The 72,089-nt window shown below is 45.6% G+C and overlaps 1 protein-coding gene across 1 annotated transcript; it reads left to right on the forward strand.

The window, feature by feature from the left end:
* Positions 1-9,911: 9,911 nt before the first annotated feature.
* Positions 9,912-59,298, forward strand: LOC144773794 (uncharacterized). The gene is made up of 3 exons (XM_078658900.1): positions 9,912-11,253; positions 51,247-51,923; positions 59,107-59,298. Exons 1-3 carry the CDS (start codon positions 9,912-9,914, stop codon positions 59,296-59,298), a joined length of 2,211 nt encoding a protein of 736 aa, XP_078515026.1.
* Positions 59,299-72,089: the final 12,791 nt, after the last annotated feature.

A 72,089-nucleotide genomic window follows, 5' to 3' on the forward strand; every position in this document is an offset into this window, starting at 1 on the left:
AACAAGACAAGTCTAAGCTGAGATTGTTTTTACTGTTGAGCTTATTGTCAACAATATAGATTTATAATTATACCAGTGGGCCCATGGTCATTTATCTGCATAGTAAATGCTGGTGTCTCACTTCCTTCCAAATCTTGATAATAAATACTCGTGACTCACTCTCCTCTAAGTCTGTTGTCTTCACCCCTGTGAGAAAGCAAACAAGCACTATCAGTAGCGCACAATTTAGTGATCCTGAATATGCAAGGTGGCAAGTGAACAAATATCCACATAGGTGCTTTCCTCAGTGGTGAATGCTCATGCTTGTGGCTGTCCCTCAGTTCATACCCCCACCGAACAAACCAGTCCCACTTTAGTGCATAACCTGGTGACCCTTCCTATTGTTTTTGTCCCAGTGAGTTTGTGCTATCATACTACATATTTCAGTTCTCCCTCCAACTGCCCTTTATTTCTCGATAGTTCTTGCCATTATTATCCTTTCACCGTCACTCTTCCTTTTGTCTCTGTGGTATTCTGGTTTGGATCGTATGTATCTTCCTCACTTACCTGTCTTGCTGCTCAACCAGTGTGGATGAATGGTGGAATGTTGGAGTTGGTGATGTAATGATAGAATGTGGTGATGCCTGGTGGATGTATGACAGTTGGGAGATTGGGCTGAGCAGCAGGAGAGCTGCTCCTGGTGGGGCTTTCTTATTCCAGTACTAAAGACCGGATTCTTCTTGTAATATTGTACTGAAGACTTAATACACCTACTCAATCAACTTACCTTCGGCTACTGTTACACTTATTACATTTGACAACGTTCTAATTGAACCTACACTGCAAAAAAAAAACCTCAAGAAACTTTGTGATCAAGATTAACAAGTAAGGGAGAGGACGCGCGCAGCAGCGGCAATATGGCCACGCCTTGAAGAGGTTCCAGCGCACCGAGGTGAACTTCTTACAGAAGGACCTCTCAACGGGACCAAATCTGCACGCAAATTGCCGCAATTTGTCGGAAACCGCCAGGATCACGGAGGAGTGTTCCTGACTTTATGCGCTGACCTGCCTTTGATGAGATCTTCCTTTTTCAGTGCATTCCCGACATCAAGGCCGTCATTTTGTTTGCGCAAGGAGCGGCGCGACATGAATTCTCCTCAGAATGACCTGCAACTTGGACTTCTGTGCATATGAACCCTATAATACAAGTCATTTTTTCTTAACTTTAATTTCTTCTGCTTAGTGGCTGTCTCCACCTGCACGCTTTGGTTATTTCAACTACCTAACTTTTCCTCCGGTGTTCAGGACTGTGGCTGACATAATGTACACGCTCATATAAACACCACTATTTTTACCTCAGCCATCGCTTTGGCTATATATGTACCTGTAGCAGGGTGGAGGGGATCGTAACCGACACTGACTGGTGGAGCCCTGATAATCACCCCGCCCCTTCTCTGCTTCAGAACTCCTGGGAAGTGGAGTCCGAAGAATGGTGGAACCGGCCAGACAACCGAAAGGAGAACTGTTCCTTTAACGCGGAAGAGGAAGATAGGGAAGACACGCCCCCCTGTGACGCGTTGTTGTGCCTCAGCGAATCCAGCCGGAAGCAAGGAGTCACGCCCCCCTATGACGCATGCCGAGAGGAGAGGACAAATACCCGGAAGGACAGAGATCGGTGTGTCCCAACACCTGGGAGGAGAAGAGCGGAGAGCGTGGGAGTTACGAGGAGGAAGAACGGAGAGCTGAGACAGCGGAGGAGCGGAGACGACGAGAAGGAGTGCCAGGAGGCCAACGTTTCCACAAATTGCCCAGCCACGCTCACGGAGGCGTGTGGCTCACACAGGTGCGTCAACGTGTGGCGGGCTGGCTTGGGAGGCGTGGTAACGCCGTGTAAATAGTGTCATTTACGTCCCTATTTCCCTACCTGATATCCCTTAACCCTCCCTGCCTCCTTCCCTCACCTTTGTCCCATGCACCAGTCCATCACGCTCGGATACAGTTGTAAAGCACACTCGAGCACCGGTGCCCTCACGTCCTTGGACCCCCTGGGGTACAAACAACCAGAACATTATTCTGAGAGCTCTCTATTTCCTTTCTGCATGTGGCGTTGGGCGAACACCAAGGACGAGGACCCCGCTGAGACCAGACTGAGGGGAACAAGTCCCAGAAGACCCAGAAGCCTTACGGAGTCCCTGAACCCGGCAACCCTCACACGGGAAAGACTTACCCAGAGGAAAAAGAAAACATTTATACGAATAAAACCTCATTTATCCCATTCAGTAGTACGTGTCCCTCCTTCTGAACCGCCACAGTACCCTTATTAACGCGCTCATTTCTTCACTGGTTTTATCATTAGTACAGTTGCCTTTGTTTAGGCACCTGCCACTGTGCAACCAACTCTACATTTTTCAGTAGTTTTGCGCTGTTATTTATTCATCACTACTGCGACTGCCATACTATTTATGCCTGCATCAACATATTTAGCCTGGCAATGCTCAATTATAGCACGCTATGCCCTTTAACAGGCTCTTTTAGCGCATAAGTCTGATTCTGATGCTGATTTTCGATCCCTCCTAACTTGATACTGCGCTATTTACTTGGCCTCTAGTCTCCTCGTTGTTACGGCAGCAATTTTCTTTTTTTTTTAACAGTCACTTTCCTGATAAAAGTTGAATTCTCCTTGTTAGTACTTCATTAGCACCATTGTCCTTTGTTTTTTTGCTTGACTTTTGCCTTTTAACTTCAATCGAATATCTTGTTCAACTCGTCAAAATGGAGCTTGCGCTATCTAATAAATCGCATGGTTCTGCTGGGACCTCATCTGGAGGTCGAAAGGATTCCACAGCCAACAACAGCAAGAGCCTAAAAAAAGACCCTTCCTCTCCAACTAAGTCCCCTGTTCCCATAACATTGGAGAACATCATGGATGAACTGCGTCTTTTCCGCCTTTTCATGTTGGAAACTACCACCACCCTCCAAAGAATCGAGGAAAAATGGTCCGGTCTTAACATGAGACTATCTGACGTTGAACAAAAAGTGAGTGACGCACAGGATGTAATTGCTAAGGTCGACAATCTTACCAAAGAAGTTCACCAACTAAAAAAAACTGCTGAGGATTTAGAAAATCGCAATCGCGTAATAATCTTCGCATTTATGGCATTCCGGAAGGTTCAGAAGGTTCTGATATGATCACTTTCTTGAAAACCCAGGTCTTGCAGATTGTTGGCCTCTCAAAATCAATTGACTTTAATATTCAAAGAGCGCACAGATTGGGGCCTCAAAACGCATCCTCGGCCAACAAACCAAGAGAGGTATCATCGCCTACTTTCTGCTATACTCTGATCTTATGGTCATCCTTACCGCTGCCAAACAACATAAACAGATGTACTGGTCTGGTCACAAGGTTTTTTTCAGTCAGGATGTCTCTAAACCAACTAGTAGGCGTAAAGAATTTCTTGATCTCAGACCTGCCCTAAAATCTATGAATGCCCGCTATGGCCTTATACATCCCTGTTTCTTCAAAGTGACCTATAAGGACAGAACATTCTCATTTGAAGACCCAGCTGATCCCCGGAAATGTATTCATACACATCGAGAGGAGCACATGGAACTTGGCAAACATTGACTGTTTTATTAATGTTCCTTTACTTTACTGTTTAGGTTACGCTTTTAGTGCTTGTCACTGTTAATTTTTTCTTCTGTTCGCTTTTAGGTTTATCTTGTGCCATGGTGGAAGATTCCTGCATTTATCGTCCGTCTGTCTGTTTGTTTGACGTATTCAGTTGATATGTTCCCCTGTCTCTGGTAAGCTCCCCTTTGCTTTGTCTCATCTGTTTAATATTTCTTTTGTGGAATTTTTATCCTTTCGTTTTCACCTGATGTTGTACATCTGATATTTATCTCCTCGGTGGTGTGGTTGCTCTGGCTTTTGCCACCCCCCCTCCTCAATAATGTTTTTTGTTTCTTTTTATGTCACTTTTATGACTGAAGTCCTTTGGCTTCTTGTCATCTTTTCTTCTTTATTTCTTTTTTCACATCTATTTTCCTTCTCTCTATCGCTCTCATGGCAACATTTTTCTCTTCTTCTTTCTTCTCTAAAAAATGTTCTCTTGCATTTCAACCACTCTCTCAGTACTTTTCCCCTATCTTCCACCTGTTACGAGCTTTTAAATCGTACATCGCTCAATGGGCTTTTTTCTGCTCTTTTTTTCTCCCTGCCCCTCTCCTTGCTATTTCAATTTCATTTTCTTATCTTATCGCTCTCTTACTTTTCTTTAACTTCTTGCTTATCTTCACTTAACATCTACTCATGAAAGGTCTTCATGTAATCTCTTGGAATGTTAAAGGCGTTCGCAACCCTGTTAAAAAAGAGCGAGTCTTATCTCATTTGGCGAGATTGAAATGTCAAAATCGCTGTTTTGCAAGAAACGCACCTCAAATTACAAGACTTGCCTTCACTGCGTAAGCAATGGGTTGGAGAGGTTTTTTGTTCTCTGGCAGTAAATAATAAAAACGGTGTGGTTATCTTATTCCATAAGTCGTTAAATGTTTAATTGCAAAATGAGTTTCACGATAACAATGGTAGATGGTTGTTTTTAAATATTACTGTTAATTTTCATTATGTAGTGTTTACGGCCCCAACGGTATTGATTTAGCGTTTTGGAACAAATTTTCTATTATTCTCTCTTCGCTTACAGCTGATAATTTAATTGTGGGTGGTGACTGTAACCAACTTATGGACCCCTTTTTAGATCGTAAATCACAAGCCAGATATGTTCCCAGTAAGATGCAAAAATCCTTTTACAGAGCCATTTCTTCTAGAGGTCTAATAGACACATGGAGAATTTCCGATCCCGACACACTAGAACTTTCCTTCTTTTCCCCAGTTCACAAATCTCACTCCCGCATTGACTTCATTTTTCTTACACAGCATACCTTACAATTCATGACTAATTCAGAAATAGGTTCTATCCTCATTTCAGATCACGCTACTATAATTGACCTGGATTACCCTTCTCCTCATTCCGCCTCCCGTCGCTGGTGCTTTAATATTCTCTCCTTTTAGACCCCCAATTCGTTGAGCAATTTACATCATTTATGGAAGAGTTTTTCCTTAACAATCTTCACTCTACTCCTCATTTTCATTTTGTTTGGGATGCCTTCAAGGCTGCCACACGTGGTTTTATCATTGCCTTTGTATCCCGGAAGAAAAAGAAAGCTCTCTTGCAGTCCTCCCTTATCCTCAAACAGATTAAAGACCTTGAATTTCAATATTTCACAACAAACTCCACTGATACATTATCCTCCCTAATTAAAGCAAAAATGCAATATAATAAACACTCATGGGACTCTTCTAGTAATAATCTCCTCAAATTCAATGCAAAAATGTATGGTGGGCGGAATAAGGCGGGTAAATCTCTAGCAAATTATCTCAAAATTAAGAAGCAAAAATCCAAAATCGCTGTTATTAAGTATGGTCAGTGAGTTTGTCATTCTGCCGATGACAAGATTCTTGATTGTTTTGTTCAGTATTACACATCCCTATACACTCCAGAATCCACTCTGACTTCTCTGCAAATTGGTTTCTTTTTTCAAACCATTCCTAAGTCCCCTGACAATTCCATAGATCTCACTTCCCTGGATATTCCTATATTGGACAAAGAAATAATCAATGCCATCAACTTATTACCCAAAGACAAGACTCCAGGCCCAGATGGCTTTACTGTACGCTTTTATCTCCATTTTAAGTCCATCTTAATACCTCATTTACTCTCATTGATTCATTATTTTATTACTACAGGTAAATCTGCTGGATCCTTCACTCAGGTAAAGTTATGATTGATTCCTAAAAAGGACAAAGACCCTTCCTTGTGCAAAAAGTATAGGCCCATCTCCTTAATTAACACTGATTGTAAAATGTATGCAAATATTTTGGTCATTCGTATCAATAGAGTTATTCCTGAGCTCATTAATATATATCAATCAGGGTTTGTTAAGGGTAGATCAATTACTGACAATTCAAAAACCTTTCTCAACATCATTCACCTTGCTTCAAAGATGGATTCCCCAGTCGCAGCTATAACATTAGATGCTGAGAAAGCATTTGATAGAGTAAGCTGGGACTTTATGTTTGGAGCACTGCGTTGGCACGGTTTTAGTCCACATATTATTCAGCATATTCAACTACTATATTCTGCCCCTTCCACCTCCATTTGGGTTAATGGCTCTCAATCCGATTATTTTTCTCTCCACAGAGGTACCAGACAAGGATGCCCACTTTCCCCTCTTCTTTTCAATCTTGCTTTAGAACTTTTCCGTGAAAAAATTAGGCGCTCATCGTCTTATACTGGTTTTAAATTTAAGAATATCGATATTAAATATACTGCCTATGCGAACGACATTCTTCTTTACATTTCGAACCCGTCTACCTCTTTGCCTGCCCTGTTCTCCTTATTAAACGATTACTCTACAATTTCTGGTTATAATTTAAATATCGATAAATCTGAGGTTTTACCCTTAAACAAATTCTGTCTCTCTCATATGTTTCAAGGTTCTGGCTTTGAATGGAATCCTAGGAACATCAAATGTTTAGGTATGCTAACACTATTAGAGACAAGATTAACATTAATCTTACTGATTTATTGAAAAATATATCTGCTCTCATTGAAGGCTGGTCCCCTCTTTTCTTATCCTGGTGGGGTAGGCTTTCAACTATTAAAATGATGCTCCTTTCCATTGTTAATTTCTATCTTTCCATGCTCCCCATTTCCCTCCTGCTTCTTTTTATCAGAAACATCAATAAAATTCTTATTAAGTTTTTATGGAATAATCGTAAAGCTAGGATTTCTTTGTCCCGTCTTCAGCAACCAAAGGACCAAGGAGGAATACATTTTCCTAACCTTAGTCGTTATCACTCCGCCAACATATTGAAACAGATTTGGGCTTTTCTTTCAGATTCTGCTTGCCCTATAACAACTGCTTGGAGTGCTATTGAGTTAGCACAACTCTCGCCCTTTACATTTCTCACTGCGACTCGTCTAACTCAACAACCAAAACGCTTCATCACCCCCATATTTAAACATTCTAAAGCGCTTGCTCTACTGTTGTCTCGTTTCTTCACTTTACATATTGACTCCCATTCTCAAACTCCGATTTGGTATAATAAATTCTTAAAAATGAACAATATTGCATTATTTGGGAAGGAATAGATCGATGAATGTATTATTGTTTAAGACCCCTTACTCAAGGATAATTCACCAAGAGAATTCTCAGATATTCAAAACAACTTTCATATCTCTGACACATATTACTCCCACTACCCCTTAGTTAAAAATGCCCTAACTTCACTAATCTCTCAGCATGTCCCTCAGCCCATTACTACCCCGTCTTTTTCCCCTTCACCAGATTTTTCTTCTCCTCTCAAGGCTGCAGCTATATACAAACTACTCTCCCTTTCACAAGTTGTCAGAGTTAAATCCAAGTTAGAACTTTTGTGGGAACAAGATTTAGCTCAAGATTTCTCCTATCAAATCTGGGATTCTATCTGGTCCAAAATACACACAGCCTCTCGCTCTGCAAGTACTACGCAGACCTTATATTTCTTTTATAACAGACTCTTTTTTACCCCCTCTGAGCTTCATAAATTTAATCTGATTGAGTCACAGAAATGCTGGTCATGCACACACGCTAATAGCGACCTCTTACATATGTTTTTTCATTGCCCCATTGTTAAGTCCCTTTGGTCTCACATATGGTCTAAGCTTAATGAGATTTTAAATACAGATTTTTCTTTTGATATTGTTCATATTTTTTTGGGAGGCTCCTCTCCTCTTTGGAATGTTTCATGTAATGTACGTAAGTTTATAGATTTGGCTATAGCTATTTCCTTTCAGATCATTACTACCAACTGGAAGGACAATTCGCAGATCTCATATAATGCCTGGTAGAATTTGTTATGCCATCATCATAGACTTCATCGCGCTTATGCCACCTCTGTACCTCTATTAATCAAAAGAGATTTGTTATGGTTACCATTAACTGATTTTCTCTCTAGACATGTGGTTTGAATTTTTATGCACTTTTTCTTTATTTGTTTCCAGTTGTTGTTATCTTTGTTCTTCATAATCACTTCATATTGAACCTTATTGAATTGTATACGATATGTTGCTTTCTTTCCCTTCTCTTTCTTTTCTTCTTTCTTTTCTCTCTTTTTCTTTCTTTCCTTAAAACTTAAAACTCCCAAAAGCTTTTTGTACTTGGTACAATTCTTACTTCCTCTTTTAGGATTTAATCTGTACACGATTTCAATCACAAGTTTGTTACAATTTCTTTTGTTTTGATGTTTTACTATGTATAACATATTCAATAAAGCTTTCTAAACTAAAAGATTAACAAGTAAGAGAAAAGTATTTATCAAAAGCTACTCAAGTTTAGTGGCACCCCAACTAAGCCCCACAGTGACCTACCCTTGGTCGCCCACAACTTTGGATGTGCCAGTTATTGCCTGCATACAGTTTAAGTGTGCCAGTTTCTAACTTCTGACTATCTACTGCTTTGCTTCCTGAGATTTACTGAAACCTGCATCTTTACAGCATGTGCGTGTGAAATAGACGCACTCTCAGGTATGTTTTACTTTATTTGGGACTCTGCTGCATGCTTTCTGATCCTGCCTTCCTCACCGGCTGTCTGTCAGTTCCTATTTTAAATCTCTTCTAAGTTACGGTGTGCCCATAAGTGGAGAAGGAAAACTGTTTCAGTACAAGCCTTTCATATTAAAAATAAAAATTTCAACAAAGGTGTATTATAACCGGATGGTGAGACACATTTACAATTTGAACGGCACCCTAGAAGTTCGAAAAACTGAGCTATACAGTCATTCACTGCCATCTACTGGAAGTTAGTGGGACCTTTATTTGCCTGCATTTAAAAAGGGAAAAGTTATGTTTTCCCCGATCACTATGTCAACACTTGACAGTCACCGTTATTGACTTGGGTCATATAATTTCGCCAGGAACCATCTCTTCACCGGCTGCAGTGCCAACTATATGCAGCTGGTTTTGTTGCGCAGTGAGGTGAGATAATTTGTTTTTAATGTTTAATAAGGGCCCGACAAGCCATCACTACTTTCTGGCAGTTCAACTGTATCATTTGAAAAGTATCAGCGCGTGACTGCCAATGCATTCAATCTTACCTTGCTTTATGGCGTCACTTAGATTCAGCAATCTTCGGAGCAATTCTATGTCAGGAAGCGGAGGCGAGGATTTTGCTAGTCCTTTCTCCATTTATTGGACAGCAAGTTAGAAGTAAAAAAGAAAAACATCAAACCATAGACTACCCTAACCAACATGGCAGCGGTAGTCATGGTAACACATCAACCAATAAGAGTCCATGGAGCAGCATATAGGGATTCCCAGTCGGTAGTCCTTCCTCTTTCTCCATTGCTGCCTCGGCAAGATAAGTCACGTTTTTTCTTCAGACATTGATCTTTGTCGTGGCAGTTTTATATTTGATGTTGACAGCTTTATTATTGATATTTATGAGTTGCCTTTGACTTCGCCTTTGTTGTAGGCTCTTTGAATGTGTATTTGACGCGGTAGGCTTGTGCTCGAGCGTCTTTTCTGAGCGCGTGCGCAGTCCTGGTACCGGCTTTTGACAGCCGACCGGCTGTTCTCCTCAGCGCTCTTCGCGCTGGTGTTTTAACGCGCAGAGGCTCTGCGCTTCGACTATTTTTGGCCTCTCTCCTCACACGGACGCCGTTTTTGACGGCAAGAATTAATTTCTGACTGAAATTTTGAATTTATTATTAATTATATTCAGTCAGTATATTTGTGTTTTGGGCTTTATTTAAAGTTAGCCTGTGGTACCTGTGTGAGGGGATTCCCCTTATATATAGTTGGGGTGTTTGTTATATGGGTACCAGTTTTTCTGCTAAAATGCAGTCCAGTCCTACTAATGTTGTGATGGCAAATTCTAATGATCAGCCACAGTTGCCCCTTCCGCGCCCTCCTGCAGAGGTGGACAGACTTCTTTCTTCTGCGATAGCACAGGCTCTGGCACCTCTACAGGACAGTGTAAATAAGCTGTCTGCCCATGTATTTAAGACTGATTCAGGTGTTTTTGGTGACAGCGGGGCAGGGCCCAGTGGTGTCCCTTGTGCTCTACCACGTACGGCCAGGAAGCGTGACGCGGGGCACCTGGAAGGCTTCAACAAATTATCTGAGGTCTTTCGTAAGAGTGCGCGCACGCTAAGAAGCGCACCCTACCGGGGGGAAGACTCACCCGGTGAGACTGGTGGTTTTGCCACCCAGGACCTTGACCCGAAAGAAGGGTTTCCCATTGAGGGAGATGAGGATGAGGACGATTATGTAGATGAGGATGAGGATGCTTCCTCAGAGGATTTTTCTGATGCGAGCAGGTCTTGGCGCCCAAAACCTAGTGCTCCTAGTTTTTCAGAGGGTGATCTTGTTCCTCCTGATATGTTTGACCCATCTACTATTTTTAGACCCAGGTCATCTGAATGGTTTCCTGAACAGTCTACTGCTGACTATGTCGCTGCTAAGCTTCGACAACCTTTACCTCAGGATGTACGTTTACGCCTGCGTTCTGAATGCCCACGCCCTTCTCTTCCCTTCAGGGTGGCATGCACTCCTGAAATTGATCCGAAATTGTGTACTTTCTTTGCCAAATATATCAAGGACCCTAAGAAGGGTATAGATAGGTCTTGGAAAGCCTGTCAAGATAAACTTTTGGATGTAGTTGGTCCTCTGACGAAAATAATTGAATTAGCTCAACGCTCTAAAGAGTCAGGCGTGCCTCTTTCGGTTGATGATATTGCTGGTTGGTCGCAAAGGGCTATGTGCCTTCTTGGCAATGCTAATTGTGCTCTCTCAGCGGAGCGTCGTCGATCCTTGTTACTTAAAATTGATCCGAAATTGGGAGAATTGTCGTCTTCAGAGGCGGGTCCGATTGCGCAAGGCGCCTTGTTTGGGGACCCTTTTGTTAAGGAGTTAGGAAAATTCGTTGCTACTTTTTCTGCTCTAGACAAAGCGCAAGCTTCCATGAAGAAGTTTTTTCCCAAGAAGGTTTTTGGCGGGGCCGGCAGAGGCAGGGGTCGCTCTTCCGGCCGCCAATTCCAACAAGGCCCCAATAGAGGTCAAGCCAGAAGAAACAACGGCTGGAATGACGGACGCCAGGGATCCTTTTACCCTTCCAGAGGAGGCAGAGGCCAAGGCAGAGGACGTGGTGGCAACCAGTCCAATTCCAGAGGATTTAATGGTAATATTTCGCATCATTTCTCTGGTTCAAATGGGGGGAAGATTAGCATTGTTTCCCCAGGCCTGGTCGTCGATAACTTCAGATTCTTGGGTTCTGGAAACCGTTCAGGGTTTTCACATCGAGTTTTACGGTTCCCCTGTTCAACTCTCTCGCCCTCGACCTCTAATTTTTTCAAGCGCAGAACAGGAACTTATAGATTTGGAAGTTCAGGCCTTGTTGCAAAAAGGCGCAATCATTCCCTCTTTTCTTCATCCAAAAGGTTTCCTCAGCAATATCTTTTTAGTGGAGAAGAAAGACAAAGGTTTCAGACCGGTAATAAATCTCCGCTCCTTCAACGAGTGGCTGATTTACAGGCATTTCAAGATGGAGGGCATCCATCTTTTAAGAGACCTTCTGTTGCAAAACGATTGGTTGGTTCGCTTGGATCTGAAGGATGCTTACCTTTCGGTTCCAATCTTTCCCCCTCATTGTCGGTTCCTCCAGTTTCTGTGGAGGAATCAGGTTTACGAATTTCGTACGCTCCCCTTTGGTCTTTCCTCAGCGCCTTGGTGTTTTACCAAACTACTGCGCCCTGTGGTGGAACATCTCCGTACAATGGGGATTCGCCTGATAATTTATCTGGACGACATTCTTTTAATGAACCAGTCCAAAGATCTCCTTCTTCATCATCTTCAGGTTACAATTTCCCTTCTTCAATCGCTGGGTTTCATCATCAATGCTCAGAAGTCGGATTTAATTCCTCGCCAGGAAATGACTTTCCTTGGATTTCTGATCATAACTACGGATGCAACGCTTCATCTTCCTTCCCAAAAGATCTCCAAGATCAAAAAGGAGATTCGCAAGGTTCTCCGTCGGGATCGGATATCTCTCCGTCAGTTAGCCAGGATTGTGGGCTTACTGTCCTCATCGATCCAGGCCATTTTTCCAGGCCCCCTTCATTACAGGGCTCTCCAGAGACTAAAGGCGTTTCATCTTCGCAAAGGTCTCACTTATTCGGAACTGATTTCCTTAAATTTGGAAGCCAGATCGGAACTTGTTTGGTGGTTGGATCACATGGATGCGTGGAACGGGAAGTCGATTTTCGGTTCCCGTCCGGATCTTGTGATCGAGTCAGATGCCAGTCGCCAGGGTTGGGGCGCCCGGTGCGGATCCCTCTCGGTGGGCGGCAGGTGGACGGAGGAAGAACTTCACCTCCACATCAATTGCTTGGAGCTCCTGGCGGGTTCGTTCGCAATTCGCTCTTTCACCACGACCAGGGTCTCTTGTTGTGTTCTTCTTCGGATGGACAACACGACTGCGGTCAGATATATCAATCGTCTGGGCGGCACTCATTCCAAAGTCCTAGCGGATCTGGCAAAGGACTTCTGGAATTACTGCCTTCTTCGTCAGATTTCAGTCACGGCGGAATATCTCCCAGGCGATCTGAATATTGTGGCGGATTGGCAATCCAGAAACTTTCGGGATGCCAGCGATTGGAGGCTGGATCCTTCGATATTTCAGAGAATTTCGGACCTTTGGGGTCTGCCACTGATGGACTTGTTTGCGTCCAGATGGAACGCCCAACTTCCCCGCTTCTACAGCTGGAAACCGGATCCGGGTGCGGAAGCAGTGGATGCCTTCCTACAAGACTGGTCCCAGTTTCCAGCTTATGCATTCCCTCCTTTCCTTTTCATTCAGAGGGTAGCAGCTCAGGTCCGCAGACAGAGAGCATCTCTGATTTTGATCACTCCAATTTGGAAAGCTCAATGCTGGTTTCCTTCTCTTCTGGAGCTGTCTTGGGACAGACCTCTTCGGTTACCGTCGTTCGATCACATTCTGACGGATCCTTTGGGTCACCCGCATCCTCTAGTTCTCCAAGGCCATCTACATCTCATGGCCTGGAGGATTTCAGGGGACGTTGGTCTTGCGACTCACTTTCGAAAGACGCTGAGCTCCTCATTAGAGGAGCCTGGGCCCCCAACACCACTAAGCGTTATAGATCAGCGTGGAACAGATGGGTTCGTTGGTGTGTGGCAAAACACCTGGATCCCATGGGCCCCTCTGTCACTGATGTGATTAACTTTCTCGCTGATCTTTTCCAAAAGAAATTGGCATACAGCAGCATTAATTCCTTCAGGTCGGCAATTTCTGCTGGTCATGGTCTTGTTGATGGCTCTCCGGTGGGTGAGCATCCTTGGGTTTGTAAACGTCTCAAGGGTATTCGCCTTTCACGTCCCCCGGAACCCCGTTATTCTGGGTTATGGGATGTTAATGTGGTTTTGAATTTTCTTAAGTCTTGGCAAGATAATCAGTACCTTTCGCGTATGGAACTGTCTGCTAAACTGGCGATTCTTCTCTGCCTGATTTCTTATAAGCGAGCTTCGGATGTTCGTGCTCTTGATATCTCGGCCAGGGTTTTTACCCCGGAGGGTGTTACGTTTACAGTTTCAAGAAGAACCAAATGTAATACCAGGTCAGTATCTTATCCAGTATTCCCGGATTCACCTAAACTATGTGTTGTTCGTTGCTTAAAAACTTATGAAGATGTTACTCTTGAACTTCGTCCTCCAGGCGAGAGGCAATTACTTATTGCGGTTAAAAAACCGTTTAAAGCAGTTTCCTCCCCCACCATTGCCAGATGGGTCAGGTGGATTATGTCCGAAGCTGGCTTTAATATCACTGACTTTGGGGCTCATTCCACTAGAGGTGCAATGGCTTCCAAGGCTGTGCAGGTAGGGGGACGATTGGAGGATATTATGAATGCTGCGGATTGGTCTTCGGATTCAACTTTCAAAAAGTTTTATTTTAAACCAATCCATGAGGCTGCTTCACTGGTGGTGAGTAAGCTTTGAACTAGCAAAATCCTCGCCTCCGCTTCCTGACATAGAATGAGAAATTTCCTAGTTATCACAAAGGAAAGTTTCAATTCTATTAAGGATGCGGAGGCGAGGATTTTCCCACCCAGGCTTTATCAAGCCTTCCCTCCCAAGACTAGATTTTGATGACTTTTTCTTCGTCTGAGGGAAGTATCCTTATTCTTATGTCTTAATGTACATTTTGGATTACTGTTTATTGATGCTTTTCTTATTACTGCAAATTGTTTTCATTTATTCCATTGCAATGTTCTTGACTTTGTTCAACATTGTTCTGGACAAGATATTATTATTGTTTCTCTTCCCTAGGTTCCGATCAAAAGGCGGACTAGTGGTTGATGACTTCTTTCCTACGGCAGCACGCAAGAAAGAGGAAGGACTACCGACTGGGAATCCCTATATGCTGCTCCATGGACTCTTATTGGTTGATGTGTTACCATGACTACCGCTGCCATGTTGGTTAGGGTAGTCTATGGTTTGATGTTTTTCTTTTTTACTTCTAACTTGCTGTCCAATAAATGGAGAAAGGACTAGCAAAATCCTCGCCTCCGCGTCCTTAATAGAATTGAAACTTTCCTTTGTGATAACTAGGAAATTTCTCATTCTTGCGCGACCGTCACCACCCGCAACCTCACCTGCTCCATGGCGTCACTTGGATTCTTGGGAGTAATTCATCTGCCGTGAGCCACCCGGCTTACCGTCAACTTATGTGCCTCCATTTTAAGTATGAGGCATCGAAAATTAAATACAGCGCGTCTTACTTCAGCGACGCGCACGCTAAGCTATAATTAATTAAATACATCACGTCTTACTTCAGCGACACGCACACTAATCTTTAATTAATTAAATACAGCACGTCTTACTTCAGCGACGCGCACGCTAAACTATAATTAATTAAATACAGCGCTTTTCATTTCAGCAATGCGCATACTAATGGAAAACTTAATTTAGTCAAGTACGCAAAATTCCGCAATGTGCACACTATAAATTTCAAGCTGCTTGAGGCAGATTTCTAAGATTTTGTCTTCATCTGGTATGCGGTGGGCAATAGTTCCATGTAAGTTCATCTGTAGTTCATGGAGTAATTTCATCTCATTGAAAGATCTACATCATTTTACGAGGAGTTAATTCAACCTCATCTTTCTCTCCCATGACAACGGTGTCTACTTTGTTTAATTTATTTTATTGTTTTTTTGGAGGGGACTGTATTTAGACTTTCCTATGGATTGTACATCATTCTATAGGAAATGTAAGTGCTTGTATGCTTAATGATACATGGGGTTGAAAGTACATTATCATTTAATAGTAGTATGTGAGTCTTTACTTCGTTGCATTGTGGTAAATAAATAAATAATACCCTATTTTTGACTAGGCATATATCATAACAGATAGCTCAATAAATAAGAGTCAAGATTCGAGGTAGTAGGAGTTTCTGCAGGTTTTATTACAGCATAAGGACAGGATCAGGACAACCTGCATAGGAACAGAATGGCAGGGCTAGAGTGGCCCGGCAGCTGCCGGGGCTGGGTCTGGGATGAGCGCGCTAACGTTTAATAACAATACATGAACTTATATACATAACGCAAACACATAGCATTACATTGCAGTAGGCGTAACAGTGGGTGGAGCAGAAGGCGTGACGCGTAGCAGTCGCGAAAGATAACAGTAAAAGTAGGTGTAACTGGGCGTATACATAGACATGTGGTGCAAACGTAACAGAATATGTCATGAATGGGTGGAAACATAGGAGGGGGCTACCTAAGGAGCCGGGACCTCTAACCTGGTGGTGCGCGCAAACTGGCAATGACGTATCACTAGGAGAAGCTGGGGGCTATGAACTCTGTGCTAGGAGCAGAGACTAAAGTCTGGAGGGTCGGAGCGACATGTACCTAAATCCTATCTAGTATCTGATGTTTAGGGAACATGTTGATATAAACTAGAAGTCATGAAGGGAAAGGCTAACTTGATTCTGAGACTGGACCATGCATTATTCTACATGTAGTGCGTGATGAGGAATATTAAATGACCATTAAATGCAGTATTTCTCTAACGTGGAGACGAGAAGGCTAGACAATGACGGAAACTATTGATGCAGTTCAGTAGCTTAGGAATGCAGAGAAGGAGGACTGAACTGATAACTGGAACTATAACATACATTTGGCAGACTCAGAGGCAGAGCCAAGCTGCACCGGGCACTGCGAGGCAGGAAGTAAGTGAAAGGTCGAGGATACAGGTGGGGGCTGTATCGCTCCTCAGCGAGGCTTCAGGAGACAGGAGCTGAATCTGATGTCCAGGCCCTTTTGAGGCCTGGAAACGGGGACTTTATAATGAAATAACGTGCACACTGGGAAACGTGGCAACGTAGCTTTACATAGGCCTGATATTCGTAGTATTCACGAGGACTGGAAACTGGCATACTAGAGGTGGACACAACTGTAATTGCGTCATTAATCGGACGTGGGGAATAACATATGCATATTGGTCATGCACACATAACATATGATGGATGAGGCGTAGGGACACAGAACATGGCAAAATTTACTTTTCCACATTCCCTCCTTGTCACTACGTTTTCATCAGGAAACATCAATATTCATGATACCATCTATCATTTCATACAGTACCATTTGTTCATCTCGAATTGTCTTGGAACGGGATTTAGAACGAGGCTTGGGACTAGGAATACAAGAGGTAGCACAAATGCCGCAAATCGCAGGGCCACATTGTATACAGAGACAGCAGCTAAATATGATCGCTACTGCAATACCTAGAAAGGACAGGACTTTCCATCCCCATGCGGAAATTATATTCCAGAACCAACCGGACCATGTCCAGGTGCCTGGATCTTGATGTAACAGATGGGCAATTTTATGAAGTCTGGTTATAGCTGAATAAACAGACGGCGCGTTATTTGGAATGAAAATGCAACAACTGGATCCGATGAGTCTACAGGCCCCGCCCCTATCGGCTAGTATGACGCCAAGGACGAGACGATTCTGTAAAACGACAATTCTCATAAAGGATTGCTCTTCAGTTAAGTTACCTAGAGCAGAGGCAGTCTCATCTACTACAGCTTCAAGGGTTCTTGTTAACCTACGGATTAGCTTACTGTTTACAACTGTGCCTAAATAAGGGAAAACACCTTTATCAATATCAATGAATTGCTCTGCAGCGGTTTCAGTATAATCGACAATCGGGAGATTTCTCTTGTGTCTAGGATGTACTAGGAAGGAATTCCTATGGTAATCAGGTGGGGCTAGAAAAACTGGTGGCAGTAGGAAGGCAATGTAACAGGTTCCCTCCCAATCGAGGGGCAGACGAACATATGCGGTTTGACCACAAACAAAATAAGAATGACGTGAAGCTTTGAAAATAGATTTCCCACTGTCACTATACTTGACAACAGTAGTACATTCACTATGTCCTACATGTACGGAACCATAATTTCGGACACATAATTCGCCTTTGACTGGTAGTACTGAAATAGCAGGTGAGTCTGGAGTAGTATCAGACTGAACATTCAGGACCATAAAATTCGACGAATAATTACCTAAATTATATACTTCATTTTCTAGATCTAAACCTGTTCTGTGGGGAAGACCTTGCTTGTCTGGAAAACATGTACTGTTAAGAAAAGACATATCTGTTGAGGATGACGTTAACGTGGACCATGCTCCACATGAACCATTATGTGAGAATGGATAAGGAAAGAGTGGCAGAACTCCCTTCGGTGTCTGGAAAGGGGGGAGTCGACCACACACCCAACAATTAGTGGCATTGCTGGTCTGATGTGAGTAATGTAACATACGGATAAATGAATTGTTACGCATAGCGAGGCGGTAAGCATATTCGTGAGGAGGCAGATCACTAAACGTGTGCTCTACTGTAACATTAGCAGACTTATTTACATGAGGAATTGAAAAATACAGGAAAAATGCATAGCTGGTGCAGGAAATCATTATGCTGATGAATAATATGAAACTTAGAAAAACGATACATTGAATTGAGTTTTTACTGACTCTCTCACTATGGGGGCCTATTTTATACATGTCAGAAACAGTCTAACCGTTTCACCTAGGGGAGGACTTATACAATCAAACTGACTGACTTATTTACTAGACCGGAGCTTTAACTTATACTCCTGCTGCGGAGTTTTCTCTAACAGGGAAGGGGTTGTAACAATGTCTTTTGCGGGACAGTCCTTAAGAGCAATAGTTTGGCAGTCTTTAAAATCCTGGGAATCCTTGGAAATGTGTTTAGAAACGGGTTTCAGTCCATTGAAAAGTTTAACATGAGAAAGGTGGACCCACCCCTTCCTGCCTTCTAGCTTGACGGCAGTACGGGTGGTCAAGAGGACCTGACGTGGCTCCTTCCAACGAGGTTCCAGCGGACTTGATCTGTCAAAATTTCGGATCATCACCAGCGAACCTGGAACGATTTCATGCGGTGCCACCTCGGTATTGTCTGGAAATGCGGCGGCAACCTGTGAACGACATGAGTTGAGGGCAGACATCAAGGAAGCTAGGTAATCTGTCAGCATATTACATGAAACATCGGTAATACTTCGGGGTCTAGGAGTACCCCACATGTTTGGGGGACGGCCGAATACGACCTCATACGGGGACAGACCTGATCTGGAATGTGCAACCATGCGCATATAGAACAAAGCGACTGGCAGAGCTACTAGCCAGTCCACACCTTTTTCTTTACAGACTTTTGCAATGCGGATTTTCAGGGTCTGATTATGTCTCTCTACTAGACCGGCTGCTTCAGGATGGCGTACACAATGAAACTTCCACTGGTACCCTAACAACAGGGAAACGTGCTTCATTAATTCTGAGGAAAATGGCTGACCGTTATCAGAATATACGACTCTAGGGAGTCCATATCGAGGGAAGAATTCACGAACCAACTGCTTGGCAGTGGTCGCGGCTGTGTAATCTGGGACTGGATATGCTTCTGTCCATCTGGACAAAGCGCATACAACTACAAGGACGTACTTGAAACCTCGACATCGCTCCATCTGAATATAATCCATCTGGAGTACTTCAAAAGGGTGGTCAGGAGGCTGGAAACCACCTTGTTCCACCGGGACACTTTTACCTGGATTAAACTGACAACATATCATACAGGTACGGACTTTCTGCTTGGCTGCAGCTCGTAAATGCTTGTTGAACCAAATGTTCTGGATACTGTCTAACATAGCTTTTTCTCCTAAATGTGCTGGACTATGTGCGGTATTGATAATGACTTGAACCATAGAGTCGGGGAGAAACCATGTGGCTCTACCCTTTGTTAACCATCCTTGATCTGTCTGGACCCCTCCTTGTTCGGACCATTTCTTGATTTCTTCGGGAGTAGCATGTAACTGGATATCTATGACATCTTGTGTAGGGTCCTTAACTGTCATACATGTAATCGGATCTGGAGTATGAGTCATGTTAACTGGAATGTCTGGAGTCTGTGCTGTGAGCTTGGCTGTGCGATCTGCTAGATCATTACCTTGGGAAATAATGTCAGTAACTTTCGTATGTGCTTTGTATTTCATGATAGCAATGGATGTCGGTAAATGTATGGCATCTAACAGAGCTTGAATAAGGAGACCATGCTGAATCTTGGTTCCATGAGAAGTCATGAAACCTCTCTCCTGCCAGAGCACTCCGAAGTCGTGTACAACTCCAAATGCGTAACGTGAATCTGTATAAACATTAACTTTCAGGTTCTTGGCATGTATACAGGCTTGTGTCAGAGCAACTAGCTCTGCTGCTTGAGCGGACAGGGTATCAATACGGTGTGTTTCAATAACTTCAGTGTCAGTAGTCACTGCATACGCGGCAACTAGTTCTCCTGTACTAGTTCTCATACATGAACCATCCACATAAAGTGTCAGGTCGGGATCTGGTAACGGAATGTCTGTCAGGTCTTGTCTTGGCTTTGTCGTAATGTTGACTACTTCCACACAGTCGTGTGTGGCAGAATTTGAACTAACTGATGGTAACAGTGTAGCAGGATTCAGGACGTTGCAGCGTCTAATTTCTATGTGTGGCTGGAACAGTGTCAATTCATAACCTGTTAAACGTGCAATTGTCAAGTGCTGTGTTTGTGTTCGGTTTAAAAGAACTTCTACTGAATGTGGGACTTGTACTGTCAGGGAGTGTCCTAAAACTATGGAATCACTTTGTCTGATAGCTAGTGCTGTGGCGGCAACTGACTTGAGGCACGCAGGCAATGCCTGGGCGACTGGATCTAATGTGCTCGAAAAATAAGCACAGGGCTTGTATTGACCTGCTTGATCTTGTGTGAGAACAGATAATGCTGTACCTTCACGTTCTGTGACGAAAAGTGTAAAAGGCTTACTGTAGTTCGGTGTAGCTAGAACTGGAGCTTGGCATAGGGCTTTCTTTAACTCGTTGAAACTAAGTGTATGTTCAGATGTCCAAGGGAGGACAGTCGATACGGCTGCCTCCTGTGTCGTTAACTGTATCAGTGGCTTGGCTAAAAATGCATACTGGGGGATCCATTGTCTACAATAGGAAGTAAGGCCAATAAAGGCACGTACCTCCTTCTGGGTTCTGGGCTGGGGAAGACTCGCTATTAACTGGATACGGTCTGGTGTCAACTGCCTACCCCTCTTGGACAGCAAGTGTCCTAAGTATACCACTTGCTGGACACAGAATTGAAGCTTCGAAGGTGACACCTTGTGCCCCATCTCGGCTAGGAAATACAGAACTGTAAGGGATGCTCGCTCGCATTCACGTTCAGAACGGGCTGTGATCAGTAGATCATCGACATACTGGAGCAGGGCAGTGTCAGTTGGCATGTGAATATTGTCTAGTTGTCTCTTAAGTGCTTGACTGTAAATACTAGGGCTTTCTGTGAAACCTTGAGGAGCGCGTGTAAACATATAGCTCCTTCCATTTAAACAGAATCCAAAAAGAAACTGGCTGTCTGGATGAATCGGAACACTAAAAAATGCATTCTTGAGGTCGATGACAGTGAAGAACGTAGCTTCGGAATCAATAGCTGTCAATAGGGAAGAGATGTCTGGGACAACTGGATACTGCGGAATAATACATTTGTTAAGCTCTCGTAAATCAATCACTAGTCGATATACTGGGGGTGCATTCGGATCAGTACGTTTCATGACTGGAATGATCGGAGAATTACATACATTGGAGTCAGTTTCTACAACTACTCCTTGAACAATGAGCTCGTCAATAATTTTGGATAAGGCTGCTACAGCCTCAGGTGGCAATCTGTACTGTCTGATTCGTGGTAACACTACACCTGGCTTGAGAGTCACACGATAGGGTGTGATTTGCATATAACCTACATCTGTTGGACCTTGTGCCCATAGATGCTGCGGAACATTAGACAGTCTGGAATCAAAATCTCGTAATACATAGTGACCCTTAAAGTCACGTAGGAACAGACGTATTCCCTCTGGGGAACAGCAAATGACTGCACCTAATTCTTTCAGTGTTTTAATGCCTAATAGATTTTCTGGACATGACTTAGTAAGTAACAGATCAGTAGTACGGGACAATGGACCTACTTCTAGAGTAACTGGCTTTGATATCTCGTTAACGATAGGCTTTCCTGAAAATCCAAGGGAAACATTTCTTGAGCCTGAGAGCGGAGCCCCTGGAACTTCGGCATGACTAATTGTGGTCCTACTTGCCCCTGTATCAATCAAGAACTTTCTGTCTTTCCCTAATATTTGACTGTGAACATAGGGACCTTCTTGATCTACAGGTATCTCGATGAGAGGCAAGCCTACCTCCCTCTCTAGGCTGTTTCATGAATATGGCTGGTACTCTGGATACTCGGACTGTGCATACTGGTACATCTGTGATGTGACATGCTGTGTTGCAGCAATAGGCTGCGGTGCTGGAACTGTCTGTGGTGCATTCTGTGACTGAGGAGTCTGTGAAACTTGTTCTTGTCTAGGCGGACGTGGTCTTTCTTTAGTCTTACCGGTAGCTATGTTGTGTTTCAGAACTGCACACTCATTTATAAAATGACCTGGCTGTTTACAATAATTGCAGTTCCCTTTAACGGGAGCTGCAGGCTGACTGGCTGGATTCGGACCCCTCTTCTGACTGTCTTGAGGAACAGATTGTGCAACTAGCACTTTCATTTTCGTGTCTTTCATACGTTTTCTTTCGTGTTCTTGCTCTTCTCTGATTCTATTCTGGTGGTACTGGAGCATCTGGAGCATCTGGGACGGAGTATTAGCTTGCCAGGTGCTTTCGACTTTCAAAACTCGATTTTTAATTTGTGGACTTGAATTCTCGACTAATTTAGTAACAAAAAGGTGAGGGTATGACTCACTACTTGTCTTGAGACCACTGTTAATACTAAAACATTTTTCAAATCTAGAATAAAAATCACTAATATCTTCATCTTGTTTCTGTTTACAGGCTGAGATTGCATCCCAGTCTTCTTTTCTAGTTGTCAATAGTCTGGGTAAGACTTGAATTAATAATTCTGGTAACTCTTTACATTTATCTCCAAGACCGGTACCTGGTACTCGTGCCTTGTCTTCAGCTTCTAGAGCTGTCCAATCGATCTTTTTCTCTCCCACCTCCCATTCTTTTTCCTTTAGCTTTTCATACACCCCTGCGGGTAGCAGGACCTTTAACATTTTAATGATATCTGGGTAAGTGTATTCTCCCATACGGAGCATGTCTTTTAATTCTCTATGGAACCCTGCTGGATCTTTGTCATGACAGGGAATTAATTTCTTCATTTCAAGGAGTTCCATCTTTGTAATTGGAGTGTATACAAACACTCGTTGCATTTCGCCACCCGTTCCTTTGACTGGGTGGACTTCTCGTAACGGATTCTGTCTGTCTATATAGAATGGTTTACTTTCTGGAGGTGAGACATGAACAAAATGCGGGTTCAAGAACGTTCTATATTTGTGACGCTGTTCTAGAATAACACTAATTAAATCGGTACCTAGACCTCTCCATCTATACTGGAGTAACTCGTTCAGGACATCATGTAACGGACCTGGATCAGAATGCTGACCCTCATACAAAGTAATGAGGTGCTGAATCATATACATACCCACCAGCCGCTGCTCGGCTGGGGGCAGTTTCAGAAACATTTGTGCCACTATTTCGTCTGGAAAAGTGGTAGAATCAGTAATCCATCGGACGGCTGATCGGACTAGTTCTTGTTCATGCATGGTACTTAATTCACTGTAACCGATTCGTGATTTCAGAATGTGATCGGTAGCTTGAAATACTTGTTCTAGGGAACCTTGTTCTGGTGCTGGATGATGGAAAATAGACTTGGGTTCTAGGCGTAAATGGCGATCTGGAAATCTAGATTTTCCTACATACGCTATTCTGGCGGTATTCTCGTCCTCTTCCTCTTCAGGATCAGAGATACTTTCTTTCTCACTTACTTGTGCTGCTTTACGCTGTTCGTGTATCTTTATTATCTCTCTACGGATTTTCTTATACATACTCTCCATAGCACCGACGGTCTTGTGCTTACCCTCGGCTATATTATCACTCCACCTTGTCAGGATTCTCATTTCGGCAGAATCTTTAGACGGGTAATCTTGTTCTCTTATTAGACAATTAATCAGAAACTTTAATATCATGAGCTGGGTCTCGGCTTTCCTTTGAGACATGGCATCACTAATACTTTCTGGATCATCCCCTGTACGGATGAAACGATATATTCTGTCTAGATCTTCTTTCATATTCGGTAAGGTGACTAGATACTCGGCCACCTTTCTTACGCGGAACGAATATAGAACCATATTATCCTCGCCTGGGACTGGATCATAGACACATTCGGCAAGGGATTTTCTTATTTCTGCAACAGACTGATACCTAGGCGTACGCTGTAATGCTTGTGCATGTAATTCGGCTAACGTTAAACGCTTGTGTGGCGGCGGGGTTTGAGGAGGACCTCCTCCTGCGGCCCCTAAACTGGAGTCCTCTACTGAGGCTCTACGTCCTGGCAGAGTGGGAAATGGAAATGTAGGCTGGACTTGTATGGCGGGCTGGACCGGGGGTACCGTAACAGGTACTCCGGTGTCTGGAGGAGCGGGAAGTGCCTGATTTACAGGGACTGGCGGAGCGCGAACAGGATTTGTATATTCTGGGACTGTGTCGTCCAAATAGGACGAAATAAAAATATCAGCTGCGGTCTGTTTGTGACGTAGCTTGGTCGGAACTAATGGTGGCGGGAAATTACTGGATGCCTCCGGGGTCGCTTTCGGCAAGCCCTCAGCAAGAAGAGGATACATACCCTTAATGAGGGCATGCCTCTGTCTGTCTAACTGTTCGGCTTTGACTGGTTCACCTATCTCGATTAATTCTCTTTCTTGGGCTCGTTCTTGGGATTCTCTACTTAACTCTGACTTTCTGACTTCCTTTTCGGTTCTTCTATGCGCTTCTTTACGCCATAACTCGATGGCATCTTTCTGTGACTGTCTGGCTTTCTTTTTCCATAATGCTTCTTCTACTCGCATGATACATTCGGCATCCCATGTACCCGATACGGGCCATCTATACTTTTCTTCTAACTGTTTGGTATACTCTACCCATAAATCTAGATACAATATGGCGCTTATGCCATGTTTCTGATACATAAAATGACCTGGACTGTCCCTCGGCGGGACAGGAACTGCTGCTTCCAGCAGACCCTTTCTAGTTTTTAACTGACGTAACTTGGAAAATATAGGCATGACTGAACTGTAATCTGGACAAAATACAATACACAATGAAAACACGAAATCACGTCGCACTCATACCACAACATTAAAATACATAAAGAACATTATAAATAACAGTTCGAACAGAATACTACCTGAAAATACTGAGAACAGAAACAGAACAGAATTTCTCGAGAACGGAACAGACTAGAGTTACTGGATGCACTGCTGAAACAGTACGGAACATACCGGTCCCATAAAGGGACGCATCAAGACCCGTATCCACCTAGGTGAACACTTCGTTTGTGAGTCTGGGTACCACCAACCCACGGACCAGGAGTCAATTTAGACTGACCCTGTCTAGATACTACCCCAGTAATGGTACTCACCGGGCAGCACGGAACGGAAGGCCTCGGATCGGACTGGACTGCTACGACGACGGACGGACTTCGGGCTTCAGTTACGGGTGGGCCTCCGGATACCTCGGACCTTGGACTCTCGGCTTGGGCTCTGGTCGGGACTCGCCGCGTTCCTCCACCGTCTCGTTTGGATGCTGGACCGCCTCCTCCGTCTCCTCCGTGGGCCTGAGGGATACTTGAAGCAGAAATATCTGCACGTGGCCGGTATGGTTCCGTCACGGCTGCAGAGGGTCAGGGGGTCGGCGTGGCTTCACCGACGCGTGGGGAAAGGGCAAGTCCCTGTTCGGGCGCCATTATGTGGTAAATAAATAAATAATACCCTATTTTTGACTAGGCATATATCATAACAGATAGCTCAATAAATAAGAGTCAAGATTCGAGGTAGTAGGAGTTTCTGCAGGTTTTATTACAGCATAAGGACAGGATCAGGACAACCTGCATAGGAACAGAATGGCAGGGCTAGAGTGGCCCGGCAGCTGCCGGGGCTGGGTCTGGGATGAGCGCGCTAACGTTTAATAACAATACATGAACTTATATACATAACGCAAACACATAGCATTACATTGCAGTAGGCGTAACAGTGGGTGGAGCAGAAGGCGTGACGCGTAGCAGTCGCGAAAGATAACAGTAAAAGTAGGTGTAACTGGGCGTATACATAGACATGTGGTGCAAACGTAACAGAATATGTCATGAATGGGTGGAAACATAGGAGGGGGCTACCTAAGGAGCCGGGACCTCTAACCTGGTGGTGCGCGCAAACTGGCAATGACGTATCACTAGGAGAAGCTGGGGGCTATGAACTCTGTGCTAGGAGCAGAGACTAAAGTCTGGAGGGTCGGAGCGACATGTACCTAAATCCTATCTAGTATCTGATGTTTAGGGAACATGTTGATATAAACTAGAAGTCATGAAGGGAAAGGCTAACTTGATTCTGAGACTGGACCATGCATTATTCTACATGTAGTGCGTGATGAGGAATATTAAATGACCATTAAATGCAGTATTTCTCTAACGTGGAGACGAGAAGGCTAGACAATGACGGAAACTATTGATGCAGTTCAGTAGCTTAGGAATGCAGAGAAGGAGGACTGAACTGATAACTGGAACTATAACATACATTTGGCAGACTCAGAGGCAGAGCCAAGCTGCACCGGGCACTGCGAGGCAGGAAGTAAGTGAAAGGTCGAGGATACAGGTGGGGGCTGTATCGCTCCTCAGCGAGGCTTCAGGAGACAGGAGCTGAATCTGATGTCCAGGCCCTTTTGAGGCCTGGAAACGGGGACTTTATAATGAAATAACGTGCACACTGGGAAACGTGGCAACGTAGCTTTACATAGGCCTGATATTCGTAGTATTCACGAGGACTGGAAACTGGCATACTAGAGGTGGACACAACTGTAATTGCGTCATTAATCGGACGTGGGGAATAACATATGCATATTGGTCATGCACACATAACATATGATGGATGAGGCGTAGGGACACAGAACATGGCAAAATTTACTTTTCCACAGCATGTTTAATACTACATAATGTTATTTTTGTATACTAAAGGTAATTGTTCTACTGTTTTGAAATATACATTTGATAGCCTGTGTTCTGTGTTCCTCTTAAACAAGGATACATCACCTACATTTTCAGTGAATATTACTTAACTGTGTAAGATAGTTGTTCACAATGTTTTCTTATGAATTTCAGTAGGGGAGCTTTTATTAATTAAGATATTGCCTACTGGCATTCTGACCTTTAGTGCATCATATTAATTTAATTTACGTGCTATTCGTTAGCATATGAGCATGTGACCTTTTTTTCTTCACTTTAGTGCCCTTGGTTTTGTCACCCTTGTTTTATGCTTGTTAATTTTATTATAGTACTTTGCATGTGGCTTTCCATTTTTACTTAAGTTTCTGCCATGGATTAGTCACCTACATGATCGCGACATGTTATTAAATTTACAGTACTTAGTCCACGTTTCTTCGTTGGAATTTTTATTTAGTTAAGTATGTTTTGCAATAGCTATTAGGTATAATTTTCTATAGGTGTTTTCACTTTCACATGGTACCTGTGAGTGACTTACTACCTATGTATTTATTTTAGTGAAGAGTACCTCTTGTACTTTTTATTTTTACCATTCCTTTTGAAATAGTTTTCTTCTCTGTCACCATCTACATACTGGTCTGGCCAACTAGTGTGCCCTGTTGGTGACTTAGAAATCTATTTCTGGTATTCGCTTTAAATGGATTTGAGTACATTATGTATTGAAACACTTGTTTAACAATCGCATTTCTTTATTTGATTTAAAAAGGGGGAAGAGGTGGTCATGAATTCTTCCATTCCTTGTTCATTAATGGATTCATTTAGGGATTGTTTATTAATGGATTCAGTTATGGATGTATTGTTAGTCTCAATTTTACAATGACCGTGCTCTGTCTTTGCATTATTCATTTGTTTGCGTTCCTTTAAGGGGGAAGGTGGTGTGGTATTCTGGTTTGGATGCTATGTATCTTCCTCACTTACCTGTCTTGCTGCTCAGCCAGTGTGGATGAAGGGTGGAATGTTGGATTGGGTGATGTAATGATAGAATGTGGTGATGCCTGGTGGATGTATGACAATTGGGAGATTGGGCTGAGCAGCAGGAGAGCTGCTCCTGATGGGGCTTTCTTATTCTAGTACTAAAGACCTGATTCTTCTTCTAATATTGTACTGAAGACTTAATAAACCTACTCAATCAACTTACCTTCGGCTACTGTTACACTTATTACAGGCTCCTTCTCCACTGCCCCTTGTCTCTGTCTTTCTCTGCCACACTCCATAGAACGAAGCTCCCATCTGATGGGTCTTAGATGGGAGAGGTTTATGTCTCCTCTAATCAGTCCATTTAAGGGTCATTCCCCTCTGTAGGAAAGTGGGTTTCTGTTAAAGTAACCCCCCACATTTTGCCAGACTACTGATGCACTTTTTCTTGGTGTGCCCTGGGTCCCTGCTAATCAGGTTCCCAGGGCCTGTGTTCTTTCCCCAAAACTAACCCAATTGACATCTCTGGCCACATGTCAGCCCCGGTAAATGGTACCACATGTATCCAGGGCACTGTGACCAGAGAAGGTCTCTAAGGGCTGCAGCACTCATTGTGCCACCCTTAGAGGCCCTGTGCCCTGACACTCACACACTGCCTTTGCAGGCTGCCTGTCTTGGTGCAGAACAAAGTGAAGAGTCGACATGGCACACATTCCTGTGTGCCATGTCCACAAACCACTGCCTTGGCATACATCAGTCACCCCACTAGCTGGGTGCCCTATGCCAGTGGTGAGGTTACAGGTGCATGAGCCCTGTACCCCTACAGTGCCCAAATCCATTCCTGGGCACTGTAAGTGCTGTGCTGCCATTAAGAGTTTATGGTGATGGAAGTTTGTCATTACAAACACACAGCACCATAATGGCTACACTAAAGACTGGGAAGTTTGGTATCAAACTTCTCAGCACATTAAACCCATACTGATGCCAGTGTGGGATTTAATGTAAAATGCACAACGGAGGGCATCTTAGAGATGCCCCCTGAAACTCGACCAACTCCTAGTGACCTGACTGAGTGGCTGCTTAGGCTGCCCCCACCAGATATGTTTCTGGACCCCTAGTCGAGAGCTTGCTGTTCTCGGGGGCCTGAAACAATGCACATCCTGGGACGAGGTGCCAAGCCTCCTCCCCAGGATGGGCAGGGTTCACGGAGGAGAAGCTTCAAAGGCATGCCGCCTTTGTGAGCCTCTCCAGACCATTTGCTGCTTTCAGCAACTGGTCCCCACTGCTTCTATCTCCCACTTTGGGTGGCAGAACCGGCAGGAAATACAAAGGAGGTGTGCCCACCTCTGCCAACTCCACCCCTTAGGTGGGGGAGGCGAGGTGAAGCACAACCTTGAGTCCCCGCCATTTTGGTCCATGCCCTTTACCTACCTGTAATGCTCCTAAATTTAGTATTTAGGGGGCACCCTGAACCTTCCTTCCTCAGATCCAACAACAACAAGAAAAGACAATAAGAAGAAAGGCGAAGAGCCGTGAAGAACTAACAAGAGGACGACGCCCACTGACTTGGGCCCAGCCCTCCAGGCCTATCTTCCCTCGAACCTGCTCCTGTGAAATCCCGGTGTGTCCTTCAGCCAGCAACCTCGAAATCCCGGGAGGACCTGCCTGCCTTCACTTCAGAGACTGATTCTCCAGTGAACACTGGACTTGTTCAAACTGCAGCTTCTGGTGCCAGCCAGAAACAGCGAATCCAGCCCACTCTGCACCCGCCGAACCCGGCCCGTGCTCAAGTGGAAAAACACCATGAGGAGGTCCCCCTGGCGATCCTGACCCGAGATCCGGTGACCCCTAACTTGCCTCACGCCTCCAGACGACGCCTGCATTCTCAATTCAGAGGACCCCCCCTACCGCGACCAAAGTGGGTAAGAAAATCCGACGTCCAAAGCACCACTACACCCGACGCCCCACGGGCTTGTGTGCCCAAACCAATGGTGCCTAACCAACACTCATCATCCCAACGTACCCCTCGAAGTGGTGGTCGCACCTGAAAGATCCTCGTCCCTGAGCCTGCAGTAATTCTTTGTCCAGGTGGTTCTCCATTGAAAACAACAGGGCATCAACCTCAAAACAGCACCCTACACACGGTCGCCCTAGTGCCGCTCAGGGTGCACCTTTGGTGCTACTTTGGTCCCCAACTTGCCCTGAGCTAAACCCTAGGAGCTTTGCTCCCATAACCTCGTGGCCTGCTTGCCAGCAGCCGCCAACCAGTAACCCTCTATTCTCCGTAGGATAACATTGGGCCTCAACATTCTGCACCCGGCCGCCCTAGTGCCACTGAGGGTGCAACAACAGTGCATCACTGACCTTGGGAGACCCCTGAGTCTAACCCCAGAACCGTAACTCCCACAGTTGATTACTTACCTGAGAACCATTAACCTGTTTTCCCTCCATAGGATAACATTGACACTTTTTCTCCAAAAAGTTTCTAAGTGTGGAGTTTTGAAAACTGAAAATATTCTTTAAAAATCATGCAAATAACCAAAACGTAATTACATACCTGTTTCTAGGAAATGTCCCAGTGCTGAATCTAGGTGTCCAGCACTGAGTTAGAAAAGTAACGTAAAAAGTAACTTACCTGCAATTTACTGAAAAAGCCAATTCATTTCAATGTACTGTATTTGCTTAGTGTTGCATATTATTGCTCCCCTGTAAATCAAACAAAGTACAATTTCTATTGCATTTCCAAACTGTTCCGTATCCAGTAACTTCTTACTGAAAAGTATTTAATGCTTACCCGTACCAGGCTTGCTTGGTTCTAAAAATAAACAACAGTATTGGGATCCCCCAAGCCCTCGTACTCCTGGATCTGTCGGCCGCGTTCGACACGGTGGACCACAACATTCTTCTCCACCGTGTCGGACAGGCAGGCATCCAGGGTCCCGCCCTTAAATGGATTGAATCCTTCCTGACTGGAAGAACACAAGCCGTCCGCCTCGGCCCATACACAGCGGACAAAACCCCTACGACCTGTGGAGTCCCCCAAGGTTCCTCCCTCTCGCCCCTATTGTTCAACCTTTACCTCCGGCCTTTGATTCACGCACTTCAGAACTGGGACATCACAGTGTACAACTACGCGGATGACTTGCAGATCGTCTTCCCACTTCACTCCCCTAATCCCGTCAGCAACTTCCATGCCGCCATGATCCACATCCAACAGTGGATGAATTACAACCAACTAAAATTAAATCCAGGGAAAACCGAGCTTCTCCTCCCTGGATCCAGCCCTGCCCACTGGGGCCCGCAGTTCTGGCCCATTGAGCTAGGCCCTCCCCCAGTCTCGGTTAAATCGGTGAAAAGTCTGGGTGTGATCATCGATGCCGAGCTCTCCCTCAAAGCCCAAGTGAGCGCTGTGATCCCCTCTTGTATGCACCAGCTTCGGAAAATCCGTAAAGTCAGCCGCCTACTGCCGTATGCCGCACTGGTCCAGGTTATCCTCTCTCTGGTATTATCCCGCCTGGACTTCTCCAAATCCCTCTACTATGGACTCCCGCAATCATTGTCACGTCGCCTTCAGGTAGTACAGAACCAGGCGGCCCGCCTCATCTACAAAACTCCCAAGTGGCAATCGGCAAAACCCTTGCTCCATAGACTCCACTGGTTGCCCATAGAACAAAGGGCGGCCTTCAAATTGGGTTGCCTTACGTTCAAAGCTCTCCACTGCACTAGCCCCGTCTTTCTGAACACACTCATCACCCCACACCGACCTACGCGCAACCTCCGATCAGCCCATCTCCATCTGTTAGTCGCCCCCATAGCCAAAACCAAGAAATTCGGTGGCCGTCGCTTTGCCCACCTAGCCCCTGCTTTCTGGAACCCTTTCCCTCTCTCATCAAATCCAGCCCTACCCTTCTTCATTTCAGGAAACTGCTTAAAACCCTCCTCTTCCCCTCATTAGGCTAACTCTGTCCCCTCAGACCTCACTCTGTCACTCAGCGCCAAGAAACCCCCGGTGTCAGTGCGCTCTATAAGTTTCATTTAACATAACATAACAGTATATTTTTATTCAAACACAATTGGCCTAGAGTTCAGTTCTTGAATGTGTGAATTCATTTGCTGACTGAGTGTGTACATCAAATGCTTAACACTGTCCTCTGATACTGCCTTACTGCTCGACCAAGCTACCACTATTAGAGAGTAAGGTTCTATCTAACTTTAACCTTTGCCTACCTCTGGGGACACTTGGACTCTATACACACTATACCTCACTTTGGTGTAGTATACATAGAGCCAGTTTCTTACACCCTCCCCTTGCAGGGTAAAACACCTCCTTACAGGTGAAGACTGGCAACAACCAATATATTGGCCAGATTTCAACAAAAAGCGAGCAGAGTCCTTAATGTAGCCTTAACAGAAGAAATGTCGCGAAGCAATTTATGTAATCATTCACAAGAAGAAATTCAGAATTTGTGAGGTCATATTTCAAGGAAAAGGGGACATCCAGTTTATCAGTTTGCTGAAGAGGATGTTTAGGGTTGAATATCAAAAGCATTTAAGACGTGAAGATATAATTGTGTATCTTCTGCATACTGATGCATGAAAAGTCATTGTCATCTTGCAGCAGTGCACTTCAAGGATCTATGTAGGGCTTGAAAAAGGTTCAGCAATGGATGAAGTATTTGGTTATATAGCACATAAAAAGTAAAGAGAGTTATCTAAACAAATATATTTTTACAAACTCAGATCTAAATGATAGGAGTTAAGGGAACCAGTTCAGTACTTTGCCCTGTGTTCTCCATGCTGCAAATTGTTAAGCAGAGTCTAAAGGTTGATGCTGTCAAACGCTGATGAAAGATTCAGTAGGGTTCGTAGGCAAACCTCACTCTCAAGAAAACTTCATATATTTTCACATACATGCAGAGTAGCAGTTTGTACTTAATTGGAGCAGAGAGAGCAGATTGGAAGGAGTTTGGAAGGCTGCTGTCCGAGGCATGAGAATTTGTAGTGAAACAGGATCCTTAATTGAGCTGGTTATGAGATCTGGTGGGATTGGGGGTGGTTGCCTGAATGGAGTACTTATTTAACCAAATTCAAGGATGGAGAAGGCATGACTTCTTCTAAGGATGAATTAACACCACTCAGACTGAGTAGGGCTAAGGTTTGGGCACATGCTTTTATTGTGTTTCCAGGGATTGGGTCATAGCATATACAAATTCAATAATTTGCAGAAGTGACTAGGGGGTGGAACAGTTTAAAAGATGACAATTACTGAATCTTCCTTTCTGGAGTGGAAACAGGGATGTTAAACTGTAAGTTATTCTTGAGCTCCATTTGAACTTTTAGGAGCTTTTAAGATGCAAACAAAATGTTTTACTTATATTGGCTAGGGCTGATTGAATTCAATTTGAGAATTTGAATACACACCGATTGACGATGACCAGATAGTTTAGTTCAAAATAAATGAAGAGGGTGTTCAACTCCCTTTTTGGCCGGGCCAGTCGTGACCGAGGACGCTTGATCGGCCGCTTCAACCAACAAGGTCCTCCACGAGGTTTCAATACCAGATGCAAAAGCTGTGATCAAGACCCAGTCCAAGCAGGCTTCTACCCTACCAAGTCCAGGGTCAACTGAGGTTATTTTAACAGAGGCATCAACAGGGGTTATCAAGCCTCGACAACCAGTCTACAGGTAACAAGTCCTTCTTCTCTTTCAACTCTTACTCTGGGGAACAGGTTACTCCATTTACTTCACAACTGGGCCTAGATCTCATCCGATTGTTGGGTGTTAGATACAGTTATGGGCTACTGCAAAGAATTGTCTCACACTCAGGTTCAACCCTCTCTTCCCCCACCTCTCATTTTTTCCTCGCAAGACATGTCTTTTATAGATTCTGAAATTCTAAAGCTTTTGTCAAAACATGCCATTGCCCCAGCGTCCCCTCCTCCACAAGGTTTTAGCTGCAAGTTTTTGCTGGTTCAGAAGGGTGGAGGTCAGAGGCTGGTTCTCAACCTTAAGGAATTCAACCCTTTGATGGTTTATTATCTTTTCAAGATGGAGGGTATCCATCTGCAGAGGGATCTGCTTCAGGAAGGAGATTGGATGGTACATCTCGATCTCAAAGAAGCCTATCTTTCAGTTCCCATTTATCCCTCTCACAGAAGGTATCTTCAATTCTGCAGGAGAGGTCAGTGTACGAGTACCGGTCACTTTCCGTCGGTCTCTCGTCAGCATCAATCTAGGGTGTTCACCAAACTCCTGAAACCTGTGGTGGTACGCCTGGGGAGATGGGGGTTTGTATGATCGTCTATCTAGATGACATGATGCTCTTAGCACAGGACACAAATCAACTGCTGACACACCTGTTTTGGGCAGTGTCTCTGCTCCAGGAGCTGGGTTTGTGATCAACTCCCTAAAATCCATGATGACCGCTTTGCAGCAGGTAGAATTTTGGGGTTTCAGGTGGATTTCGTCAAGGCCCAATTTACTGCTTCCAACTCTGAAAGTGAAATACATGAATTAGGAGTTGAGGTCTAATCCAAACAAATTGTATTTTTGGGATCTCTGGCTCGGATTGTGGGATTGCTAGCATCTTCAAATAAAGCAGTGTTCCCAGGTCCTTTGCACTACTGGGCTCCTCAATGCTTGAAGACTCATTATCTACAACAGGGTTTCAGTTATGACCATATGGTGTCCACCGAAACCCAGAGTAACTTCAGTGGGGGCTCCTACAAATGGACGCCTGGAATGGCAAGGCTATGTTTGGAACAACCCTCGACATTGATATCGAATCCGACGTCAGTCACTGCACCTAGGGAGGAAGATGCATAGATTTTTCTACCAGCAGTCGATGGTCATCTGAAGAACTGCAACTTCACATAAAAACTGTTTAGAGTTACTGGCAGCCTCCTTTGCCATAACGTCCCTTGTCCTGTAAACAGCAGTTGATGTATCCTCCGACAGATTGACAATGTATCCACAGTTCACTATCAATTGATTGGGGGGTACCAAAACTTGCCTCCTCGTGGACATAGCCAGGACGTTTTGGCACTTATGCCTTTCCAAGAAAATAACGGTTCTGGCAGAATGTCCATAGCCCTTCCCATGCTTCTTCCTGAATTACTGCAACTTCTCTTGGATCCACTAGGCACCCCGCATCCTCTTCTCCTTCAGGCCAGTTAACTCTTAAGGCTTGGAAATCATCAGGAGACATGTCCAAGTTGAGGGCATTTCATTGGTGGCTGAAGCTTTTATACAGCAGGCTTGGATCCTTCCACCCGCAAACGATATTCTTCTGCATGGAAGAGATGGGTGGGTTGGTGCCTTCAACGGAGGGGTTGGTGCCTTCAACAGGAGGCTGTGAAGTGTGAATTGAAAGAGGTTTTCAAAATTTCTTTCTGAATGTCCCGAGTCTGAATTATGTTACAGGTCAGTAAATAATTTCAGGTCTGCCTTTGTCTGCTGGTCACAAACTCTTTGATGGCAAGCCGGTAGGTATACATACTCTGGTGTGTAAGTTGTTAAAAGGTATTAGGGTGGCAAACCCTCCAATGCCTCAATATTCTCAGTCATGAGATGTGAATAATGTTCTGTCCTTACCAGGTTCGTGGAACACATGGGACATTCCTAACATCACAGGCCACTACCCATGCAACAATTGCAGCGTGTGTCATCTCACGCGACCACCCAAAGTACTTGACCTTGAACCTGGGACCACCTGGAAACAGTTACAACACACTAACTGTAATTCCACAAACCTGGTTTATCTCATTGAAAGTCCATGCAGCCTAAGCTATGTAGGCATGATGACACGCAAAATCTGGAACGGAATAGTTGAACATCGCAGCACAATCCGGTGCAAGAAAACATCAGTTGCCTGACAGATCATTACCTACAACTTGGGCACACCACGAATGAGATGTCCTGGACGGTGATCAAACTCTTTGATCACAATAACATTAACAATGAAAAATTCCTACTCAACAAAGAACAACAGTGGATCTACCACCTATTCACCCATCTCCATGGATTAAATGATTTGATTCCTTGGCACAGCCTTAACTACTAATCAGTAACCACCCACATGTATTGTGCGACACACCGGAGTCACCAACATTCTTGGTTAACCTCCATACAATGAACACATGAGTCCATAGATATGTTCCCCACAGATGCTTGAAAAACCTCACATGCATTTGATGTGCCTTGTGCCCACATGTCACGATTATGGACTTTCCCCAAGTCATCCCCTAAACTGAGGGCTCCACCTTTCTTTATTCTTTACCCTTATTTCTTTACTCTTTATTTTGACTTTCCATTGCTTACCCGCCCTGACTGGATGATTTTACCCCGCGCCACTAATACATGGCCACCCTCATACTTGCCAAGACACCCTGCTCATAGGGGCACTATGGTGCACTCACCATAGACACTTGACAGAGACCTGCACCGAACACTATGTGATTCCCACGCCCCAATGTTACGGCTACTTTCAGTCATCCTGAATGTACAGAACAAACATAGCTAGTTCCCTGACCTGTACCGCGCCTCAATGTCTCCACTGATTTCAGTCCTCCTGTTTTAAGAAAACACACATAGCTAATTCCCGTGACCGGGTACAATCCATCCCGCGTCACTGCCAAGTTACCACACCCACAATCCGGATAGTTTACCCGGTAGCCATGATGACCGACGTACATGCGGCACGCCATCTTACATGGCCACACCTAGGGCTTCCGTAGCCTGTTGTCTATGTCGGTCTCGTCAACAGACTGCAATGAGAATTGAGCACACCTGCTCCCACCATCCATCACGGGATACATAAGCGCCTCACAGACCAAGGCCTTCACCGACAGAGATCCGAAGCAGACGAATGGATCTCAACACTGGTCCAGAGCTGTGATGTAGTACGTTGAACCGCTCTTCTGCTACAACAAGGGTAAGCCTTTCACTTTCAGCGCTTCACCACGGCCATCATGTCGCCCGCCTTTCCTTTTCTCTTCCCAGATTTTATCTAACAGCCAGAACCCCTGCTGGAATCTCATGAGGCGTTTCCTGCTAATCGTTAGTGTAAGAATTACAGCATACCCTTTGACCATTAAGCACCTAGTCTTACACAATAGCACATAACTCGGTAGTACCACGTTTTGCCTCCACTTCGGCAAATTACACCACCGTTTTTACCACGTCCTTGCTGGTCACCACGTGTACGTGATTTATAGCAATCCTGCCTAAAATTGCAACAATATTTGTATGTCTGTTTGTTTTGTTTTGTTTGTTATGGTTTTCCTTCACAGGAATGCCCTGAGAGGGATCTCCCCTCTTACACATAATGCACCTTAGAGCATGCAACACATTTTCGATCTAAACACTCAAACGAGGTTTATATTTCGCACTTCGCACACACTATAAGGTCCTGAGGTAAGCCAGAATATACCCAAGGCCTGGCTGAAACATGTAGACCGTCTTTTGGATGTAGCAGCTCTTAATTACCGCTCCACCCACATCCATTGCCTGGCTTTTATTGCTGCTAGTGCCCCAAACATTAAAGAAAACCTTGTTGGTAATGGGACCACTGTACACTTTTTAATGTCACTATCACACCACCACACTGCACACTCAGTAAGAATACCTGCTCCTCTGTAAACCAGGCGTAGTAGCACACCAGGGACACACTGGGTGTCACCATGTGGGCCCGATGATGAAGCATGCCACCAACTAGGTTGGTGAGTGAGGGCTTCATGAAAAAGAAAAGTTATTTTCTTCAGCTTAAAACATACATCTCCTTCATTATCACGTACCCCCAGACTAGTTCTTCTTGATGATACATATTACATTTAGGGATAAGGACTAGTTCTCTAATCCTCTCTCTCCTCTTGATACTCAATAATCATGTCAGAAGCTGTCATTGATGTCTCCATATATGATGCTCATTCAGCTAGGGGAGCCATGGCGTCCAAAGCATTTGTACTGGGCTCCAGGCTAGAGGATATTTTCTCTGCTGTGGATTGGTCATCTGATTCTATGTTTAAGTTTTTTTTAAATATAAACCTATTGCAAATGGTTCTGCTGTTGTGGTTGGTCTGCTTCGATCAGCATAATCCAAAACTCATGTCCTGTCATAGAATAAAAAAATGTCAAGTCTTTTGCGACAATAATTTTAGATTCTATTAAGGACACAGAGGCTATTATCCCACCTGTTGGTACAGGTAAGCTGTATGGTATCAAAGCTTTAAAGTGCCTGTTATGTAAAGAATGCTAATGTTTTCCCGGCCTCGTGATTCAGTAACGGTTGTGGGATTGGATTCATTTCTTGCTTTTGTTTTCAGGCTCCGAATCGAAGAAAAACTGATGCATCTGAAAGTTGCTGTTTCCTGTGGACTGCATTCAGGAATCTGGTTGGAGTGCTGTGGAGCTCCTTTCCCTGTTGAATGTCGATTTTCTCTGGACTTTGGCGACTCTCGGGTGAGGGTCGTCTTTAACTATTCTTTCACTCCTTTTTATGGACTTGGTTCGCTTATTTGTTGGACTGCCTTTTTCGCAAAGAAAGAGGCAGGAAAGATGGTGCCTCTAATTTTGGAAGATATACCTATACTCTATTGGTGGTTTGTTGAAGAAGCGTGGTTCAAAGCCTCATGGGCTATGTAGTTGTGTTTTACTGTTTTTAGGTTTTGCCTGCACAGCACTTGCGCTGTGCTTGTGAAATCTATTGTTTTTAATATAAACTTTAAAGAGCTCTCTTTCCTGGCTTGTCATTGGCTCCTATGCTTGCCACTCAGTTATCCTCCATTTCTTTTGGCTGTATCATATTTTCCTGCATTTACCAATTCTTATTCTTTGGCGGCTTCTCTTATCAGTTTCCTGTAGCCAAAAGACTGTTAACATCCACTTTGATGGAACTATTTTTTCATAAATTTTGCCTCTTCCTGCTTTTTTGTCTTGCAGCAGATTTATACAGCACAATTTAGAACCCAGAGATGTTAAGTGATTTGCCGAGGCTCATAGGATGTTGTGCCGCTGAGACTTGAACCGGGATCCTCAGCAGGCCCGGCTCTAGAATTTTTTCTTTGGAAGGGCCGTAGAGAAGCATGGGTGGGCCATGAAGGTGAGTGGGTACTGGCCAAAAAAACCACAAAGTATTCAATCGATTTGATATTTTAGGTATTGGCATCTGTCCGTGTTTGATATTTTTAACACAATAATCAGTGCCCAAAGAGCTACATACTTTGCTTTCTCCGATGTGCTTCCGGCTTTGGGGGAGGGGAGGGATGCTACTTGTCAGATCTTCAAGATGCAGAACTTTATGACTGCAGCATGCTCCTGTTCATGTGCAGCAGCAGAAATGTTTCTGCTGCCACACAGGAACACTTTACAGCTTTTCATGTTTAAAAAAAAAAACTTTGGTAACTTTTTACTTTGCAAAGCATTGACGTTTAAAAATACAATACAATAAGCTCAGAATCATAATCAGTTTTTAGGATATCTATGCTGGTCATTTGTGCATCATAGCAACTAATAAACTCTGCTGACTTCACACCTCTCCCCGATCCTATGTCAATGGTTAATAATCATTCAAATAAATGATAAGGGAGAGCCCACAGGGCTGCCCGCCCCTGATAAACATTAAAGTGAAAAACTCTTGTTTTTCAGTTCTGAATGGCCTTGGGTGGGCCAGTGTATTCCTTGGGGGGGCATGGCCCACCCTCTAGAACTGCTCCTTATCCCCAGCTCTCAATTTAACAACTGTGACCTCTTCACTCTGGTGATACTTGTCAAGGAGTTCTTTCCTTCGTCACCGACTGTGATTGATAACAACATATTATTCATCACATAGGCGAAACAGATGCATTACCAATGCTTGATTTATTGGCTGCTGTGTTTTAAGTATCAAAGATGGAGCAAGCATAATCCACGCCGCTGTGTCCTTAATATAGAGTGACCAGAATTTGAGAAGCAAAAACCAGGACAGGTCAGACATAAAAATAGTACTAAAGCCTTTAGTCTCACTTCTTTATCTGGCCTGTCCCTTTTTTTGAATAGCCTATTAAAAAAATCATGAATTTATTTTACAAAACTATATATACATAGCAGTTAAACAAAAGTCGGGTGACCCTGTGTCCCTCAGAACCGGGGTATGAATAAATAAACAAAAATTGGTTCTGTCGGGTTTGAACCAATTGCTTTGCAGTGCACCTGTTGTCACAAACTATGAAAAATATAACTGTCCCATAAGCATCTCAACCACCTGAATGGAACAGACAATAAAGGTTGTGACTCAAGAGTAGTAACTACTGTTTATGTCATATCCGAATTAAATAATTCGTCAATATTTACACATGTAGTAGATTACGGCTGTCAAAATAAAATACAATACATACATAAGATGTGAAGTATGTGACAGTTGTGCTCTGTGCTCAATGAGTGTACAGTATATACAGGGTGATCAGGGTTTATATACATTGGAGTGGGGGGGGGGGACATGAAAGTTTAGCCAGACAAGTATGTTAGACAAAAGGCTCTGTAGGTACATCTGTTTCCCTGGGTGTGCAGAGCCTTGGTCAGTCTTGGCCTTATGCAATTGTCGATGTTTCAACCCGTGGTGTGCTTCGTTAGGTAGTCACGTGGGTCTTCATCAGGACGAGGGGGGGTTGTACAAAGACAGCCTATGGATAGGAGACAGGCGGTATTAAGGTATGTGGCCTAGTCATTTGAAGGGAGATACATGATACGTGGGAAGGGTGGGGGACTCACCTTCTGGCAGCCAGACATCGTCTTGGCTGGTGTGGCAGGCGACTGTCGGTAGAATCAGTGGGGGCCTTGGCGTAGTGATTTCTACAAAGATAAACATGATGGATTCAGTGCTGTGGTGAAAACCCGAAAAAGCTTCAGAGGTAGGTCCCGCCTGTGGATACCATGTGTGTGACTATGGCAGCGGTTGTGTTTGAAGTATCTGGCTAACGGTGTGGTGAAGGGTGTGATGCCTAGTGCTTGTGTTAAGTGAGAAACAGAGTGTGACTGGATACAACGCGCCCGCCTGCCGTGTGCAGTGCGATTGTAGTGCCGTTGTGCCTACTGGTCTAAGAAGTGCCTGGAACCAGGTACTGGTGACCGCAAGCACAGGTCGCTCGATGGTTTAGAACGGTCGAAGAAAAACATCCCAAGTGTTCAAACATGGGCATGGCTGAGTGCGTTATGCTCAGCTGCCATGGGTGCACGAGATTCTCAATATGGTGAACATTATAAATGAAGACCATGGTGCAGGTCGTGTCTAGTGCCATTGTCTAGGCGCGACAAGTGAAACATTGTGGAGTTCACGAATGTTGTATGTATTACGATCTAAATAATGTAGTGCAGTCTAGTTACATGTCAGGCAAGAGCGATCGTGTTGATTAAGGGTGGGTCAATGCAAGTCGAAATTATCTTATTCGTGAGTGTCTAATTTCGTGAGCGCAAACATGGAATATGCGGTTTAAGGTTAGCCACAGTTACGGTCTAGCGAGGCTCTCGAAGCCGCTAAGTGCTGGTGCTGTCTAATTCATGAGCGCAAATAAGGAATACAAAGCCGCTAAGTTCTGGTGCTCAAGAACTTAGAAACCCGTACAGGGTGCTCTGTCTCAAACAAATGGCGGATGCTCACCTAATTAAGTAGAATTGTGGGGGACACGCAGGCATCAATCCTGCATGGTCGCTGCATCAAGTCAGTGAGTTTCCAAACGGTGGGGAGACTCATGTGTGATCTAGCACGTTAGCGTGCATGCCTCACCAGAGCGGTTGCTAGGGAACCGAAGGGAGGGGGTCGGACCGATTTCCGAGAGGGCATATCAATCCAAATGACTGATGGATTCTGATGCCTAGTGCATGGCAGTAGATGTTGATTGACATGTGCGGTATTAAAATAATTGAGTACTGGAGTATGGATCAGGAGCTGGCCCCTCGGGTACCACAATGCTTATTACTAGCGACCACAAAAGACAATTAAACTTGCAAGATATCTACAATATTAAATGCATGAAAGCCTAGCAAATAGCCACTCGTTACTAGCGATGGTGAACATCAAAGGTTCCACTGGTTACTAGCGGTAGTCAAAGTGTATGTAATTACGTGATATTTACAGTAAAAACGGTAGAGTACTGGCATGTACAAAAAGCATCTGCATATGCTGTATCTAATTGATCCTTAGCTCTAATGCCTAGTCGTAGGTGTGAAGTCATTCATAGCGTCATGACATTTACACCGTTAAATAACAATTGAGTACTAGTGACAAACACATATAATGTCAGTATTGGAGAGTACATGAAAACTAGTGATTATCCAAAGGTCACTAGCAGCACTCAAAACATGTATAATCTTTACAGCACAATGAAGTCATGTACATTAGTTGTTCCATCATAATGGGTACACAAGCTTATGTGAAAAGGGTGATGCAGAGGCCATGGTGTTGTACAGCATTTGTTCAGTGGTGGCCAAACGTAGGTCTTGCCACAAGCGCGCTTAGAGGACTAAGTGGGGTGGGGTCAACCTGGTTATAATTGGCCTATCTGTGTCGCAGTCTTTTCGTGTTTGTTGAGACCATTAGTCACTGAATTAAAGGAGTGAATACATCTGCACTCCTTGTAGTTCAGGAAAGTGGAAATGGCACCCCCTCTAGGTTGCGGGCTTTCTCGACTACCCTCCATCTGATGATCTCTGTACCATGCAATCTGACTCTACTCATGTGTTGGAGTATTCTGGTCTTAAACTTCTGTGTGGTTTGCCCTACGTATGGTAGATTGCAAGGGCAAAAGATGATGTATACCACATTCGAGCTATTGCAATTGGAAAATACTGGTAGTTTGTGCACCTGATCATTGTGTGTGAATGTAACCCCCTTGATGGTTAGAGGACACGCTTTGCATGCACCACATTTGTAGTGCCCAGTTATTGGTGGGAGCCCCAGTTGGCTCCTCATGTCAGGTAACTTCAGTGGCGTAACGAAACTTGAGGGGGCCCCCCTGCAAAACACATGGAGGGCCCCCCCCCCCGGTGACCCGGCCCACCACCTGCCACTTTGCCCCACCTCCCAAAAATATGGCATATTTCGATTTGAAACCTTCAACATTTAAATGAAATACCTCTATATTGTCTTTCTCAAAGTTCTAATTAGAACGTAGGAAACCCTCTTACCATATAAGCTTTGCCATTTGTAACAATAATGTCAAACACAGATTATTTAATTGAGGCAGCAATCACAACGATGCCAAGGAGCGATCCTGTTGTCTCAGGAACTGCAGCAATAAGAACAATGCCAAGGAGAGATCCTATTGTCTCAGGAACGGCAGCAATCAGAACAATGCCAAAGAGTGGTCCTATTGTCTCAGGAACTGCCTATGGCTGAAGAATAACTATGAAGGGTCAGAATTAGAATTGACATTAATGGACAACAACATGAAACTTTGAAAGCCTAACCCAAACCTGGAATTCCATAAAAACTCGACTGACAAACAGTGGTGGCTGGTGACGTTTGAAAATGGTACCATTAAAGGAGGGTTCGGGGGGAGGTTCTCTCCCTGAGAACATTTTGAAAAAAGAGTGGATAAATGGTGCATTTTCAAGCAAATGTGAGAAGCAAGAAGGTTAATAAAGCAATTGTGAAAGTGCAGTTATTACATTAATAAAGACATGTCACATACCAACAACATGGTAGCTGCTTATTCAGTATAACCACAGAGCTTCAAACAGACTTCAAGATACAATGCAGAGAACCTCACAGATTTTTTTTTATTTAAACGGCAAACAACTAAACAAACAACTGAACAGAAACATTCAAGAAGAAATATTATGATTAACGTATTGTTCACTTTCTGTCCACAAAATCTAGAGCAGTGGTCACTCTGCATTTCAAAAAGTGTTAATCTTTATATAGCGGGAACGCGACCCGGAAGTATTAGCGCAGCTGGCTTTACATGAGCGCGCCAGTCAGTATACACAGAGGACACAATCAGTATCAGTCAGTGTCCTACCTCCAGTCCTCATACACACAAAGTCAAGAACTGACTGGCACGCTAATTTAAAGCCAGCTGTGATAATACGTTCGGGTCGCGTTCCCGCTATATAAACATTAACACTTTTTGAAGCACTTCAGAGTGTTAACAAAAAAGTATTTAGTTAATTTCATCATGAACTTTGAGAACTAACTAACAGGATTAATAGTGAGTTTGCAAAGTCCACGATGGAACAAAATACACAGGGACTCACTGGAAAGAACTACATACTTTTTTGTTAGGCACGGGGAGATTAATGATTTTTCCCCAATCCCCAGTATCAGGATGTTGAGCCAACGACCGATTTTGGAAAAGGGGGGTGGTGATGGACAGAGCTTCTGAATGATGCAGAATACTCTTACCAAGTCAAGAGATCATGGTTTTAATCCATCACCGTTTTTTAGCTCACTGCACCATCCCAGCTCAGAACCTGGCTATATGCAAATTAGTCTGTTCCTGTCCCAGTGCATGATGGGAACAGGGCAAACCAAACTACCAAGCCAATTCTTATACTGGGAAGGAAACAAGCTTCCGGGGACCGGTTTCTGGCATCACAGCCTTCTTCGGCCCGGCTTGCTTGAATCCTGATGGTGCAATGAGCAAGGGACTCACGTCTGAGTATACCCTCCCACACATAGTGTTGAGCCAACGACGCCACGCCGACCTGCTCGAACCACACATCACAAATATTTAAAAAAAGCGAAGGAAAGTTTTATTTAAAAAACAATCTGTTCAAGAATCATTTAATGACATCAGGGCAAGACTCTACAGAACAGAGCTGGTTTTATCAAGGGGCCCCCTGAAAGTCTGGGACCCTGGGGCGGAGCTCACTTTGCCCATGCGCAAAAAGTCTCTGGTTGGTATCTGACAGTCTTTTTTGCAGCACCCTCCCTCCTCCTTTTCCATGAATTCCCTCATTATCACTCACCAACAATGCACCTCATCTCTCTATAACACCTTTCTGACAAACATTTCATTTTTTATAGCTCTACTCGTAGTTTATTCACACTCAGTTCTGTGATCTGCATGGTACACGTTTTTTGTAGCATGCATATTAACCCTATGCACCTTGTGGGTGGTTGGAGAGCCCATGTGAGTGCACGGTGAGTGATGCAACAGTGTGAGAGATGGTTAAGAGGAGTGACTGCAGGGCGAGTGAGGTGACCATATGAATTTGGGTGCGGATGTAAGTGCAGAGTGGGAGGAAAGAATGCACGGTTAGTGATGGGCTTGTTTAAGTGAGTTTGCAGATTGAGCAGTGAGTGGGACAGCTGAGTGAAGTGTGACATAGGGCCAGTAGTGTGCTCGTGTGACTGCAGGGTTAGGTACAGGCACGGTGAACAACGCAATTGCATTGTGAGTGAAGAGTGATCACTGTGAGTGCAGGGTAAGCGGGTGAATGGTGGGAGTACATGGTGATCAGTGAGTGCAATGTGATTGCTGTGACTGCAGGTTGAGCATAAAAGTGAAAGGCGAGAATGAGTAGTGAGTTGTCTGAATGCAGGGTGCATTCCGAGACACTTGAAGTAACTCAGCATGTTATTGACGCTGGCGTAGGGGTTTCAGATATACGTTAAAATAGTGCTATTATGGCATTAATAAGGGATCGATGGTTGAGGAAATTAATCATGTGCTGATCCTCCAACAAACTTCCTGTCTTATGATTAGGGTTGCCATCTCATTATTTTGATGTCCCAGACGAGACAAAAATAAGCAGTCACCTAAAGCTGTATTTTCAGCACCTATCTGTTCATACTTCGAACAACAAATATAAATAGAAAGCACTTTTAATTGTGTTCTAGGGCTGCCTGAATGATCCATGACTGATCATTAAAGTGAGCAAAGACAGGAAAGTCACATTACAAATCAATACAAACTTTATTTATAAAGCTATTTAATGTCAAGACGAGGTCTTTCCAATCTCTTTAAACAACACATTGCTGTCATTTTTCTTATGGCAACCTTACTTTATATTACCTTCCATGAAATGCATTCTCACACTACGGCAGTAAATGTAAAATACAAATGTAAGGAATAGGCAGAGTGCGGGCCCAGGGGGTACTGGAACCAGAAAAAAAACTAAACCTTGGTAACCAGTTTACAAAGGTATGTAAATATACAAAAGGTCTCTGGCCTCGAGGCAGTTGTCTTCAACCCCCTTGCTTCTGGGCCTGGAAGCTGAGGTCACCTGCACCCACCGCACATGGCACACACCATTTAATTTTATGAGGTAGGATTGTTATGAGGCAACCCACTGGTGCAACCAACGCAGAGGAGAGAGTGTAGTGCTGGCTGTGTGCGCTACAGCCCTGATGGGGTCCCTGGAGGCTGGAAAACGGGGGCTGCTGGGGGCATAGCTGCCAAGGTTTCAGATTGCTTAAGTGTGACATTTTCATAATTTCAGTGTAATTATGAGTGACATTAAGCAACTATGAGTGACACTTTCTCGGGAGCATAATCAAGTGATAAAAAGCAAGGGAAACATAAATATCACAACTTACACCAACACCCTCCTCTAAAATTAAATTAAATGAGTGACACAGCTGTGCAGACAGACTAGTGACCGTTGAGTTTGGTGTGCCCTTGATCTCTTCCTGACTCGGAGCACTGCAGGCATCAGGTCTCAGCCCTGAGTGGAGAAGGCCTCAAACTGTCCAGCCGTTATTGCACTGCCTTTTTGGCAGCAGGCCTTACTATCTGTGAATGATAGACTGCAGGTTCGTTCTGTGTGTGGCAGCGGGTACCACAGAGTCTGCAGTCGTGTGGTGCTGTATGTATGCAGGAGGCTTGCGTCTGTGTGTATGGTATAGCTGTGTGCAGCAGACCTTCTTAAATAGCATGCCTCAGGCTTCATCTCTCAGACTCGGCCAACATGCGGCTGGACGTCTGTGTGTAGCAAGCTTCAGTCTGCATACAGTGCTCCCAGGCCTCAAACTCTGTGTGCAGCCAGCCTCAAATTTGGCATCAACCCCATGGCTCAGATTCTGCGTGCACAAGACGCCTGCCTGACTGTTAGCTCGAGTTTTAGGCTTTCACTGTTCAGCAGGCCTCCAGCTATCTAGTGCAGCAGGCCTCGTGGTGTTTAAGTTTAGCATTCTTCTGAAGTGGTCTAGAAGTTACACATTTATCTTTGCCACTTTCTATAAAGCACACTGTCACAAGACCCTATGGGTGTCAGTGCGCTTTATATAATCCCAGACACACACTTACTTTAAATTAATATGCAGCTGTATTTCACAGTACTTTTCAAACTGCACAAACAGCACCTCGATGCCAATGTAATCCCTTCCCCGCTTCAGTATTTCCTGAATAAAAATGTCTTTACATTTTCACGAAACGCATTTTGTTCCAACTTAATTCAGGAAAGCATGCCTCTTAAAACTATATCTTCAACAGTGAGGGGAAGAGGTCTGCAGTGGACGCCACGCTTTTCATCTTTCTACTAATAACCTTTTTTTATGGATGCAGCTCAGTAAGGACACTGCAGCTTCTGTGTTTATGACGCGCTCAGCCCATATTAGCACTTTTCGTGTAAGGGAAGTGTAAACATAGCTGCCAAGGTTTTAGATTGCCATGTGTGACATTTTCATCATTTCAGTGAAATTTCAAGGACTATTAGTGACACTTTCTCTCGAGCAAAAATCGTGCAATGAAGACGAGGGAAACTTGTACATATCAGAAATTACAGCCATTTGAGCAACAAGAAACTCAAAGAAGTTCTTGAAACTGCTACAGAGCACCAGAAATGGAAGGGCACTAACACTAGTGCTCCCTGCTCTAACTTGACAAAGGTAACAACTCTACTAAAGTCCGTGGCAGGCTGGCTGCCTGACCAAAAGGATGACGAGACAGAGCAGCCCAGCAGATAAAATAATGATCACATGATCACAGATCTGCAGTGCGTGTGTGCGTGCATGTTGCTGACATTACAGAACAACTTGGCAAAACTCAGTGAGAAAAAGAAGTAGACATTGTTTTCCATCGAGCAAACAGGATCCTTTATTACAATTACTCCCAGCCTAATCCCCTGAACATGTGGCAAAAAACGGTGCTGCGCAGTGCCCTCCGTCACGAGCCAGTGCGCTACAAAACAAAGAAATACACAATGCGTCTGGTCAATTGAATCTGTGATCTGCTTCATCAACGCATGTCGGAACTCGCACCGATGCAACGCAGAATAGAATAGAAAACAGATTCACAAAAGTGTGCTGTAATGCGCTACGTAACACACACACTTAGTGAGCCCACTGCAGTCCTCCGGCAGTCCAGGCCAGAATGAATAGAGGAAAGTTTTGTGTACCTGAGTTGCTTCTTGCAGGCTGCCTGCTTCGGTAGCGTCCATGGGGGGCAGGCTCAGACGGCTGGTACCCTTGCATGTGCAGTTTACACTGCGTGCGCTGCATTACCCACCCTGCCCCACCCTGCTGCAGACCACAGCTGATGGCGCGCAAAATGTGAACGTGCGTGCGTCACTACAGCTGCGCATGCCTAGCCTCGGTGTCTGAGGCTGAGCGGCGGGCCATTCTCATTATTATAACACTCCCCTGCTGAGGGGCCCCCAGGACCAAGAGCCCCCCCCCCCCCCCGCACTGCGGGGCCTGCGGGGGCCTGTGTTACGCCCCTGGGTAACTTGGGTGGCTCCAGGTAAGCTTTGACAACATTGTCTCTGATATTCCTTCCTCTCTTGAAGGCAAACAGGGGATTCTCATTGACATTCAGCTTGTTGGCGACCAAGTTCCAGTATTTCTTGATAATCTTCTTTGTGCTATTGCTTTTGGTATTGAATGTGGTCACACAGACAATGCTCTCAGTCTTTGTCTTTTTTTTCTTTGGGTTGCAGCAATTCATCACGGGGACAATACCGCGCACGCTTCTTAGCGCGCTTCAGCAGACCAATTGGATACCCCCGCTCTTGAATGTGTTTTTTGAGGATCTGCGTTTCCTTAAAGTAGTCATTCCTGCGTATACAATTCACCCTAAGTCTAAGGTATTGCCCATAGGGTAAGTTGTCCCTTAGGTTGCGAGGGTGATTTGATTCATATTTCAGAAGTGTGTTTCTTTCTGTGGGTTTACGGTAGAGTTCACAGTACAGTACACCTTTGTCGACTCGGATAGTCAGGTCCAGAAAGTCTATAGCTTTATCATTGTAGGTCATGGTGAACTGAATGTGTCTTGTTCTATGATTGGCCATTGTTCAAATTCTTTGAGCTCATCCTTAGTTCCTGACCAAATCATTAGCACGTCATCTATGTAATGTTTCCATGGGGTTATAGATTCGATGAACGGATTGTCATGGCTGTACAGATGTGCTTCCTCGTAGTTGTCCATGAAGATGTTAGCAATTTCAAGCATGGTCGTCAGGAAATCAGTTGGGATCCAATGTGGTCTAGGACGCTTGTCAGTGTAGATTGTACTACTTCCAGGGCCTTAGCCTGCGGGTTCAATGTATAAAGCGAGGAGAAGTCCAGTGTCACAAGCAGTTGTCTTTGGGTATCAAACTCCTGGCCTTCTAACAGCTGGATAATGTGCGTTGTATCCCTCACATAAGATTTCGTCTCCATGAACCAGGGTTGTAGGAAATGGTCAATAAATTGGCTGAGGGGCTCAAGAACCGACCCGCACCCGGACACGATAGGCCTCCCTGGTGGCTTCTCCAATCGTTTTTGGTCCCTTGTGGAGGGGTGCACACCACAGGTTGAAAGATCGACAAATGCATAAGACCAAGACTGACCAAGGCTCTGAGCATCCAGGGAAACAATTGTACCTACAGAGTATTTTGTCTAACATACTTGTCTGGCAAAACCGTCATGTTCCCCCCTCTCCAATGTATATAAACCCTGATCACTCTGTATATACTGTACACTCATTGAGCACAGAGCACAACTGTCACATACTTCACATCTTTTTTATGTATTGTATTGTATTTTGACAGCCGCAATCTACTACATGTGTAAATATTGACAAACAATTTAATTCAGATATGACATAAACAGTAGTTACTACTCTTGAGTCACGACCTTTCTTGTCTGTTCTATTCAAGTGGTAGAGATACTTATGGGAAAGTTATATTTTTGATAGGTGTGCGACATTAGGTGCACTTCAAAGCAATTGGTTGAAACCTGACAGAACCACTTTTTGTTTATTTATTCATACCCAGGTTCTGAGGGACACAGGGTTACCCCATATTTGTTTAACTGTTATTGGTTCAGGTGACTATCTGTGAGGGTGCTTTTACTCTCATTGTTTGTTTTCTAACTGAAAATGTATAAGACTGTATGATCATTGCACCACACGGTGTACTACATCACACACCTGTGCACTATGTCTGACAAAGAAACGTTATCATACAGTGAGGATTAAATAACCAAGCTCATACAAGATTAGGGCGTATCTAACTTCCTGCTGGGTTCAGATAGACTATCTTTATCATACAGTGAGGATTACATAACCAAGCTCATACAAAATTAGGGCGTATCTAACTTCCTGCTGGGTTCAGATAGACTATCTGTTGACGCCAGTCTCAACGAGAAACTGTCAAAACTTGAAAGACTGGAGAAGAAACTCATTCGGTCTCGCCTGCATGGGCATGTACTAACCAAGTACCTCCAAGCAGGTGTCATTCCGAAGGGTTTGCAGGTAAGAATTGAACCTGCTATCTTCATTGACGTTCCCAAATTCAGGGAGGGTTTCAGCAATGTCGCAAACAACTGCTCTAGGCACTGGCTTGGGGTGGAAACAGCGATCGAATATGTAAAACAACTTACCCAGAAATAGCAGATCTCAAGAAAGAAATACTTGAGGATAGTTCCCTCTCCAATGCCAGGGAAGCACTAGAACGAGTCGAGAAAACACTGACTTAGTTTAATACAATAACCTTAAACAAAAAATTTAATAAGTTAAGCAAGGACATAAGGAATTATGATAAAAAACTCACTTATCCCTATCTGGCTGACGAATACTACCAGCAAGAAAGCCAGGGTTTCTATACCAATAGAAGAAGACAAGGCCCACGGAGGTTCAACACCTTCTCGGACTCCTCCTTTGGCAGCAGCTTCAACTCCGACTCTGAAAGACCATCTACGAGCCGCCAGGGCAACCAAGACCAGCTTTTTTTTAGGGGAAGGCTACCGCCAAACAAACAGTGGTGGTGGCTCAGAACAGAACTGGGACCGACCAAGAGGATGGAACAAGGGCAGGAATATACAACGAGGCAACCCCCGGGTGAGATTCTTCCCCTCAGAAACACACGGAGAAATCTCTACATGCAGGAAGTCATACAGATGGTGACAGCACGAATATCTACCGTTGTGATTTCCCACAAGTCTCAGCCAGAACATGCCCACCAGACCAGTAAAGGTGACCTGAATGTGGCAGGGGCCCTTGTCATCCACCAGCCATTGGACAACAACAACATCACGGATGCACCTAATACATCAAGCAGTACCACACAGAAGGCGCTTTGATCGTACCTCAGGGTGTGCAAGACTTAACCATAGGAACACCCTTACCTGTAGCCCTGGACCCCATCATCAACCTCTCAAGCTTCAACATGTCACGGGCTAAAAAGGAGTTACTGAGCAGAGGGTTGTCCTTTGTCCCAAGGACGTCACCAGATTCCTTTATCTTCAAACTGGAGATGCAAACATTTTTCAGAAAGATCAGACTGAAATACTACTTTCATAAAAACATTTACAACCCGACGACGACCACAACGCCGTTCAGACCTGCTTCCACCTTTACACCAGGAACATACCTGATGAGCCAAAGAATACTGGTCTTTGAACAGGTTGTCCTCCAGGAAACTATGGAGCTGTTGGATTACCGTCAATACATAAGACACAACAGCAGCAAAAAAGAAAAGCTGGCCTTGACAACTCTACGCAAAAATAACGCCATTATCATCAAGGCTGCGGATAAAGGTGGGGCGGTGGTGGTGCAGAACACCACGGACTATGTAGACGAAATTGAACAACAACTGGGAGTACAGGAAAGTTATCTCCCCAAACCAAGAGATCCCACGACGGAGATTAAGTACCGTATCGAGCAGCTTACAGAAGACGGACTTAGGAACGGCTTCTTGAGCCAATCGGAGAGAGACTTCTTGAATAAAAAGAACCCAAGAATCCCAACGATATATACCCCTCCCCCCAAGGTGCACAAGCAATTGGAGAAGCCACCAGGGAGGCCTATCGTATCCGGGTGTGGGTCGGTTCTTTTTTTTATTTTTTTTTTTATATATTTTTATTGCAGAATCAGGAAGAAACACATCCAACAAGCCAACCCATACACCAACGGTACCCAGCATACAGTACGATAGTAATACAATACACAGCCAATTAGCCCACATCCCGGAGGCTGGGCGGCGCGTCAATGAGTCAGTTCACTGGAGGTACCTCGGTGCGTGCCCTATTCGGGACACAGGTCAAGTGTAGCACTTCGTTTCTGCTTTTATCCCAGAACAACCAACCCACCCTCTCCATCCAATCCTAGGCCACTCCAATGTCATATCACAAAATCAACACGACTACCTTCCTGGGCCATCCGGTTCCGGGAGGTCGCCGCTGGCCGGCAAACCACCCCCTTCAACGACTCCTACTCTGAACCCTCCCCCTCAATTGCTGCTAATGCGGGTACCACCATCCCCCTCCTGCTCTAGGGTGACAACTACCAGGAAGTTGTAACAAACAAGTAGTCACACGGAATCCCTGCTCATAACTGATCAGTGTCTTCGCCTTCAGTCAGGTGGTCCCTTAATGCCTGCACCACCAGCTCCCATGACCGTGCCAGGTCCAAGCTCTTCTCATTACCCGTTCTAGTCGCCTGGCGCATTCGTGACACACTCTCACAGCTCGACCACTTCACCAATTCATTCCTCCACCTCCGTACAGACGGCCCCTCTTTAGACTTCCAATGCCAAGTGATTTCTCGCTGTGCCAGTATCCGTCCCAACCCAATGAATTGACTCGTAACCTTGGTCTTTTTGGTATGCGGGAACCAAAGAAGCAGGCATGTGGCCATATCAAAGTCCACCTCCCGATCCGTGACAGCATTCAAGAGGTCCCCCACCTCAGACCAGTAGTCCCCCAGTTTCGGGCAACCCCACAGCATGTGGTCAAGATCCGCCTCAGGTTCTAAACATCGCGGGCACATGGCATCAAGCACTTGGAAGTGACGACGTAACCTCTCCGGGGTCAAATACGCCCTATGAAGCACAAAATAATGCACCTGTTGGAATCTCGCATTCCTTGTCCCTTTCCAGGCCCTGTGTAGCACCTGACCCCATACAGAGTCCGGGATTTGCCTACCAATGCTGGCCTCCCAGCGCGACTTCAACTCGACCAACGGGGCCAGACCTTTGTTTAACATCCTATTGTTACAGGCAGGTCACCGCCTTGACGGTGCCCGCTGCCATCACCACATATTGGCATACCGCCGTCACCTCCGGTTTAGCCAATCCGCCCCCCCAATGCTTCCGCAGAGCCGCGACAACCGCCGCATGCAGCAAGAAGGTACCACTCGGCAGGCCGAATTGCTCATGCAAGGTCTGGAACGGGGCCAGCGTCCCGTCCACATAGAGGTCTCCTACCATCTGCAAGCCCAGGTCCTCCCACTCTAATAATTGGGACCAATCACCTCCGTGCGGTAAGGCAGTGAGCATACCCAACGGAATCTCCGGGGCGTACGGCCGGCGCTTCCCAGCCCTCTTCAGGTACCTGTTCCAACACAATCTGAGTGTCCATTCCTCCATCGTGATGTCCCTACTGGCCAGTCTCTGTTGCATCACAATAGACGACAAGACATGCCTCTGAGCGCCGACCCCCCGGCCATCCTCGGGCCCCCTGAATTCCCTGGCCACGTTCTGCGTCAGGACCTGGAGCTGCGCTGCCAGATAGTACAACTCATAGTCGGGGACAGCCATCCCCCCCTCACACTTGGGTCTCAGCAGGGTGGTCAATGCCACCCGTCTGCGACCGTGGCCCCAGAGAAAGCCAGTCACCAACGTCTTCAGCTCCCTAAAGATACCCTGCGGGATCCACATCGGCAGCGTTCTAAAATAATAGAGGAGTCTCGGGAGTGCCACCATTTTCAACAGCGCCACTCGGCCCAGTACAGACAGCGGAAGAAAGGCCCAGAAGTCCATACTGCCTCTCAGCGCCCTAATACAGCGCCCCACATTCCCCTCAAGGAGGTCCGCCGTGTCATGGTAGATGCGCACTCCTAAGTAAGTAAAACAAGAGGGTTCCCACACTACCGGCCTCGTGAGCTGCGGGCAGAGCGTGGTCTTCCGCAGCGGAAACACACAAGTCTTAGTCCAGTTCACCCTGAGGCCTGAAAGCCTCCCGAACCTGCCCAACATATCCACCGCGCCTTCTAGAGCCCTTCCAGCATCCGCCAGGTACAGTAACAAGTCGTCGGCGTACAACGATATATAATGCGAGTCAAGTCCCTGCGCAATTCCGTCGAAAACAACACCCGACCTTGCCTGCGCCGCTAATGGTTCCATTGCTAGAGCAAAGAGCAGAGGGGATAGCGAGCAGCCCTGCCTCGTGCCCCTACAGACCGGATAAACCGAGGAGACCAATGTCCCCAGCCGCACCCGCGCCTTAGCCGATGAATAGAGCACTCTCGTCCAGCCCCGGAACCCCTCCCCAACCCCGAACTTCAACAGCACGCCATCTAAAAAATCCCATTCCAAACTATCAAAGGCTTTCTCAATATCAACCGTCAGCACCACCGGGCCTGGATCCGCCAAGGCAGCACTATCAATGACCCCAATCAGCCGACGGATATTCATCGAAGTGCTCCTAGAGGGGATGAATCCCGCTTGATCCCTATGCACCAAAGAGGTCATCAGCGGCAGGAGCCGGGTGGCCAGGATTCGGCTCAAAATCTTATAATCCACAGTCAGCATAGACAACGGACGAAAAGAAGAGACATCTAAAGCATCTCTGCCCGGTTTCAGCAGGGGCACAACCAGCGCCTCCGTCATAGAGTCAGGCAACCGCCCCAATTGTTTCGCCTCGGCATACACATCCTGCAGTCTGGGCGCCAGCACTTCCATAAATTTGGCGTAGAACTCGATCGGCAACCCATCTACCCCAGGGGTTTTGTTCCGCGCCATATGGCTAATCGCCCCTCTGATTTCGGCCAGGGTGACAGGGCTCCCCAGATCCCGGGCCTCCTCCTCATCTAATACCGGCAAAGGGATCTGATCTAAATAATCGCCAATGTCCGTGGCTTCCACTTCGAGGTGGCTGGCATACAGACCCGTGTAGTAGGATTGAAAGCGCCCCAGGACCGCTGACTGCGAGCAAACCACAACCCCATCCTCCTGTCGCACACTCAAAACCGGACAACCTCTAGGGTTCGGATCAGCCAGCTTCGCAAGGAGCGTACCCACTTTATCACGCTCCTCATGCACTTTCACCGCATACAACTTATAATCATAGCACCGCAATCTCTCCGTCTCAGTCGCCACCGCCTCCTTAGCACGCAACAGGCTGTCCTGCAGCTCCGGCTTCTCCAGTCGCTGCCTTTCCACCCCTCTCAGCACTTCCTCCGCCTTCGCGAGGTCATTCAGCACTGTTCCTCTCACAGTCAGAAACCGGCCCATGCATATCCCCCTCACCACCACTTTCATCGCATCCCATTCATTCGCTCTGGTCGCTGTCGACCCAGCATTGATCGTGAAGTAGTCGTCTATGCCTTGTCGGACCGTGTCACAGAACGCCGGGTCGTCCAGCGTCTCCGGACGAAGTCTCCATGTGGGGACCGCCGATCTCGCCAGCTGCCATTGCACAGAAATCAGCAGTGGGTTATGGTCCGAGATGGTTCGAGACAAGTACTCAGTGTGCATCACCACCTTCGCCAGAGACTCACAACACAGCACCGAATCCAATCGAACATGCAGATCATGCAGCGCTGAGAAGTAGGAGTAATCTCGAGTTTCGGGGTGCTGCGCCCTCCATACATCCACCAAGCCCCACCTCTCCTGCCAGTCCCGTCTATGGGTCGCAAGTCTGCGCACTGGGGAGTCTACCAAAGGCGGGTGCGACCTGTCCAACAGCACATCCGAAATGGAGTTAAAATTCCCCGCCAGCAGGATAGGGCCTGCCAAATAATACGCCAGTGAGCGCGATAAACCCTCAAAGAAATGTGCCTGCTCAGCGTTGGGGGCATAGATGTTACACAGCACTACTTCCCTTCCACACAGCCGTCCCTCCACCACTACATAACGACCCTCCGGATCTATCTTCTGACTCGTGACTTGGAATGGCGTGCCCGCTCTGATCCATATTAACACCCCCCTGGCAAACGCTGAGTAAGTCGTGCCAAACACCTGACCCCGCCACCTCCTCTGTAATGCCCCACATTCCTGCTGTGTCAAGTGAGTTTCTTGAAGCATTGCTATGTGAACGCCCCGCCTCACCAAGTAGGCATGTACCTTGTGGCGCTTAACCATAGTTCGAATACCCCGGACATTCCATGTGACACATTTCAAATTAGGTAACGTCCCCATAGAGCATCAATCCCAACAGTGGCGCACGCCAATAAATGTGACCCGCATCGCAGCAATTGTACAACCCCTTCAAAACATACCCCGCAACTCCCACCCTCCCCCTCCCCAGGACAGGGCCTAGTAACCCAGCTTCAGCCCCGTTCCAAACCGCAAACACCCAACACATCACACTAATCTGTGGTCGACACCACAGAAGACCTTAAGGGTCTGATGGGGACTATGGAGCCCCGAACCTGGACGACAGAGCAACCACCCCGCGCCCATAGCCCCGTACTGCTGATGCAGCCCCATACCTGGCAGTCCAATAGAAGTCAGGAGCGTCCAGGCCTTACAAAAAGTTCAGCGGCCACAGGCTTCACCCATTAAAGATACCATCCGACGTTTGTGGGGTTACCTCCGGCCCTAGCGCTCCCCCCACCTCCGAGTCCTCATCGCCAGTCTTCTCACCTTCACCGTCCGAAGCCGAGCCCCTGGAGGCGTCCTCCAGCTGCGAGCCCGTGATGTTCGCCGTGGCCTCCAACGCACTCCGTCTATCGGCCAGCATTTGCGCCTCTCGCTCGGCCCGTTGGCGCCTATTCCGGGAGCGGATGCGCTGCGACTTCCTGACCGGTTGCTCTCGATCCCTGGCGGGCCTGTGTGCTCGATCCGTCCCTGCCCGATACAGTTCCAGCCAGGACCAAGCCTCATCGGGTGTTTGGAAAAAGTGAGTCCTGTCATCAACGATGATCCGCAGCTTGGCTGGAAAAAGCAAGGAGTATTGAATTCCCTCCTCTCTCAGCTCTTTCTTCACCGACAGAAAGGAGGCCCTGCTCCGCTGCACCTCCTGCGTATAGTCCAGAAATATTGTCACCTTGCTGTTGTCTACTTGGAAGGGCCCCCGATCTCTAGCCTTTTGGATCAGCAGATCCCGATCCTTATAGTGCAGCAGTCTGGCCACCATCGGCCGGGGCGGTCGGCCCTCCAGGGGAGGCTTCGCGGGCACCCTATGCGCTCTTTCCAGGGAGAAGAAGGGGGATAGGCCCTCCGGCGCCACCACTGTGCGGAACCAGTCCTCCAAGTAGGCCACCGCATCACCCTTCTCAATTTTCTCCGGAAGCCCCACCACCCTCACGTTGTTCCGGCGGTTGCGACCTTCCGCGTCCTCTGCTCGACGCTCCAGAATCGCCAGTCGATGGATAACGTCCTCAAGTTTATGCTCCGCCGTGACCACCGCCGGTTTCAGCTCCTGGAGCAGTTGTTCGTTGGACTTCACACGGTCAGAGAGCTTGGCGTGGTCCGCCCTCAGCAGGCCGAGCCCGGACGCCACCTGCGCAATATCCTGGTGCAGCTCATCCTTCGTAGCAGTGATCGCGGCCAAGATTGCATCAAGGCGGAGGTTTAACCTCTGTTCCTGGGTTGAGGGCTCCGTTGGGAAACCGCCATTCACGTCCTCCGGCCTCCGGCCTCCCCTTTCAGGCGGTTCGGCGTCGCCATTTCCCAGCGTGGCCATCTTGCGTGCAGGTATTCAGCTACTCGAGCAGCCCCCTCGGACAATGGCCAGGCCCACCAGAAACGCCCAGCGGAGTATCCCAACTAGCGCGGCTCACCAATCCCCAGGTCAAGCGGGAACCCGCTGCGCCAGCCGTACCCCCCTCACGGTCCTCCGACAATATCCAGTCCGGAATGCACTCCGTGCTGCCCCACAGTCACTCAGAGAACGCCTGCTAGGCCCACCAGGGCCAGGGGGAGCAAGCTCCACTGAAGAGGTGGCCAGTGAATCAGCCGAGTTCCTGGGCAAGCTGAACGCACTGCCCCTGGCAACACTGGCCCCCGTGATGCACCATGCGCGGTGGGGCCCAGCACCACGCTGTCAGCCCGGCGTATCCTTACCCTCCACCGGGCGGGTCCCCCGCCACGGACCGGGCCGACGGCCACCTCCTTGTCTGCCCGCGTCCCGGGATGCTCAGGCGCCTTGGGCAGCCGCCCCCCCAGTGCTCCACCAGCCCACCGCACACCTCCGTGTCCCGTCGGCCCCTGCTGCGGTCCAGCCAGTGGGTGGGCGGCCTCACAGTCCAGCAGTGCCTCCGCCGGCACAGCACAATTCCAGGCTCCGCTCTCCTGCCATCCTAGGGACCAGGTGGGGGAGGGGCGCCACTCTCGCCGGTAAATCCCCACCGACCTCCTCCGCAACTCGGGGCCCGCTTCTATGGCCCACCGCTCTGCTCGCCGCCGCACGAGGGCCCCGCAGGGGCCTGCAGCTGCTCCGGTACCCCTCACTGCTCCGCTCCCGGAGCTTTCACGCAGTCGGCGCCGCCATCTTTCCTTTGTCTGCCCGCCAGGTCGAGCCGATCACTAGGTCCTCCCGCGCTCACCAGCCAGGGTTCCGACCGGGGTCAAACGCTCCCCAGCAGGTCAGCGGCCCCTCCGGACCACGATTCCAGCCGCCAGGCGACACGGGGCGATGTTTAGCAGGAGGAAAGACGGGACACGGCGCGGAGCAACTCGCTCACGCGGCCATCCCGGTCGGCGCTGAAACCACGCCCGTGTGGGTCGGTTCTTGAGCCCCTCAACCAATTTATCGACCATTTCCTACAACCCTGGGTCATGGAGACGAAATCTTACGTGAGGGATACAACGCACATTATCCAGTTGTTGGAAGGCCAGGAGTGTGATACCCAAAGACAACTACTTGTGACACTGGACATCTCCTCACTTTATACATCAATCCCACAGGCTAAGGCCCTGGAAGTAGTACAATCTACACTGGACAAGCGTCCTAGACCACATTGGATCCCAACTGATTTCCTGACGACCATGCTTGAAACTGCAATGAAGAAGAATTACTTCATTTTAAAAAAAACAGTTCTACTTCCAGTGCAAAGGCGTGGCAATGGGTGCCACATATGTACCGAGCCTGGATAACATCTTCATGGACAACTACAAGGAAGAACATCTGTACAGCCATGACAATCCGTTCATCGAATCCATAACCCCATGGAAACGTTACATAGATGACGTGATAATGATTTGGTCAGGAACTAAGGATGAGCTCAAAGAATTTGAATAATGGCTCAATCATAGAACAAGAGACATTCAGTTCACCATGACCTACAATGATAAAGCTCTGGACTTTCTGGACCTGACTTTCCGAGTCGACGAAGGTCTATTGTACGGTGAACTCTACCGTAAACCCACAGAAAGAAACACACTTCTGAAATATGAATCACATCACCCTTGCAACCTAAGGGACAACTTACCCTATGGAAAATACCTTAGACTTAGGAGGAACTGTATACGCAGGAATGACTACTTTAAGGAAACGGAGATCCTCACAAAACGCCTTAAAGAGCGGGGGTATCCAATTGGCCAGCTGAAGCGTGCCAAAAAGCGTGCGTGGTATTGTCCCTGTGATGAATTGCTGCAACCCAAAGAAAAAAAGACTGAGAGCATTGTCTGTGTGACCACGTTCAACACCAAAAGCAATAGCATAAAGAAGATTATCAAGAAATACTGGAACTTGGTCGCCAACGAGCTGAATGTCAATGAGAATCCCCTGTTTGCCTTCAAGTGAGGAAGAAATATCAGAGACAATGTTGTCAAAGCTTACCTGGAGCCACCCAAGGTACCTGACTTGAGGAGCCAACTGGGGTTCCCACCAATAACTGGGCACTACAAATGTGGTTCATGCAAACCGTGTCCTCTAACCATCGAGGGGGCTACAAGGAGTGCAGATGTATTCACTCCTTTAATTCATTGACTAATGTTCTCAATGAACACGAAGAGACTGTAAGACAGATGGGCCAATTATAACCAGGTTGACCCCACCCCACTTAGAACACAACACAATGGCCCCTGCATCACCCTTTTCACATATGCTTTGTATACCCATTATGATGGAACAACTAATGTACATGACTTCATTGTGCTGTTAATATTACACGTGTTTTGACTGCTGCTAGTGACCTTTGGGCAATCACTAGTTTTCATGTACTCGCCAATACTTAAGATTATATGTGTTTGTTACTAGTACTCAATTGTTATTAAACGGTGTAAATGTCACGACGTTATGAATGACTTCACACCTACGAGTAGGCATTAGAGTTAAGGATCGATTAGATACAGCATATGCAGATGCTATTGGTACATGTCAGTACTCAACCCTTTTTACTGTAAATATCACATAATTACATACACTTTGACTACCGCTAGTAACCAGTGGAACCTTTGATGTTCGCTATCGCTAGTAACCAGTGGCTATTTGCTAGGTTTTCATGCATTTAATATTGTAGATATGATGCAAGTTTAATTGTCTTTTGTGATCGCTAGTAATAAGCATTGTGGTACCCGAGGAGCCAGCTCCTGATCCACACTCCAGTACTCAATTGTTTTAATACCGCACATGTCAATCAACATCTACTGCCATGCACTAGGCATCAGAATCCATCAGTCAACTGGATTGATCTGCCCTCTCGGCAATCGCTCCAACCCCCTCTCTTCGGTTCCCTAGCAACCGCTCTGGCGAGGAGTGCACGCTAACGTGCTAGATCACACATAAGAGTCTCCCCACCGTTTGGAAACTCACTGACTTGATGCAGCGACCATACAGGACTGATGCCTGCATGTCCCGCACAATTCTACTTACTTAGGTTAGCGCCTGCCATTTGTTTGAGACAGAGCACCCGGCACGGGTTTCTAAGTTCATGATCACCAGTACTTAGCGTCTTCGCGAGCCACACTAGAAAGATACTGTAGCTAATTTTAACCGCATATTCCATATTTGCGCTCACGAATTAGACAGCACCAGCCCTTAGCGGCTTCGCGAGCCATGCTAGGCCATAACTGTGGCTAACCTTAAACCGCATATTCCATGTTTGCGCTCACGAAATTAGACACTCACGAATTGGATCATTTCGACTTGCATCGACCCACCCTTAATCAACACGATCATACTTGCCTGACATGTAACTAGACTGCACCACGTTATTAAGACCGTAGTACCTACGACATCCGTGAACTACACAATGTTTCACCTGTCGCGCCCAGACAATGGCTCTAGACACGACCTGCACCATGGTCTTCATTTATAATGTTCACCATATTGAGAATCATGTGCACTCATTGCAGCTGAGCATAATGCACTCAGCCTTGCCCATGTTTGAGCACTTGGGATGTTTTTCTTCGACCATTCTAAACCATCGGGCGACCCGTGCTTCCGGTCACCAGTACCTGGCTCCAGGCACTGCTTAGGCCAGTAGGCACAACAGGACTACAATCACACTGCACACAGCCAGCGGGCCCATTGTATCCAGTCGCGCTCTGTTTCTCACTTAACACAAGCACTAGGCATCACGCCCTTCACCACACCGTTAGCCGGTTACTTCGCATACAACCTCGGCCATGGTCACACACATGGTATCCAGACGCAGGACCTACCTCTGAAGTTATCTCGGGTTTTCCCCACAGCACTGACTGCATCATGTTTATCTTTGTAGAAATCACTACGCCAAGGCCCCCACTGATTCTACCGACAGTCGCCTGCCACTCCAGCCACGACGCTGTCTGGCTGCCAGAGGGTGAGTCCCCCACACTTCCAAAGTATCATGTATCTCCCTTCAAATTACTAGGCCACATGCCTTAATACCGCCAGTCTCCTATCCATAGGCTGTCTTTTTACAACCCTCCCCCGTCCTGATGAAGACCCACGTGACTACCTAACGGAGCACACCATGGGTTGAAACGTCGACAATTGCATAAGGCCAAGACTGACCAAGGCTCTGCGTACCCAGGGAAACAGATGTACCTACAGAGTCTTTTGTCTAACCTACTTGTCTGGCTAAACCTTCATGTTTCCTCCCACCTCCAATGTATATAAACCCTGATCACTCTGTATATACTGTACACTCATTGAGCACAGAGCACAACTGTCACATACTTCACATTTTATGTATGTATTGTATTGTATTTTGACAGCCGTAATCTACTACATGTGTAAATATTGAAGAATATTTTAATTCGGATATGACATAAACAGTAGTTACTACTCTTGAGTCATGACCTTTATTGTCTGTTCTATTCAGGTGGTTGAGATACTCATGGGAAAGTTATATTTTTCATAGTTGTGCGACATCAGGTGCATTGCAAAGCAATTGGGTCAAACCCGACAGAACCACTTTTTGTTTATATATATATATATATATATATAGCAGCACTCCACCTCTCCTCGATCTCCCGGGAGCAAGAACAGGAGCACGGACCACTAATAGGTGCAGATTTCGATTTTTTATTTTATTAAACAAGCACCAGCAGCATGACGCGTTTCGACTCCGAAGAGTCTTGATCACATGATGCAATTAAAGGTACATGGTTGGTTTTTATACATTTTTTTAACTGTTTTCTTTTTCTATTTTTAAAGTGACCAGTGCCAGTGATTGTGCAAGGAAAATCATAAAAATAAAAGACATACTGTCTGTTGGTAATTTGAAATATAATTCAAAGGTCATACATTCAGGTTTAAATACCAGTTTAAATGCAAGTATAAATTGTAAGTTGTACATATATATATGAACTCCAACTCCAGTTTTCTCAATTAGAAACAGACACAGACACAAGTATAAATTGTAAGTCGTACATCCAGGTTTAAATACCAATTAAATGCCATTTACAAATTGATTTTCACACATAAACAGCCATGCGTTTTTTCTTCAAACCAAGAATTCACAGGTACTGTATATGTAACTAACCGCCAGCCCAATATCTAATTTATTGGGGGAGGGTTTATCCTCTTGACCTTCTTATCAACAACTTCATTATTGTTAAAAATACCATATTGATATCATTGCTAACAAATACATAGTACAGTGCTGTCAATAAAATAGATGCTTTCATGTGAACCTTGCACCCAATATAAAAATATTGGTACATATCTAAATCCCGTGCAAAATAGGCAAATTTAATTTACTGTGTATAAAATTTAAAACCCATCTAAAACCGTGTACAAAATGTGTGTAAAATCTTTAAATAGTGGGAATTGGGCGGTAATAATAAATTCCTTTGATTTAATAGAAAAGATTCACGATGATATAGAATATTTCATAGCAATTCAGATATGGACCTCAAGAGAATACTGTTAGAGGCAAGTGTAAAGTTCCTCTGTAATGTTGAGGCTTTCCGGCGCTTTTGTGTCGAGGTCTAGAATATACCTTGTTTCCAGACATCTAAGCTCCTTTTCTCTGTCTTCCCCTCTTCTATAAGGTAGGATTGCATCTATTATGAAATATTTACGATCCTTGGGGTCTGCGTTATGCATTTCCTAAAAATGCTGCGCTACTGGATATGTAGTGTCTTTGTTTTTAATGGTTCTAATGTGCTCGAGTATCCTTTTGTGCCCCTGTAGTCTAGTGCTACCTACATATCGTAGGGCACATGGACACTCCAGCACATAGACAACATGGTCATATTTGAATGTGAAGGCTTTCCCAATTGGCTTCTCACGGTCACTGAAGGGAGTGTCACAGGAAGTCTTATTAATTCCAAATTGGCATGCCTTACATACTTTACAGCGGTAGAATCCCTTTCTTTGGGATAATCATGTGCTTTTAGTTTGGGTAAAATGGTTCTTGTGGACAAGGACGTCCTTCATTGACGTAGCCCTTGTGTATGTGATGGCAGCTCTTTTGGGAAGGAGGTGGCCAATAATGGGGTAATCTAAGATGAGCGGACAGTTTTTTCTAATGATCTGTCTGATTGTTTTATCCTGTTTGCTATATCTTAGAATACACCTAAAAGTAGAAGAATTGTCTGTTTGGCTTCCTTCAGTCTCAAACGTTTTGTTAGTGAGACTCTCCCTTGTGACTGCATTACTTTTCTTAATGGCATTGTTGATGCAGTTTCTTGAATAGCCCCTAGCTAAAAATCTGTTGGTGCTAGCTTGTTGGGCTATTACCAGGTCCTCCTCACAACTACAGATTTGTTTAACCCCCTCCGCGCTAATGACAAAGCCAGCTCGTCATGGGCGTTACCTGCGGTACGCGGATGACGAGCTGGCTTTGTCACAAACCGCGCGATTTTGAAAAATCAGCGCACAGCGGGAAAACCCGCTAGCGCGCATGCGGTTAAGTCGCAGCATCTCCCAGTAGGGGATGCTCTGTATCAGGTGTTGTGGATGAAAACTATCTGCATGTAGTACAGAGTTGCTAGCGGTAGGCTTTCTATGTAATCTAGTTTCTAGACGACCATTTTTAGGGCTCGGCCTACGTCACCACGAAGTGGGGCGGAGCTCCGAGCTCCTATTGTTAAAGAAAAAAAAAAAGTTTCTTTAGGGCTCGGGAAAGAAGCATTCCTTAGTGCGCGAGCTTTTTTTTATTATCTGAATGGTGATTGGTCGTCGGGGTGCTGTTTTTGTAGTAGTCTTGATGCCATAGGGCATATGTAATGTTAGGCGGCCATGTTGGCATTTTCTGTGCGGTAACGCGCACGGCAGACTATTAATCTTAATTAGGAGCTGTTAGAGTGCCCGTGTAATGCAATCCAGATGGTCTGAGCGGTGAGCGCGTTCAATGTAAAATGACGAGAGGAGAGGCAGCAGGCGAGGCTCACAGAAGATGACTCATACATGCTCGTCCACACTGTAGTTCTTGTGTTTCCTGAATACTCTCATTTCCAAAGGGCGCCATTTCCTTCTTTTCCTCGCACGCTGCGCTGCACTATTTTTGTCTGTGGTTTAAAAAACGGGGTTTAAAGGCGTTTTATTATAAAACATTTGGATTCTGGTTCTGTAAGCTTTGTTTTCCGAATTTTAATAAGTGCTGACATGCAGACTACTGGTTGAATAAATGATGAGGGTTAAAAGTGACCTTCGTGACACGTGTGGTCGAGCCTGACTAGCAGAGTTAACATGCAGTCATCATTATTGTAAAGTTTGTGGCGAAAAAACGTGAATACGCAATAATCATGGAAAACAGAGCCTTCCCGCGGTTACAATGGGAATTCACAAATGTCTTGTGTGTCTCACGTAATGCCAATGGCTATTTCATTAGGAAAAATTAGACTCATTGATACATGCACCACCACCAGCAGTACTACCAGTACTACAGCCACCAGTACTACCACTACCACCACCAACAGTACTAACAGTACCACGACCACCAGTACTACCACTAACACCACCACCAGTACTTCCAGTACCACCACCATCAGTACTACCACTACCAGTACTACCACTACCAGTACTACCATTACCATTACCACTACCACCACCACCAGTACCACCAGCACCAGTACTACCACCACCACCAGTACTACCACTACCAGTATCACCAACACCACCAGTACTACCAGTACTACAGCCACCAGTACTACAACTACCACCACCACCAGTACTAACAGTACCACGACCACCAGTACTACCACTACCAGTACTACCAATACCAGTACCACTACCACCACCAGTACTACCACCACCAGTACTACCACTACCAGTACTACGGGCAGCAGTACCACCACCACTAGCACTACCACTACCGGTACCACCACCAGTACTACCACTACCAGTACCACCACCACCAGTACTACCACTACCAGTACCACCACTACCAGTACTACCACCACCAGTACTACCACCACCAGTACTACCACTACCAGTACCACCACCTCCAGTACTACCACTACTACCACTACCAGTACCACCACCACCACCAGTACTACTAGTAACACCACCACCAGTACTACCACTACCAGTACCACCACCACCAGTACTTCCAGTACTACCACCATCAGTACTACCGGTTCTACCACCACCAGTACTACAACTACTACAGCCACCAGTACTACCACTACTACAGCCACCAGTACTACCACTACCACCACCACCAGTACTACCACTACCAGTACCACCACTATCACCAGTAATACCAGTACTACCACCATCAATACTACCAGTACTACCACCACCAGTACTACCACTACTACATCCACCAGTACTACCACTACTACAGCCACCAGTACTACCACCACCACCAGTACTACCAGTACCACCACCACCAGTACTACCACTACCAGTACTACCACTACCAGTACTAGCAGTACCACAACCACCACCACTACTACCAGTACTACCACCATCAGTAGTACCAGTACTAACACCACCAGAGTAGTGAGTAGTGAGTAGAGTAGTGAGTAGAGTAGTGAGTAGAGTAGTGAGTAGAGTAGTGAGTAGTGAGTGCAGAGTAGTGAGTAGAGTAGTGAGTAGAGTAGTGAGTAGAGTAGTGAGTAGTGAGTGCAGAGTAGTGAGTAGAGTAGTGAGTAGTGAGTGCAGAGTAGTGAGTAGTGAGTGCAGAGTGAGTGTGCAGAGTAGTGAGTAGTGAGTGCAGAGTGAGTGTGCAGAGTAGTGAGTAGTGAGTGCAGAGTAGTGAGTGCAGAGTAGTGAGTAGTGAGTGCAGAGTAGTGAGTGCAGAGTAGTGAGTAGTGAGTGCAGAGTAGTGAGTAGAGTAGTGAGTAGTGAGTGCAGAGTAGTGAGTAGAGTAGTGAGTGCAGATTAGTGAGTAGTGAGTGCAGAGTAGTGAGTAATGAGTAGAGTAGTGATTAGAGTAGTGAGTAGTGAGTGCAGAGTAGTGAGTAGTGAGTAGTGAGTGCAGAGTAGTGCGTAGAGTAGTGAGTAGTGAGTAGTGAGTAGAGTAGTGAGTAGTGAGTAGAGTAGTGGGTAGTGAGTAGAGTAGTGAGTGCAGAGTAGTGAGTAGAGTAGTGAGTAGTGAGCAGAGTAGTGAGTAGTGAGTGCAGAGTAGTGAGTAGAGAGTAGAGTAGTGAGTAGTGAGTAGTGAGTAGTGAGTAGAGTAGTGAGTAGTGAGTAGAGTAGTGAGTAGAGTAGTGAGTAGGGAGTAGAGTAGTGAGTAGAGTAGTGCAGAGTAGTGAGTAGAGTAGTGACTAGAGTAGTGAGTAGAGTAGTGAGTAGAGTAGTGAGTAGTGAGTAGAGTAGTGAGTGCAGATTAGTGAGTAGTGAGTGCAGAGTCGTGAGTAGAGTAGTGAGTAGAGTAGTGAGTAGTGAGTGCAGAGTAGTGAGTAGTGAGTGCAGAGTAGTGAGTAGAGTAGTGAGTAGAGTAGTGAGTAGAGTAGTGAGTAGAGTAGTGAGTAGTGAGTAGAGTAGTGAGTAGAGTAGTGAGTAGTGAGTGCAGAGTAGAGTAGTGAGTAGAGTGCAGAGTAGTTAGTAGTGAGTGCAGAGTGAGTGTGCAGAGTAGTGAGTGCAGAGTGAGTGTGCAGAGTAGTGAGTAGAGTAGTGAGTAGTGAGTAGAGTAGTGAGTAGAGTAGTGAGTAGAGTAGTGAGTAGAGTAGTGAGTAGTGAGTAGAGTAGTGCAGAGTAGTGAGTAGAGTAGTGAGTAGTGAGTGCAGAGTAGAGTAGTGAGTAGAGTAGTGAGTGCAGATTAGTGAGTAGTGAGTGCAGAGTAGTGAGTAGAGTAGTGAGTAGAGTAGTGAGTAGTGAGTGCTGAGTAGTGAGTGCAGAGTAGTGAGTAGAGTAGTGAGTAGTGAGTAGAGTAGTGAGTAGAGTAGTGAGTAGAGTAGTGAGTAGTGAGTAGAGTAGTGAGTAGAGTAGTGAGTAGTGAGTGCAGAGTAGTGAGTAGAGTAGTGAGTAGTGAGTGCAGAGTAGTGAGTAGTGAGTGCAGAGTGAGTGTGCAGAGTAGTGAGTAGTGAGTGCAGAGTGAGTGTGCAGAGTAGTGAGTAGTGAGTAGAGTAGTGAGTAGTGAGTAGAGTAGTGAGTAGAGTAGTGAGTAGTGAGTAGAGTAGTGAGTGCAGAGTAGTGAGTAGTGAGTAGAGTAGTGAGTAGTGAGTAGAGTAGTGAGTAGTGAGTGCAGAGTAGTGAGTAGTGAGTAGTGAGTAGAGTAGTGAGTAGTGAGTGCAGAGTAGTGAGTAGAGTAGTGAGTAGTGAGTAGAGTAGTGAGTAGAGTAGTGAGTAGTGAGTAGAGTAGTGAGTAGAGTAGTGAGTGAAGAGTAGTGAGTAGTGAGTAGAGTAGTGAGTAGTGAGGTGAGTAGTGAGTGCAGAGTAGTGAGTAGAGTAGTGAGTAGAGTAGTGAGTAGTGAGTAGAGTAATGAGTAGAGTAGTGAGTAGTGAGTGCAGAGTAGTGAGTAGAGTAGTGAGTGCAGAGTAGTGAGTAGTGAGTGCAGAGTGAGTGTGCTGAGTAGTGAGTAGTGAGTGCAGAGTGAGTGTGCAGAGTAGTGAGTAGTGAGTGCAGAGTAGTGAGTGCAGAGTAGTGAGTAGTGAGTGCAGAGTAGTGAGTAGTGAGTGCAGAGTAGTGACTGCAGAGTAGTGAGTAGTGAGTGCAGAGTAGTGAGTAGAGTAGTGAGTAGAGTAGTGAGTGCAGATTAGTGAGTAGTGAGTGCAGAGTAGTGAGTAATGAGTAGAGTAGTGAGTAGAGTAGTGAGTGCAGAGTAGTCAGTAGTGAGTGCAGAGTAGTGAGTAGTGAGTAGAGTTGTGAGTAGAGTCGTGAGTAGTGAGTAGAGTAGTGAGTAGTGAGTAGAAAGTAGTGAGTAGAGTAGTGAGTAGTGAGTAGAGTAGTGAGTGGAGAGTAGTGAAGAGTGAGCAGAGTAGTGAGTAGTGAGTGCAGAGTAGTGAGTAGAGAGTAGAGTAGTGAGTAGTGAGTAGAGTAGTGAGTAGTGAGTAGAGTAGTGACTAGAGTAGTGAGTAGAGTAGTGAGTAGAGTAGTGAGTAGTGAGTGCAGAGTAGTGAGTAGTGAGTAGAGAGTAGAGTAGTGAGTAGAGTAGTGAGTAGTGAGTAGGGTAGTGAGTAGTGAGTAGAGTAGTGAGTAGAGTAGTGAGTAGAGTAGTGAGTAGTGAGTAGAGCAGTGAGTAGAGTAGTGCAGAGTAGTGAGTAGAGTAGTGACTAGAGTAGTGAGTAGAGTAGTGAGTAGTGAGTGCAGAGTAGTGAGTAGTGAGTTGAGTAGTGAGTAGAGTAGTGAGTGCAGATTAGTGAGTAGTGAGTGCAGAGTAGTGAGTAGAGTAGTGAGTAGAGTAGTGAGTAGTGAGTGCAGAGTAGTGAGTAGTGAGTGCAGAGTAGTGAGTTGAGTAGTGAGTAGAGTAGTGAGTAGAGTAGTGAGTAGTGAGTAGAGTAGTGAGTAGAGTAGTGAGTAGTGAGTGCAGAGTAGTGAGTAGAGTAGTGAGTGCAGAGTAGTGAGTAGTGAGTGCAGAGTGAGTGTGCAGAGTAGTGAGTAGTGAGTGCAGAGTGAGTGTGCAGAGTAGTGAGTAGTGAGTAGAGTAGTGAGTAGTGAGTAGAGTAGTGAGTAGAGTAGTGAGTAGAGTAGTGAGTAGTGAGTAGAGTAGTGAGCAGAGTGGTGAGTGCAGATTAGTGAGTAGTGAGTGCAGAGTAGTGAGTAATGAGTAGAGTAGTGATTAGAGTAGTGAGTAGTGAGTGCAGAGTAGTGAGTAGTGAGTAGTGAGTGCAGAGTAGTGCGTAGAGTAGTGAGTAGTGAGTAGTGAGTAGAGTAGTGAGTAGTGAGTAGAGTAGTGGGTAGTGAGTAGAGTAGTGAGTGCAGAGTAGTGAGTAGAGTAGTGAGTAGTGAGCAGAGTAGTGAGTAGTGAGTGCAGAGTAGTGAGTAGTGAGTAGAGAGTAGAGTAGTGAGTAGTGAGTAGTGAGTAGAGTAGTGAGTAGTGAGTAGAGTAGTGAGTAGAGTAGTGAGTAGGGAGTAGAGTAGTGAGTAGAGTAGTGCAGAGTAGTGAGTAGAGTAGTGACTAGAGTAGTGAGTAGAGTAGTGAGTAGAGTAGTGAGTAGTGAGTAGAGTAGTGAGTGCAGATTAGTGAGTAGTGAGTGCAGAGTCGTGAGTAGAGTAGTGAGTAGAGTAGTGAGTAGTGAGTGCAGAGTAGTGAGTAGTGAGTGCAGAGTAGTGAGTAGAGTAGTGAGTAGAGTAGTGAGTAGAGTAGTGAGTAGAGTAGTGAGTAGTGAGTAGAGTAGTGAGTAGAGTAGTGAGTAGTGAGTGCAGAGTAGAGTAGTGAGTAGAGTGCAGAGTAGTTAGTAGTGAGTGCAGAGTGAGTGTGCAGAGTAGTGAGTGCAGAGTGAGTGTGCAGAGTAGTGAGTAGAGTAGTGAGTAGTGAGTAGAGTAGTGAGTAGAGTAGTGAGTAGAGTAGTGAGTAGAGTAGTGAGTAGTGAGTAGAGTAGTGCAGAGTAGTGAGTAGAGTAGTGAGTAGTGAGTGCAGAGTAGAGTAGTGAGTAGAGTAGTGAGTGCAGATTAGTGAGTAGTGAGTGCAGAGTAGTGAGTAGAGTAGTGAGTAGAGTAGTGAGTAGTGAGTGCTGAGTAGTGAGTGCAGAGTAGTGAGTAGAGTAGTGAGTAGTGAGTAGAGTAGTGAGTAGAGTAGTGAGTAGAGTAGTGAGTAGTGAGTAGAGTAGTGAGTAGAGTAGTGAGTAGTGAGTGCAGAGTAGTGAGTAGAGTAGTGAGTAGTGAGTGCAGAGTAGTGAGTAGTGAGTGCAGAGTGAGTGTGCAGAGTAGTGAGTAGTGAGTGCAGAGTGAGTGTGCAGAGTAGTGAGTAGTGAGTAGAGTAGTGAGTAGTGAGTAGAGTAGTGAGTAGAGTAGTGAGTAGAGTAGTGAGTGCAGAGTAGTGAGTAGTGAGTAGAGTAGTGAGTAGTGAGTAGAGTAGTGAGTAGTGAGTGCAGAGTAGTGAGTAGTGAGTAGTGAGTAGAGTAGTGAGTAGTGAGTGCAGAGTAGTGAGTAGAGTAGTGAGTAGTGAGTAGAGTAGTGAGTAGAGTAGTGAGTAGTGAGTAGAGTAGTGAGTAGAGTAGTGAGTGAAGAGTAGTGAGTAGTGAGTAGAGTAGTGAGTAGTGAGGTGAGTAGTGAGTGCAGAGTAGTGAGTAGAGTAGTGAGTAGAGTAGTGAGTAGTGAGTAGAGTAATGAGTAGAGTAGTGAGTAGTGAGTGCAGAGTAGTGAGTAGAGTAGTGAGTGCAGAGTAGTGAGTAGTGAGTGCAGAGTGAGTGTGCTGAGTAGTGAGTAGTGAGTGCAGAGTGAGTGTGCAGAGTAGTGAGTAGTGAGTGCAGAGTAGTGAGTGCAGAGTAGTGAGTAGTGAGTGCAGAGTAGTGAGTAGTGAGTGCAGAGTAGTGACTGCAGAGTAGTGAGTAGTGAGTGCAGAGTAGTGAGTAGAGTAGTGAGTAGAGTAGTGAGTGCAGATTAGTGAGTAGTGAGTGCAGAGTAGTGAGTAATGAGTAGAGTAGTGAGTAGAGTAGTGAGTGCAGAGTAGTCAGTAGTGAGTGCAGAGTAGTGAGTAGTGAGTAGAGTTGTGAGTAGAGTCGTGAGTAGTGAGTAGAGTAGTGAGTAGTGAGTAGAAAGTAGTGAGTAGAGTAGTGAGTAGTGAGTAGAGTAGTGAGTGGAGAGTAGTGAGTAGTGAGCAGAGTAGTGAGTAGTGAGTGCAGAGTAGTGAGTAGAGAGTAGAGTAGTGAGTAGTGAGTAGAGTAGTGAGTAGTGAGTAGAGTAGTGACTAGAGTAGTGAGTAGAGTAGTGAGTAGAGTAGTGAGTAGTGAGTGCAGAGTAGTGAGTAGTGAGTAGAGAGTAGAGTAGTGAGTAGAGTAGTGAGTAGTGAGTAGGGTAGTGAGTAGTGAGTAGAGTAGTGAGTAGAGTAGTGAGTAGAGTAGTGAGTAGTGAGTAGAGCAGTGAGTAGAGTAGTGCAGAGTAGTGAGTAGAGTAGTGACTAGAGTAGTGAGTAGAGTAGTGAGTAGTGAGTGCAGAGTAGTGAGTAGTGAGTTGAGTAGTGAGTAGAGTAGTGAGTGCAGATTAGTGAGTAGTGAGTGCAGAGTAGTGAGTAGAGTAGTGAGTAGAGTAGTGAGTAGTGAGTGCAGAGTAGTGAGTAGTGAGTAGTGAGTGCAGAGTAGTGAGTTGAGTAGTGAGTAGAGTAGTG

The sequence above is a fragment of the Lissotriton helveticus genome, chromosome 8 (assembly GCF_964261635.1).
Source record: "Lissotriton helveticus chromosome 8, aLisHel1.1, whole genome shotgun sequence".
NCBI lineage: Eukaryota > Metazoa > Chordata > Amphibia > Caudata > Salamandridae > Lissotriton > Lissotriton helveticus.

Coding starts and splice junctions, on each gene's coding strand:
- LOC144773794 (XM_078658900.1), top strand. CDS start 9,912: ATGCAGTCCAGTCCTACTAATGTTGTGATGGCAAATTCTAATGATCAG. Junction 11,254..51,246: donor CAATTCCAGAGGATTTAATG/GTAATATTTCGC, acceptor CCTTACCTGTAG/CCCTGGACCCCATCATCAAC. Junction 51,924..59,106: donor AGCCACCAGGGAGGCCTATC/GTATCCGGGTGT, acceptor TTCTACTTCCAG/TGCAAAGGCGTGGCAATGGG.